The following is a 72,089-nucleotide window of genomic DNA, read 5'->3' on the forward strand; positions in this document are numbered from 1 at the left end:
GCTTGAGCAATCTTGATTGAGTTTTGCAGAGATGTGAAGAAACTAATCTCGTCTTGAATTGGGAAAAGTGCCACTTTATGGTTAATGAAGGTATTGTCTTGGGGCACAAAGTTTCTGAAAGAGGTATTGAAGTTGATAAAGCCAAGGTTGATGCTATTGAAAAGATGCCATGTCCCAAGGACATCAAAGGTATAAGAAGTTTCCTTGGTCACGCCGGATTTTATAGGAAGTTCATTAAGGACTTCTCAAAAATTTCTCGGCCTCTGACTAATTTATTGCAAAAAGATATACCATTTGTCTTTGATGATGATTGTGTAGAAGCATTTGAAATACTTAAGAAAGTATTAGTCTCTGCACCTGTTGTTCAGCCACCTGATTGGAACCTACCCTTTGAAATAATGGGTGATGCTAGTGATTATGCTGTAGGTGCAGTTCTAGGGCAAAGAGTTGATAAGAAATTAAATGTGATTCATTATGCTATTAAGACTCTAGACAATGCTCAAAGAAATTATGCTACTACTGAAAAAGAGCTTTTAGCAGTTGTATTTGCTTGTGATAAGTTCAGATCTTATATTGTTGATTCTAAAGTAACTATTCAAACAGATCATGCTGCTATTAAATATCTTATGGAAAAGAAAGATGCTAAACCTAGACTTATTAGATGGGTTCTCTTGCTACAAGAATATGATTTGCATATTATTGATAGAAAGGGAACTGAGAACCCCGTTGCAAACAACCTGTCTAGGTTAGAAAATATTCTTGATGATCCACTACCTATTAATGATAACTTTCCTGATGAACAATTAAATGTTATAAGTACTTCTCATAGTACTCCATGGTATGATGATTATGCTAATTATATTGTTGCTAAGTTTATACCACCTAGCTTCACATACCAACAAAAGAAAAAGTTCTTTTATGATTTGAGACATTACTTTTGGGATGACCCACATCTTTATAAAGAAGGAGTAGATGGTGTTATTAGACGTTGTGTACCTGAGCATGAACAGGAACAGATCCTACGCAAGTGTCATTCCGAGTCTTATAGAGGACACCACGCTGGAGATAGAACTGCACATAAGGTATTGCAATCTGGTTTTTATTGGCCTACTCTCTTCAAGGATGCCCGTAAGTTTGTCTTGTGATGAATGTCAAAGAATTGGTAATATTAGCAAACATCAAGAAATGCCTATGAATTATTCTCTTGTTATTGAACCGTTTGATGTTTGGGGCTTTGATTATATGGGACCTTTTCCTGCCTCTAATGGATACACACATATTCTAGTTGTTGTTGATTATGTTACTAAGTGGGTAGAAGTTATTCCAACTAGTAGTGCTGATCGTAACACTTCTATTAAAATGCTTAAGGAAGTTATTTTCCCGAGGTTTGGAGTCCCTAGATATTTAATGACTGATGGTGGTTCACACTTTATTCATGGTGCCTTCCGTAAAATGCTTGCTAAATATGATGTTAATCATAGAATTGCATCTCCTTATCACCCACAGTCTAGTGGTCAAATAGAGTTGAGCAATAGAGAGCTCAAATTAATTTTGCAAAAGACTGTTAATAGGTCTAGAAAGAATTGGTCCAAGAAACTTGATCATGCATTATGGGCTTATAGAACTGCATACAAAAATCCTATGGGTATGTCTCCGTATAAAATGGTTTATGAAAAGCATGTCACTTACCTCTCGAACTAGAACATAAGGCATATTGGTCTATTAAAGATCTTAACTATGATTTTAAACTTGCCGGTGAGAAAAGGTTAGTTGATATTAGCTCACTTGATGAATGGAGAACCCAAGCATATGAAAATGCCAAGTTGTTTAAAGAAAAAGTTAAAAGATGGCATGACAAAAGGATACAAAAGTGTGAGTTTAATGTAGGTGATTATGTATTGCTATACAACTCTCGTTTAAGATTTTTTGCAGGAAAACTTCTCTCTAAATGGGAAGGCCCCTATGTTATCGAAGAGGTCTATCGTTCCGGTGCCATAAAAATCAACAACTTCGAAGGCACAAATCCGAAGGTGGTAAACGGTCAAAGAATTAAACATTATATCTCAGGTAATCCCATAAATGTTGAAACTAATATTATTGAAACCGTAACACCGGAGGAATACATAAGGGACACTTTCCAGAGCGTTTCAGACCCCAAAAAGGAATAGGTATGTGGTACGGTAAGTAAACCGACTCCAAAACAATTTTTAAGGCAATATTTCTCCGTTTTGGAATATTTAGAAAAATAGAAAAATAAGTAGCAGTCCGGGAAGGACACGAGGGCCCCACGAGGGTGGTGGGCGCGCCCTACCCCCCTGGGTGTGCCCCCTACCTCGTGAGAACCTCGTGTGCCTTCCGGACTCCGTTTTCTTGCACGTTACGTATTTTGGTCGGTAAAAATTCATTATATAATCTTCCGAGGGTTTTGACTTCCGTATCATGCAAAAATCTCTTGTCTTTGTTTCGAGCTGTTTTTCTGACAGATCTAGATTATCATGACGTCCCCAAGTGCTTCCAAGGACAAGTTCTTCGAGAAGGTCATCAACCCTTACCTCGCGGAGGTGCTGCGACACCCTCAAACCATTGAGATGCATGATGGGTTGTTGCACATCCGCGATGTTGAGGGACTAAAGGGAACCGGAAGCGTGGAGACGAGGCTCGAAGCAATGGAGCAACAAATTTTCAAGTGCAGGGGGATGGTGGAGTGTGGAATCAACGCTAGCCACACGATGCTCGCGGAGTTCACTAACAACTACAAGCCGGATGCCAAGAACACCGAGGAGGCCATCTTCAAGCTATATGAGAAGATCGAGCACCTCCAAGCCCAAATCTATGACCTACAAAACCAAAACTGTGAGTATGAATATAGATTCAAAAGAATGAGTTTGGCTGCAGATTCAAGGATTTCGGAGACTCGATCATCCTTCTATGATGGTGAATCTATGCCTTGGAAGATGGATGACAAGCCCGCATCATCAACAACACCTCCACCTTCTTCACCAACCAAGGAGATATAATCACATGGGTATGGGCACTCCCCTTGGCAACTGCCAAGCTTGGGGGAGGTGCCCCGGTATCGCATCACAATCACAACTCCTATCTTTACCGTTTTTCTTAGTTTGATCCTATTAGTAGTATCTTGATATAGTAGAATAAAGATTATGGCATGATCTAGTTTTGAGTTTTGCTTTATGATCTCTCTATGTAATCGAGTCCGTGAGTTATATATAATAAAGATTAGTGTTGAGTCAAGGGCTTGATTATTTTGCCATGATCTTGGGTGAATAAAAGAAAGAGAAAAAGAATAAAAAGAAACAAAAGTTCATATTGATCTTATTGAGAGTAATGACTTCACATAGAAAGAGTATGATGATTAAAAGTTGTTGGGAGTTGGCAGACATAGCTTTGGTCATTGCTGCAATTAATAGGAAGTAATAAGGAAAGAGAGGTTTTTACATATAGATATATTATCATTGACATCTTCTATGATTGGCAGCACTCATTAAAATATGGCATACTAAAGAGTTGATGTTGGACAAGGAAGACAACGTAATGAGTTATGTCTTTCTTATATCCGAGATAAAGTATGTTGTCATGGATCCTCTAACTTGTTGAGCTTGCCTTTCCCCCTCATGCTAGCCAAATTCTCAGCACCAAGTAGAAATACTACTTGTGCTTCCAAATATCCTTAAACCAGTTTTGCCATGAGAGTCCACCATATCTACCTATGGATTGAGTAAGATCCTTCAAGTAAGTTGTCATCGGTGCAAAGCAATAAAAATTGCTCTAAATATGTATGATTGATTGGTGTGGACGAAATAAGCTTTATACGATCTTGTGATGTGGAAGTAATAAAAGGGACGGACTGCATAATAAAGGTTCATATCACAAGGGGCAACATAAAGTGACGTTCTTTCGCATTGAAATTTTATATATCCAACCATAAAAGCGCATGGCAACCTCTGCTTCCCTCTGCGAAGGGCCTATCCTTTATTATTATCTTCTACCTTATGCAAGAGTCATGATGATCTTCACCTTTCCTTTTTCATTTTATCCTTTGGCAAGCTCAGCTTGTTGGAAAGAACATGATATATATATATATATCTAATTGGATGTAGGGGAGCATGAACCATTATTGTTGACATTACCCTTGAGGTAAAAGGTTGTGGGGCAAAACTATAAGCCCCTATCTTTCTCTGTGTCCGATTAAAACTCTGTAACCACAAGTATCGCGTGAGTGTTAGCAATTATGGAGGACTAAATGATAGTTGAGTATGTGGACTTGCTTTTTAGCTCTGACATAGACTCTTTCCGATGTTAAGATAAATTGCAATTGCTTCAATGACTGAGATTATAGTTTGTCGGAGCCCAATAAGGTTTACGATTTATACTCTTGCATTGTGAATAGATCATCACTTGAACTTAAGTAATCATATGACAAAATCTATATATGTTGCTGTTATGAGAATAATCATGATGCCTTCATGTCCATATTTTATTTTTATCGACACCTCTACCTCTAAACATGAGGACATATTTATCGTATCGGCTTTTCGCTACAGGATAAGCGAGGTCTAAGCTTGGAGGAGTTGATACGTCCATTTTGCATCATGATTTTATATCGATATTTATCGCATTATGGACTGTTATTTCACTTTATGTCACAATACTTATGGCTATTCTCTCTTATTTTACAAGGTTTACATAAGGAGGGAGAATGCCGGCAGCTGGAATTCTGGTCTGGAAAAGGAGCAAATATTAGAGACCTATTCTACGCAACTCCAAAAGTCCTGAAACTCCACGGAACGTCTTAAAAGAAATAAAGAAAAATCCACGCCAAAGATGAAGGCCAGGGGGCCCACACCCTGCTCACGAGGGTGGGGGGGCGCCCCCCCCTAGGGCGCGCCCCTACCTCGTGGGCCCCCTGGTGGCTCTCCGACGCCCATCTTCTCCTATATGAGGTCTTTCGATGAGAAAAAAATAAGGAGGAACTTTTCAGGATGAGACTCCGCCGCCACAAGGCGGAACCTTGGCGGATCCAATCTAGAGCTCCGGCAGAGCTGTTCTGCCGGGGAAGCTTCCCTCCGGGAGGGGGAAATCATCACCATCGTCATCACCAACGCTCCTCTCATCGGGAGAGGGCAATCTCGATCAACATCTTCACCAGCACCATCTCATCTCCAAACCCTAGTTCATCTCTTGTATCCAATTCTTGTCTCAAAGTCCAGGATTGGTGCTAGTAGGTTGCTAGTAGTGTTGATTACCCCTTGTAGTTGATGCTAGTTGGTTTAATTGGTGGAAGATCATATGTTCAGATCCTATATGCATATTATTACCCCTCTAATTATGAACATGAATATGCTTTGTGAGTAATTACGTTCGTTCCTGAGGACAAGGGAGAAGTCTTGCTATGAGTAGTCATGTGAATTTGGTATTCGTTTGATATTTTGATAAGATGTATGTTGTCTAGCCTCTAGTGGTGTTATGTGAACGTCGACTACATAACACTTCACCATTATTTGGGCCTAGAGGAAGGAATTGGGAAGTAATAAGTAGATGATGGGTTACTAGAGTGACAGAAGCTTAAACCCTAGTTTATGCGTTGCTTCGTAAGGGGCTGATTTGGATCCATATGTTTCATGCTATGGTTAGGTTTACCTTAATACTTTTGTTGTAGTTGTGGATGCTTGCAATAGAGGTTAATCATAAGTGGGATGCTTGTTCAAGTAAGAACAGCACCCAAGCAATAGTCCACCCACATATCAAATTATCAAAGTATCGAACGCGAATCATATGAACGTGATGAAAACTAGCTTGACGATATTCCCATGTGTCCTCGGGAGCGCTTTTCCTATTATAAGAGTTTGTTCCGGCTTGTCCTTTGCTACAAAAGGATTGGGCCACCTTGCTGCACTTTTTTTACTTTTGTTACTTGTTGCTCGTTACAATTTATCCCATCACAAAACTACCCGTTACCACTTATTTCAGTACTTGCATTGAATACCTTGCTGAAAACCGCTTATCATTTCCTTCTACTCCTCGTTGGGTTCGACACTCTTACTTATCGAAAGGACTACGATAGATCCCCTATACTTGTCGGTCATCAGGCCACCGGGGCCCTGAGCCTCGGGAGGCCCTGGGGGTCCCGGTGGAGGACCGTCTCCATATCCAGTAGGACTGTGTGGTGCCTGGCCTCCTGACCCGCCATGACACTCCGCAGGTTGCGTTGGAAGGCAGCGGCCATGCTCGGCAGGCCGAACGGCATGCGAACGTAGCTGTGAGGTGGACCTTCGCAGCGCCCGACACGCGAAGGCCAGAATTGCTCCTAAGATGCGGCTTGGTTGAGCCCTGGTATGTCGATGCAGACACGCAGCTCACCACCCTCATCTGGGTGGGGAGCAGCACCAGGTAGGCGGCGGTCGCCGCATATTGCTCTTGCTTCCTGAAGCTCCTGAGATACCTTGGTGATGAACTCCTGAGCACTGGGCGATCCTTGCCCAGTGTCCTCATGAAGGAGACGTGCCGTGAAACACGCCTCCAAGTGGTTCCCGAGCGCCTCCCTCGTGAAGTTGGCGAGGTCTGAGGCCCTCCAGAAGAGAGCCCCCAAGCCCTGCCCGAGGAGGGCGTCAGGCCCACCTTCCTATGCGATAGAGGGAGGCGCCCCAGGTGCGGGCGCTGATCCTGACGAGGTGCCACTTGCGGTGCTTCCCTCCTGAGGTCCAGCATAGAGTTGCTGCTTCTGCTTCTTGGGGATGACCTCCGGGGGGTACCGAGCTGCATTGTGGCCGGGGTCTTTGATTGACGCTGCTTCGAAGGCGCGCTCGAGGGAGCACATCGCATCTCTTTCTTTGCAGGGGACTGTGATGATCCCGCCACTTCCTGGCATCTTGAGGACGTTGTAGTTGTGGTGCGTCACGGCCATGAACTTGGCCAGGGCCAAATACCCGAGGATGGCATTGTATGGCAGAGGATGTGGGCGACGCCGAAGTTGATGAGCTCGGTGTGGTAGTTGTTGCGCTGTCCGAAGGTGACTGGGAGGCGGACCTGACCGATCGGCATGGTGGAGCCGTCGGTCACAACTGAGAAAGGCTTGGTGGGCTGAAGCTAATCATACGGCACTTGGAGGCTATCGAACGTCTCGACGGACGGGATGTTGAGCCCTGCGCCGCCGTTGATGAGGGTCTTGGTGACTTGCATTTGCTGATGACGGGTGAACAAAGCATCGGGAGGACGCCGGCGGTAGTCACGCACTTGAGCTAGTCTGCTGAGCTGAATGTGATGGCGCACTGGGACCACCTGAGCAGGCGCATGTCCTCGAGCTTGGGGAGGACTGTGTTCACCTCACGAGCAAACTATTTAAAGATACGCTGTGAGGCTGGGGCTTGAGCTCCGCCCAAGATGCAGGTGATGGCACGCGGCTCCTGGAAGCCCCCAGCCCCCTCGCCTTGGTGGTGGTCGTCATTCCTTCTTGGTGGTGGCGGCAGTGGAGGAAGACCAGCATTGCCCTAAGGACGATCCTCACAAGGCTCATCCCTCCAGGCGCCCTCGCGGGGCTGATCCTGCCAGTTGTCCTCACGAGGCCGGTCGCGCCACTCCTAGCGCGAGCCACTGTCATCCCAGCGTCCGCCACCACGTCCTCCTCCTCGGCCGTAGCCCTGGTCGTTGCGCTCGGGGCGCCGACCGAAGCATCCTTCTCGAATGGATCTGAGCTCTTGACAGTCGCTGGTGTTGTGGCTATGCATGTTATGGAAGGCGCAGAAATGTAGGTTGCTCTTGTGACTCGGGCTGGTCCCTGCCGCGCTTTATGTCCAGCTCCGCCGCAAGCATGGTTGCTCCCTTGCGCTTCGCGTCTTTGGCCTTGGCTTTCTTCTCCTCTGGGTCCGCAGCCGGGAGCTCGAGGAGAGAGAGGCGCCCCTCCTCAGCTCTTGCGCACTTGGTTGCCAGGTTCAATAGCTCCTCGTGGATGGCGAGCTCCTCCTTCATCTTGACGTCGCGGACGCCATCAGAGAACGCAGAGATGATGGCCTCGTCCGTCACCTTGGGGATCTTGAGGTAAACGTTGTTGAAGCACTGGATGTACTTCTGGAGGGTCTCTCCTGGTTGTTGCTTGACGTGTCGCAGGTCACCCACAGCCGGTGGGCGGTCGCGAGTGCCCTGGAAGTTGGCAACGAAATGGTCGCGCATCTCGTCCCAGGAAGAGATCGAGCCTGGAGGCAGATTCAGGAGCCAGGAGCGGGCACCATCCTTGAGAGCCATGGGAAACCAGTTCACCATGACTTTCTCATCACCGTTGGCTGCCTTAATGCTCAGCTCGTAGAGCTGCAGGAACTCCATGGGGTCGAGGGTGCCGTCGTAGCGAGGAGGCAGATCCGGCTTGAACTTGCCCGGCCAAGCGACGCTACGTAGCTCAGGGGTGAAGGCGTGATAGCCTTCCGTGGTCACTGGGACTCTACGCTGGTGGAGAACTTGTCCTTGATGGGGTCCGCGCACCATCGCCGCAGGCGGCACACGGTTTTTCCGTGGTGGCGCAGGGAGCGCGGCGGCGTTTTCTCGCGCCAAGGGACTTCTTGGCAGCTTCTTTGTTCTTGCGCGGGCGCCGGACGCGGCAGATCGCACCGTGGGGCCGGCGCTTGGGCGCCGAGACTCTGTCTTGGGGCAGAGGTGGTGGAGGTGCTTCGTGGGCCACGCCACCCGCGGCTGGCGGAGGGCCAGGTGGCGAGAGGGACGGCGCAGGGGAGCCGCCTGAGGCACTAACAAGCTCAGCGATGCGGTCGAGCCAGTCCTCGTAGAGATCGTCGATTGGGCAATAGCGCAGGAGCTCGCGTGCCATGCATAGAGCGGCCTGCGCGTCCACGGGAGCACGACGAGCGTGGGACGACGAACCGGCCGGGGTCAGCGATGGAGTGGCGGTGCGGTCATCCCGTCGCACCGAGGGGTGCAGCGAGGATGCTTGCTGCTCGTTCCCCGCCGAGCTGGTGGTGGCTTTGGTGGCAGGCGACGGAGAATGATGAGGCGGCCCGCTGACGGGAGCCGTCTGAGCAACACGTGTGGCGAGGGCAGTCTGGCACTCAGTGCGAGCGTGGTGAGCGTCCGACATGGAGACCATGGAGCAATGAGATGCGGAGTGACGAAAGGGAAGCTTCGGCGCACCCCTACCAGGCGCGCCAAATGTTGGATCACGGGTTCCGGCAAAAACCCTCAAGGTTCAAACACTGGGGTGCGCGTGAAGATCTCCCCCCTACCGATCCACGTCCTAACTTAGCTAAGATCTTATGGACTAACTCGACAAACTCGCAACACAAAGGACACAAGATTTATACTGGTTCGGGCCACCGTTGTGGTGTAATACCATACTCCAGTGTGGTGTGGTGGATTGCCTCTTGGGCTGAGGATGATTAGTACATGGGGAAGAACAACCTATTGAGGAGAGGTGTTCTTGTGCTTGGTGGATGTGATTGTGGGGATGAACTAGTTCTAGTCTAAGATGAGGTCGCCCCCTAGCTACGGTGGTGGCTAGTCCTATTTATAGCGGCCTTGGTCCTCTTCCCAAATATTGAGCAGGAAGGGATCCCACAACGGCCAATTTGAAGGGGGCATCTAGTACAAGCTATCCTGACAAACGCAGTCTTCGCCAGCCAAAGGTTCTGGTGGTGGGGGCCGTCTTGGGCTCCACGGTGACCTCCGTCTTGCCGTCCTTCTGGTCTTGATCTAGTTGCACTGATATGGAAATCTTTGCTTGACGCCTCGGTACTCCACGCATGCGCCTGCTTCCTTAGCACCAAAGAGGAAACAAGGACACTATGCGTGCTGGCGCCCGCCTAGCCTTGGTCGTCATGGCTCACGTCACTGGAACCTCGCGAGGTTTGCCTTGCCTTGAACTCTCCGCCCCTCGCGAGCCAGCCTGGTGAGGCCGCTCCTGAGGAGGTCTTGTGTCGTCCGCCTCGCGAGGCTTGGCCCCTCGCGAGGGTCTTGAGTCTTTGCTGGTGAAGATGGGTCATACGGGCCCACTCGTAGAGTCACACCGTGGGCCATAGGCAGGCAAGTCTGGGGACCCCCGTTCCCAGAACGCCAACAAGTACCCCCATTGATACCTTTCTTCGATTGCTCATTGTTACTATGAGACTTGTGCAATAGATTTTTGTACTCATGATTTCCTTTGTGCGCCGACCATGATTGAAAACAATAAGAGCGCTAGCTTTCGGCTTCACCCAGTCTGAGGTCCGAGCTTGGATGACCCGATCGTGACAATCGCAGAGGTGCTCCCTTTACTCCCTACCCGAACAATCAGGAACGTAGGGGTAAACACAGGAGCAAGGCAACCCAGCTTGCGGAACACTTAAGTCAACATGGTGCATAATGTGGCGTAATACACAAACAAGGAACAAAGCCATACAAGCATAATCATATGCAAGAGGAAAGGCTTCATAAAGGAAGCCCCCAAGTAAACGGGGTATTTGAATTTGTGTGTCACAAACAAAGTTTTGACAAGGAAGTTTTTCACAAACAACTTTTTGCCAAAAAGGTATAATGCTTGGTCGAACCGAACAAAATTGAAAACTAAAAGTTTTTGAGCATGAAAGCGACTTAGCTGGTTAATGTGCTCGGTATTGATGACGCGGTCCGAGCTTATGGCAGAATGAGCTCCCAGCCCCCAAGCCGGTCCCGAGGTGGCAGAGCAAAGAGCTCGACGCTCCGAAGTGGCGACATAGCACGGCCTATGCAGGCCGACAGTGTGACGCCGAAGTGCCAGGCGTGGGTTAATGAATTGATGACGAAGCCCCCGATCCAGCCGAGGTGACATGGTATGTCGATACGCCGAGGTGACAGCGCTACCCAATCCGGATCATTTTACCTATCCACAGAAGATAGTGCAAGCCGGAGAGAATAGTAATAATAATATATTTTTTTAAAGGATGCATGATTAATAATTTATGCAAAGTGAGTAATAAAAGAAATATGGCATGTGTGCCGAACACTCAATGAGGTAGAGCTCCCTCAGCGATGCCGAAGTCCCGAGGCAACCGAATATGTCGATATGGCAATTCGACCAACTAGGTGATTACGCGAGCCAATTTAGGCCGATTGGGATGACGACGTTGGCTTGCCGAAGTGACCGCGTGACGCATTCGAAGTCGATTACCTACACATGTAAAATAGTGTAGTCCAACAATAATAATATAAATATATAAAAATCCTCGCGTAATTAATTTACGCAAAATAATTTATTTAAAGATATGTGGCCTGGCGCCGAAATCAATGTCGATGCAGGGCGTCGGCGTGATGTGGTAAAGGCGTGGCAAAGCCGAACCACCACGCGACCGTTGTTAATGTGGCCACCATTTGATGTACCTATGTATAGATGATGGAACAAACCAGAGTAATAATTCCTTAGGAAAAATAAACCCAAACAAGCAAAAATTAGTAGGATTGATAGCACATGGTTTATTTGTTGTAGCAATCCGAAGAAAGGTGACTCCCAAAATTGGGACTCGATCCGCACACCCATTGTCTGATGGGCGATAAAGCGACGGCATGGCGATGCTGGCAAAGGTTGGCTCGTCGAGGCAAAGCCCTTGGTCCAGCTAACGTGACGAAGTTGGTCGACTGGTGACGCCGAAGTCACCGGAGTATGTCGTTGAAGAAATAGCAAAGTCCCCGATCTAGCCGAGGTGTCAAAGCCTCCATGTCAGCCGATGAGTTGAAGCAGGTCGGCTGGTGAGGCCGAAGTCACCGGAGTAGGTTTGATGAAGATATGGTGAAGCCCCCGGTCTAGCCGAGGTGACGGAGCGGGTAGGTAAGGAGACGTTGGAGCTGCCATGTCAGCTGAGGTGTTGAAGCAGTTCGGCGTGATGGACATCGGCTTGAAGAAGTAACAGTGCAGCCATGCCGACGCGGGTTGTAATTTGTGACGCGGTGAATGCCGGCTTGATGAAGTGACCATGCGGTGGTGTGCCCGCTCCGTGTGATCCGTGGGGCGGCGAGGTTGCTGATGATCTATCCTTCACGATGTCGAACTCTTGTTCGGCTTGCCGAGATGATGATCCGAAGAAGTTGAGCTCGGCTCAACAAAGCGACGACGTGTCTAGAGCAGGTCGGCAACCATGGAGCAACTTTGTCGGGCTGGTTTGACACCTGCGCGATGGTGAAGATCATATTAGAAAAGACTTTAAAATTAGTGGGATATGTTTGGGGACAAAACACAATAGCCCATACAAAACTTCCTTCAAAAAGGATGTCTGAAATCCCGTTCATAAAAAAGATGAACTCGGGTCGGATTCGTATTCACGCAGAAAACATATCCGAAAAGTGATGCACTAATCGGAAGGTTCCTGGAGCTTGAACGATCGGATCGAGCTGAAATTTTGAGAGGTGGTAGATATGGAAATTCCGCAAAGATGAACGGTTGGATCTTCCAAATAACCTCCGAGCTGGGCTCTGGAGACCACGCCCTAAACTTGTCCTGATTCCCATCTAGACTCGACACGGCTCTGGTATATCGGAGATCGGCGGAGATTACTCCATCGGAACGCGATGAAATTTTGCAGGGTTATTGTAGACTCAATTCCGCACAATTACACCGAAGGAATCGTCAAAGCAATTCTCGAGGAGGTGGTGGCAGTGGATACAAGTTTGCTGTCCGGAAGAACGGCACGGTCGCCCAAGGGCAATGTTGACGTTGAGCCCCCGAGCTTCAAGGATGATTCCTCCATGATCATGACAGAGATCGGAGTTGATGTTTGATGAAGGCCTCGTCCGAACATGACGATCGGAGGCAGGGCATAGTCCTCGGTCAAGCTAAGGTAACCATTCGAGCCGGCGACGAGGATGCCGACGTCACAGTTGATCTGCAGGCGAGCCATTGATCCTTTGTCGATCTCACAGCGGAACTCTCAATGAAAGCACCATTGTCGGTGTCAAAACTGGCAGATCTCGGGGTAGGGGGTCCCGAGCTGTGGATTCTCGGATCATGGTAACAGGAATGAAGGAAACGATGTTTTACCCAGGTTCGGGCCCTCTTGATGGAGGTAAAACCCTACGTCCTGCTCTTGTTTATATTGATGGAGTATCAAGTACAGAGTTGATCTACCTCGAGATTATATGTTGTGGTCTAAACCTGAGGATATGATGAATAATGTCATAATGATCTATCGACTAGCCTAGCCTTGGTTTATATAATGTACCAGAGTCCTAGGATAACAAGAGTCCTGGTCGAATATGTCGGTGGAGAGGAGTCCTTGTCTTGATCATCAAGTCTTGTGGAATCCTCCTTGTGTATACATCAGCTGTCCGAACTAGCCCGTGAGTAAACGGCCATGGGGGTCCTTGGACCAATCCAACTAATTGGGAGAAGACGTGGTGAGTGCCCCCTAGTCCAGGACACCGTCAGTTGCGGCGGTGGAAAAGTTGTTTCGTGGCTCCCCTGGATGTTTTTGGGGTATAAGAGTATATATAGGCGAAAGAATTAGGTCAGGGGAGCTAAGAGGGGCCCACAAGGTCGGGGGGAACCCTCCACCCTTGTGGCCGCCTCGAGGCTCCTCTGACTTGTACTCCAAGTCTCCTGGGTTTCTTCTGGTCCAAGAAAAAACATGGCAAAAGTTTTATTCCGTTTGGACTCCATTTGATATTATTTTTTTGCGGAACTCTAAAACAAGGAAAAAACATAAACTGACACTGGGCTCTAGGTTAATAGGTTAGTCCCAAAAATAATATAAAATAGCATATTAATGCATATAAAACATCCAAAACAGGTAATATAATAGCATGGAACAATCAAAAATTATAGATACATTGAGACGTATCACCGGTCCTTGTTGAAGGTTAAAACAGCAAACTTGATAAAATCACCGTTGTGGTTTTGATGCGTAGGTAAGAACGGTTCTTGCTAGAAGCCCGTAGCAGCAACGTAAAACTTGCAACAACAAAGTAGGGGACGTCTAACTTGTTTTTGCAGGGCATGTTGTGATGTGATATGGTCAAGACATGATGTGATATATGTTATTGTACGAGATGATGATGTTTTGTAAAAGTTATTGGCAACTGGCAGGAGCCTTATGGTTGTCGCTTTATTGTATGAAATGCAAACGCCATGTAATTGCTTTACTTTATCACTATGCGTTAGAGATAGTTTTATAAGCAACAGTTGGCGAGACGACCATGATGCTACGATGGAGATCAAGGTGTCAAGCCGGTAACGATGGAGATCATGATGGTGCTTTGGAGATGGAGATCAAAGGCACAAGATGATGATGGCCATATCTTGTCGCATATGCAACATTATGAACGTTTGACAAGCTCGGTATGATGACTACTTCATAGTTTAGTGCATCATGCTTTATGGCTTAGAACCGGGACTTCAAAAACGTTATGAATGCCACAAAGCATATAAGATGTTCCAAGAGTTGAAATTGGTATTTCAGACGCATGCCCGTGTTAAGAGGTATGAGACCTCTGACAAGTACTTTGCCTACGAGATGGACGAGAATAGCTCAGCTAGTGAGCATGTGCTCAGAATGTATGGGTACTGCAATCGCTTGAATTAAGTGGGAGTTAATCTTCCAGATAAGATAGTGATTGATAGAATTCTCTAGTCACTATCACCAAGCTACTAGAACTTCGTGATGAACCATAATGTGCAAGGGATGACGAAAACAATTCCCGAGCTCTTCACGATGCTGAAATCAACGAAGGTAGAAATCAAGAAAAAGCATCAAGTGTTGATGGTTGACAAGACCACTAGTTTCAAGAAAAAGGGCAAAGCAAAAGAAAGGGAACTTCAAGAAGAATGACAAGCAAGTTGTCACTCCTGTGACGAAGCCCAAAGCTAGACCTAAGCCTGAAAATGAGTGCTTCTACTACAAAGGGAATGGTCGCTGGAAGAAGAACTACCCCAAATACTTGGCAAATAAGAAGGATGGCAAAGTGAACAAAGGTATATTTGATATACATGTTATTGATGTGTACATTACTAGTGTTCATAGTGACCCCAAGGTATTTGATACCAGTTAAATTGCTAAGATTAGTAACTCAAAACAGGAGTTGCAAAATGAACAAAGACTAGTTAAGGGCAAGGTGACGATGTGTGCTGGAAGTGATTACAAGGTTGATAAGATCACCATCACACACTCCCTCTACCTTCGGGATTAGTGTTGGACCTAAATAAATGTTATTTGGTGTTTGCGTTGAGCATGAATATGATTGGATCATTTTTATTGCGATACGGTTATTTATTTAAGTTAGAGAATAATTGTTGTTCTGGTTGATTGAATCTCGGTCGTAGTGATACACATATTCATAATATTGATGCCAAAAGATGCAAAGTTGATAATGATAGTGCAACATATTTGTGGCACTGCCGTTTAGGTCATATTGGTGTAAAGCGCATGAAGAAACTCCATGCAGATGGGCTTTTGGAATCACTTGATTATGAATCATTTGATAATTGCGAACCATGCCTCATGGGCAAGATGACTAAACCTCTGTTCCCCAGAACAATGGAGCGAGCCAATGACTTATTTGAAGATAATACATACTGCTACCTCTTGAGCATGTGTTGCTTTTCCCTTGAAGGGGAAAGGGTGATGCAGCAAAGTAGCGTAAGTATTTCCCTCAGTTTTGAGAACCAAGGTATCAATCCAGTAGGAGACAACATACAAGTCACCTAGTACCTGCACAAGCAATCAAGAACCTTACAACCAACGCGATAAAGGGGTTGTCAATCCCTTCACGGTCACTCGCAAAAGTGAGATCTAATAGAGATAGTAAAGTAAATATTTTTGGTATTTTTGTTGTATAGATTGGAAAGTAAAGATTGCAAAATAGTAAATGAGATGCGATGTAAATAAAAGAGATGTAATATAATAGGAAAGAGACCCCGGGGGCCATAGGTTTCACTAGTGGCTTCTCTAAAGATAGCATGTATTACCGTGGGTGAACAAATTACTGCCGAGCAATTGATAAAAAAGCGCATAGTTATGAATATATCTAAGGCAATGATCATGAATATAGGCATCACGTCCGTGTCAAGTAGACCGAAACGATTCTGCATCTACTACTATTACTCCACACATCGACCACTATCCGGCATGCATCTAGAGTATTAAGTTCATAAGAACGGAGTAACGCATTAAGCAAGATGACATGATCTAGAGGGATAAACTCAAGCAATATGATATAAACCCCATCTTTTTATCCTCGATGGCAACAATACAATACGTGCCTTGCTGCCCCTACTATCACTGGGAAAGGACACCGCAAGATTGAATCCAAAGCTAAGCACTTCTCCCATTTCAAGAAAGATCAATCTAGTAGGCCAAACTAAACCGATAATTCGAAGAGACTTGCAAAGATATCAAATCATGCATATAAGAATTCAGAGAGGAACCAAATAATATTCATAGATAATCTTGTTCATAAATCCACAATTCATCACATCTCGGCAAACACACCACAAAAGAGTATTACATCGAATAGATCTCCAAGAACATCGAGGAGAACTTTGTATTGAGAATCAAAGAGAGAGAAGAAGCCATCTAGCTTATAACTATGGACCCGAAGGTCTATGGTAAACTACTCACGCTTCATCGGAGAGGCAATGGTGTTGATGTAGAAGCCCTCCATGATCGATTCCCCCTCCTGCAGATCGCCGGAAAAGGCCCCAAGACGAGATCTGATTCAACACAAGGGGAGCCAAAGAATATTCTCAAGTATTAGCAGCTGAGTTGTCAATTCAACCACACCTGGAAAACTTAATATCTGCAGCAAAGTTTTTAGTAGCAAAGTAATATGATAGTAGCGGTAACGGTAGAAAAAGTAATAGTTTTGGTTTTGTAGTGATTGTAACAGTAACAACGGAAAAGTAAATAAGCAGAGATCAATATGTGAAAAGCTCGTAGGCAATGGATCAGTGATGGATAATTATGTCGGATGTGATTCCTCATGCAACAGTTATAACATAGGGTGACACAGAACTAGCTCATGTTCATCAATGTAATGTAGGCATGTATTCCGAATATAGTCATACATGCTTATGGAAAAGAACTTGCATGACATCTTTTGTCCTACCCTCCTGTGGCAGCGGGGTCCTATTGGAAACTAAGGGATATTAAGGCCTCCTTTTAATAGAGTACCGGACCAAAGCATTAACACTTGGTGAATACATGAACTCCTCAAACTACGGTCATCACCGGTAAGTATCCCGATTATTGTCACTTTGGGATTAACGGATCATAACACATAATGGGTGACTATAGAATTGCAAGATAGGATCAAGAACTCACATATATTCATGAAAACATAATAGGTTCGGATCTGAACTCATGGCACTCGGGTCCTAGTGACAAGCATTAAGCATAGCAAAGTCATAGCAACATCAATCTCAAAACATAATGGACACTAGGGATCAAACCTAACAAAACTAACTCGATTACATGATAAATCTCATCCAAACCATCACCATCCAGCAAGCCTACGATGGAATTACTCACGCACGGCGGTGAGCATCATGAAATTGGTGATGGGGGAAGGTTGATGATGACGATGGCGACGGATTCCCCTCTCCGGAGCCCCGAATGGACTCCAGATCAGCCCTCCCGAGAGAGATTAGGGCTTGGCGACGGCTTCGTATCATAAAACGCGATGGATCCTTCTCTCTGATTTTTTTTCTCCCCGAACGTGAATATATAGAGTTGGAGTTGAGGTCGGTGGAGCATCAGGGGGGCCGTGAGGCAGGGGGCTTGCCAAGGGGGTAGGCGCGCCCCCACCCTCATGGGCAGGGTATGGGCCCCTTCGTCTTGATTCTTTCACCAATATTTTTTATATATTCCAAAAATAATCTCCGTTGATTTTCAGGTCATTCCGAGAACTTTTATTTCTGCACAAAAATAACACCATGGCAATTCTGCTGAAAACAGCGTCAGTCCGGGTTAGTTCCATTCAAATCATGCAAGTTAGAATCTAAAATAGGGGCAAACGTGTTTTTGAAAAGTAGATACGATGGATACATATCAACTCCCCCAAGATTAAACCTTTGCTTGTCCTCAAGCAATCCAGTTGACAAACTGAAAGTGATAAAGAAAAACTTTTACAAACTTTGTTTGCTCTTGTTGTCATAAATATGTAAAGCCAGCATTCAAGTTTTCAGCAAAGATTATGAACTAACCATATTCACAATAACATTTAGGTCTCATGTTTACTCATATCAATGGCATAATCAACTAGCAAGCAATAATAATAAATCTTGGATGACAACACTTTCTCAAAACAATCATAATATGATATAACAAGATAGTATCTCGTTAGCCCTTTCTGAGACCGCAAAACATAAATGCAGAGCACCCCTGAAGATCAAGGGCTGAGTGGAAATTGTAATTCATGGTAAAAGAGATCCAGTCACAGTCATACTCAATGTAAACTAATAGTGATGCATGCAAATGACAGCGGTGCTCTCCAACTGGTTCTTTTTAATAAGAGGATGATGACTCAGCATAAAAGTAAATAGATAGGCCCTTCGCAGAGGGAAGCAGGGATTTGTAGAGGTGCCAAAGCTCGATTTTGAAATGGATATGGATAATATTTTGAGCGGTATACTTTCATTGTCAACATAACAACCGAGAGATCTCGATATCTTCCATGCTACACACATTATAGGCGGTTCCCAAGCAGAATGGTAAAGTTTATACTCCCCCACCACCAACAAGCATCAATCCATGGCTTGCCTGAAACAACGGGTGCCTCCAACTAACAACAATCCTGGGGGAGTTTTTTTTTGCAATTGTTTTGATTTGATTTGAGCATGGGACTGGGCATCCCGGTGACCAGCCATTTTCTCGTGAGTGAGGAGCAGAGTCCACTCCTCTTGAGAATAACCCGCCTAGCATGGAAGATACAAATAGCCCTAGTTGATACATGAGCTATTCGAGCATACAAAACAGAATTTCATTTAAAGCTTTAGAGTTTGGCACATACAAATTTACTTGGAACGGCAGGTAGATACCGCATATAGGAAGGTATGGTGGACTCATATGGAATAACTTTTGGGTTTTATGGAAGTGGATGCACAAGCAGTATTCCCGCTTAGTACAAGTGAAGGACAGAAAGAGACTGGGAAGCGACCAGCTAGATAGCGACAACAGTCATGAACACGCATTAAAATTAATCAACACTGAATGCAAGCATGAGTACGATATAATTCACCATGAACATAAATATCGTGGAGGCTATGTTGATTTTGTTTCAACTACATGTGTGAACATGTGCCAAGTCAAGCCACTCAAATCATTCAAAGGAGGATGCCACCCTATCATACCACATCACAACCATTTTAACAGCATGTTGGCACGCAAGGTAAACCATTATAAACTCCTAGCTACTTAAGCATGGCATGAGAAACTATAATCTCTAATTGTAATTGCAAATAGGTTTCATTTATAATAGGTTGAATCAGGAACGATGAACAAATCATATTTACAAAAACAAGAGAGGTCGAGTTCATACCAGCTTTTCTCATCTCAATCAGTTCATCATATATCGTCATTATTGCCTTTCACTTGCACGACCAAACGGTGTGGATAATAATAATAGTGCATGTGCATTGGACTAAGCTGGAATCTACAAGCATTCAATTCAAGGGAGAAGACAAGGTAATATGGGCTCTTTGTTAGATCAAAAATAATGCATATGACAACCACTCAACATTTTCATCATAGTTGTCGATGTCAAAACCGGGTCCCGAACTGTGCGTCTAGGCCGGATGGTAACAGGAGGCAAGGGACACGAAGTTTTATCCAGGTTCGGGCCCTCTTGATGGAGGTAAAACCCTACGTCCTGCTTGATTAATATTGATGATATGGTAGTACAAGAGTAGATCTACCACGAGATCGGAGAGGCTAAACCCTAGAAGCTAGCCTATGGTATGATTGTTGTTCTATATGTTGTCCTACGGACTAAAACCCTCCGGTTTATATAGACACCGGAGAGGGTTAGGGTTACATAAAGTCAGTTACAATGGTAGGAGATCTACATATCCATATCGCCAAGCTTGCCTTCCACGCCAAGGAAAGTCCCTTCCGGACACGGGACGAAGTCTTTAATCTTGTATCTTCATAGTCCAGGAGTCCGGCTGAAGGTATGGTCCGGCCATCCGGACACCCCCTAATCTAGGACTCCCTCAATGGTCTTCTCCTATCGACCCCCAAAGAAAAGAAAATAAAAGAAAAGAAACAAAACTATTTACACGGGAAAGCTCCCAACAAGCTAAAGAAGAACGAGAAATATTTTGGGGTTTTCTTTTTAATTACTACTACTACTACAGGCATGGAAAGTAAACTAGCTAAAGCCTACAACTAATTTTTTTGTTTTGCTTAAGGTTTTTTTTTCAAACACACAAGAAGAAAGCTTAAAAAGAAAATAAACTAACATGGATGATACAATGAAAAAGTATGAGCACCGACAACTGACATGAGTGTGTGAACATGAATGTAATGTCGGTGAGGAATATTGTCAGTGTCAAAACCGGCGGATCTCGGGTAGGGGGTCCCGAACTGTGCGTCTAGGCCGGATGGTAACAGGAGGCAAGGGACACGAAGTTTTACCTAGGTTCAGGCCCTCTTGATGGAGGTAAAACCCTACGTCCTGCTTGATTAATATTGATGATATTGGTAGTACAAGAGTAGATCTACCACGAGATCGGAGAGGCTAAACCCTAGAAGCTACCCTATGGTATGATTGTTGTTCTATATGTTGCCCTACGGACTAAAACCCTCCAGTTTATATAGACACCAGAGAGGGTTAGGGTTACACAAAGTCGATTACAATGGTAGGAGATCTATATATCCGTATCGCCAAGCTTGCCTTCCACGCCAAGGAAAGTCCCTTCCGGACATGGGATGAAGTCTTCAATCTTGTATCTTCATAGTCCAGGAGTCCGGCTGAAGGTATAGTCCGGCCATCCAGACACCCCCTAATCCAGGACTCCCTCAGTAGCCCCTGAACCAGGCTTCAATGATGATGAGTCTGGCGCGCAGATTGTCTTTGGCATTGCAAGGCGGGTTCCTCCTCCAAGTACTTCATACAAGAATTTGAACACAAAGATAGTGTCCGGCTCTGCAAAATAAGTTTCCACATATTGCCATAGAGAGAATAATATTTACACAAATCTAATCTGCTGACGTATTCCATAGTGTGACATCACACCACGGCCAAGCCTTTATTCGAATCGTTTTATTGTCCCACCTCAGCGTGTCATGCGAAGCGGTTTCCTTGGCACATCTCGTCGAAGCAGAGATCGTGTCCCCTTATTCTAGGATTCTCATCAATACGGGCGTGGGTAACCCAACCGTGCCATTGATTACGGCGCTTGGACATAAGCGAGTTTTACCAGGCTGGTGGGGACACGTAGTTGCGTCCACCCATATAAGGGGATAAGGATCCACCTTTTCACATACGCCTTCTTCCTCCTTTACCTATCCATTTTTACGCACTCGAGCTCCAGCTCCCAAGTCCGCACTCCCCACCTCAACCTTTTCCATCCATGTCCGGAGCGGGAGGCAAGTGGATGGTCTCCTCCGTAACAGAGGGACACATCAAAAAACTGAGGAAGGCCGGATACTTGTCTAACGACATCGCGTACCGGCTTCCTGAAGAGGGGCAGCTCCTCCCCACCCCAAGGCCCCATGAGAGGGTAGTGTTCCTTCCCCACTTCCTCCGCGGACTGGGCTTTCCTATCCACCCATTCGTCCGGGGACTCATGTTCTACTACGGCCTGGATTTCCATGATCTGGCCCCGAACTTCATCCTCAACATCTCGGCGTTTATCGTCGTGTGCGAGGCTTTCCTCCGCATCCGCCCCCATTTCGGCCTATGGCTCAAGACTTTCAATGTCAAGCCGAAGGTGGTGTGCGGCAACCAGGCGGAGTGTGGAGGTGCCATGGTGGGCAAGATGCCCAACGTATTCTGGCTCGAGGGCTCCTTTGTGGAGACCCTGAAGGGGTGGCAATCGTGGTGGTTTTACATCACCGAGCCGCGCGACCCTGAGTGGGTCGCAGCCCCCGAGTTCCGGTCCGGACCCCCAACGCGGCTCACGTCCTGGAAAGAGATGGGCCTGTCATGGGGCAGCAAAGAAGAGGGGACTGGACTGCAAACATGCATCCAAACCCTGGTGAACAAGCAGCTCAAGCTTGTCAACGTAGTCCAGGTTACACTCATCTGCCAGATCCTCCCGTGTCAACAACGGGCCTTCAATCTGTGGGAGTTCAACCCGGCGCAGTACCGAACTCTGAGTAGGATCTTCGACACGACGTATGAAGATGCCTGGAAGGTGCTTTTCAAGGGCGCCGAGGCTCCCGCATCCGCTACCGAGGATCGCGGATTCAGCGCGCAGCGTCACGCTAGCGTGGTAAGTTGTTTGTACCTTTTACAGGGTATTAGTTTTTCATAGTTTAACTCTATGCGGGATCTAAGCTCCCTTACCTTTCACAGGATTGACAGGCGAAGTCCGGACAGATCGACTGTCCGGCTCCTTTGCCCAAAGACCCAGCCGATGCCCGCTTGGAGAAGCTGCTGGTTCCGGCACCCTATGTGGTGCCGGAGAAGAAGGCCACAAAGAAGGCCATGGGGACTCGAAAAAGTGCCCGGCGCCAGGAGGTGTCGGGTTCATCATCCAACGGCTCCAAGGCGCATTCCTCCTGTGAAGACGAGGAGGAGGAAGAAGAGACCTCTCCCCCTCCAGCGGGAGGAGAGAAGAAAAGGAAGGCCGCCCTCACTGGGGAGGCCGAAGGGTCCAAGAAGGGGAAAACCCTTCCTCCGGACTACTCCACCGACGCCGACGACGGCGGAGAGGAGTGGCCGCTCAGGGCCAAGCCCCTGGCGAAATCGTAAGTATCCGGATACCAGAGTAATTCATAGTATTCCTTTATTGCACAGCTTTCCCTTATGTCGAATATGATTATGCAGCCCACCCAAAGACCAGCTCGACACGTCGTCAAGCGGTTCACTGGACTCGTCGGATGTGAATTCGCTTCCGACGGCTACCTCCCCCCGCCCTACGGACGACGCAAAAGTGTTGTCCCAACAGGTTCCAAGCCAGGAGGAGGTGGTCCTGGAGGCGCCGCAAGGCGACCTCCCAGACTCCAGGAGTAAAGGGGATAAAACCCCCAGGGCTCCAAGTCCGGCTCTAGGTCGGACACCGCTCCGAAACCTTCAAAGGTTCCAGAGTCCGGCGGGCGACCTCCTTCCAAGAGGAGCAAGCCCACCGTGCCGGTGACCCCCGTCCAACCGGAGGCGCCGGACAATCTGTTGGAGGTGCTAAAAGGCGCCTCCATCGACGAGGAGCACCGCACCATTATGAGTGCGGTGGTCCAGAAGGTTCAGTCCGCCAAGAGTGGACTGACTGAAGCTTGTGCTAGCCTTTTAACAGGCTTTGAGGTAAAGAATGGGTAAATAATATTACCGTATAGACAGTAGCCCCTGATGCTCTGTTTGGCTCTAGGCCGGACACCGCTCCGGAACCTTCAAAGGTTCCAGAGTCCGGCGGGGGACCTCCTTCCAAGAGGAGCAAGTCCATCGTGCCGGCGGCCCCCGTCCAACCGGAGGCGCCGGACAATATGTCGGAGGCGCTCCAAGGCGCCTCCATCGACGAGGAGCACCGCACTATTATGAGTGTGGTGGTCCAGAAGGTTCAGTCCGCCAAGAGCGGACTGACTGAAGCTTGTACTAGCCTTTTGACAGGCTTTGAGGTAAGTAAAGAATGTGTAAATAATAGTACCCATAGACAGTAGCCCCTGATGCTCTGTTTGGCGTTCGGGAAGAAAATCCGGATAGAGGATCAAATAGAATTCGCAGGAGTCTAACAAAAATGAGTCAATATGCATATGCAGGCTTCCCTGCTTGCGTCCGCCGCACTGACTGCGGAAGTGGACACGCTAAAGCAGAACCTCGAGCGGTCCGAGCAAGAGCTCAGGCGTGCCAAGAAGCAGCTCGAGGACAATGAAAGTAAGAAATAACTTGTTTTTAAATATATATAAAAAGGTGCAATTGCAAAGAATGACAGGATTATCGTGGCTATTTTAGGGGCCACGTCTGAAGTGGCGACCCTTAAGCAGGCGCTGGTCGAGGCCGAGAAGAGGGTTGCCTCGGAGCGCACCGAGTGGGAGAAGTATGAGGCCGAGGTTGGCAAGGTGCGGCAAGAGCTCCAGGCTCTCATGGAAAACATGAGAGTTTGGAGCTTGACTCGAAGACGCGAGCGTCCGAGCTCACGGTGGCTATTGAAAATGCCAAGTCTGCCAAGGCCAAATCCCAGAAGACCCTCCAGGAGTTGGATGAGGTGAAGAACATAGCGGCGGGTAAGGCATTCTTTATGCAAAGCAAACACATAAACGTGAGTTACTTGTTACTTACCCGAATCCGGAGCTCTCCAGGAGCGTTCACAGATCTTCCCCGGAGTGTGTCCGATGCCCCCGCATTCTATCGAGCCGAGGAAGGCAGCTCGACGGAGAAGGTGTTCTGGTCTCAGTATGCTGAGGCCGGACACCCCGTGCCCCTGAGCGACCAGCTGAAGCAACTGGTCGAGCTCCACAAGGCGGCCGAACAGGCCATGAAGGGCCTCATTGTTTTGCTGTGGCCTGGAGGGGCTCTGCCTGGGAGCTATTTTGGGTTGGTGCGGCGGTTGGTGGAGGCCTGTCCAAGGCTAGAAGTCATCAAGCGCTCCGTCTGCATTGAAGGTGCCCATAGGGCCCTTGCCCGTGCTAAGGAGCACTGGGGCAAGCTGGATGCTGAGAAGCTGGTGAAGGACGGGCCCCCGCCGGGGAAAGAGCATCGCAAGCCCGAGAATTACTATAAGGATGTTCTGAAGGGTGCTTGCCTTGTGGCGGATGATTGTTCTAGGGATGTAATTTTTGAATGAAACTTGCTCGTTTGTCCTGTGCGCTGAAAACTTGTTTATATGCGCTAAGCAATGCTGTTGGAATTTAAAATATTACCTTCTGTGCGGCTGTTTATCAATTCTGAGAGATGGCGAGTCGTCGGCTTCTGCCCCCATGCCGCTAGTGCTGGGGTGTTTGGGGATAAAGCTGAGCGCTCTTTTTTCCATGTTTGGGTCCTTCGAGGGAGGCGCTCAGCCCAACGAACAAGGCAATCGGACTATAATGCGTGAACACTCTCACTTAGCCATAGAATTCTATAATTTTAAATTTCGGTGAAGCCCTGGTATTCGGAAGACCGAGTTCGGGGCGCTATCCATGCCTTGGCCGGACAGAGCCGGCTCCTCGCCCTAAGCGGCATAAGTCTTTAGGGACTCGAAAAAACCTCTCGAACAGTGACCAGCTCTCGCTTCATCATGACAGTCAGTTTTAGCTTTCTCCACTGAGGTGCTCGACCCAGCTCAACTGGGGCACAATCGCAATGGTTCTCCTAGTGCTACCTTAGCCGATCTAGCGGAACGTAAGGCACCAAAACATAGGAGCCGGGCAAACCCAACTATTGACCCAAGACATGATTCGGAGCCGATGCATATAATGCTATAAGTTCGGGGTGCCGCACTTGTTAAAGTGTTTGGACTTCTTACACCATATTGAGGGGTACTAAAGCCCTTGGCGTATTTTGGCCGTACCAACTTGTACGGGTGCAACATGTCGTTAAGGAATGTATATAAAGAAAAAAGGTAATGCAAAAATAGACGAAAGCTATGCATTGTTTATTAAAAAGGGATGCGATCAAAGCAGAACGATACAAATAATGCGATAAGTGGAAGGTTGGACTAGTTAACATGTCTGTTCCAGGGGCAAGCTGCGGAATAGTATGCGGAATAGGTATACTGCTCGTGATAGAGACCACCTGGGGGTTCCGTACTGCGGCGTGGCTTGTCTACTTCCCTGGTTCTTGCATCGTTTGTGCGGCAATTGAACTGCCGAACAGGCCTTCCAAGGATGGAGTCCTAAAAGTAAGAGAAAATTAAAAAAAATCGGCAGCCCCTGGTACGGTTTAAGCCGTATTTTTGGGCGTGCCGTGATGGTGCCCCTCCCCCTGTACCCATGGTATATCTAGAGCGTAGTTATGTACGCAAAGTACTGGCGTCGCCTTTTTGCGAGGGTTGGGGTTGGGGCCGCATTGCTACGCCTGCTCGGATCGTGCTAGGCGGTCTTGTTGTAGGTTACTCCGGGCGCGCTTGACGGTGTTCGGTCGTTTAGTGGCCGGACTGGAGAACTGCCTGGAGAGGCTGCTTTGTACTTCCGCTGCAAGGGCCGCCGTGTGCTCCTCCGTTCGGAGGGAGCGTTCGGTGTTTCCATTGACCGTAATTACTCGTCGAGGGCCTGGCATCTTGAGCTTAAGGTATGCGTAGTGCGGTACTGCATTGAACTTAGCGAATGCGGTTCGCCCGAGCAGTGCATGATAACCACTGCGAAACGGGACTATGTCAAAGATTAACTCCTCGCTTCGGAAATTATCCGGAGATCCGAAGACCACTTCAAGTGTGACTGAGTCTGTACAGTTGGCCTCTACACCTGGTATTACGCCTTTAAAGGTCGTTTTGGTGGGCTTAATCCTCGAGGGATCTATGCCCATTTTCCGCACTTTATCCTGGTAAAGCAGGTTCAGGCTGTTGCCGCCGTCCATAAGGACTCTAGTGAGATGAAATCCGTCAATAATTGGGTCTAGGACCAATGCGGCGAATCCGCCATGACGGATGCTAGTGGGATGGTCCCTACGATCAAAGGTGATCGGGCAGGAGGACCATGGGTTGAACTTTGGGGCGACTGGCTCTACCGCGTATACGTCCCTTAACGCGCGCTTCCGCTCCCTTTTGGGGACGTGGGTTGCGTATATCATGTTCACCGTCCGCACTTGTGGGGGAAAACCCTTCTGTCCACTGTTGTTCGGTGGCCGGGGCTCCTTGTCGTCATTGCTATGCAGCCCCTTGTCTTCATTTTCGGCGTTTAACTTGCCTGCCTGCTTGAACACACAACAATCCCTGTTGGTGTGATTGGCCGGCTTTTCGGGCGTGCCATGTATCTGGCACAAGCGGTCGAGTATTCGGTCCAAACTAGACGGGCCCCTAGGATTCCTTTTGAATGGCTTTTTCCGCTGACCGGATTTAGAGCCTCTGAATCCAGCATTAACTGACGTATCCTCGGCATTGTCGCCATTAATGCGGCGCTTCTGCTTGTTGCGACGTGACCTGCCACTACTGTCCCTGGTGTCCGAATTACCAGGGTTCTTGGTCATATTGTTGCTACGAGCAAGCCAGCTGTCTTCTCCCACACAAAAGCGGGTCATGAGTATCGTGAGTGCTGCCATAGATTTCAGCTTTTCCCGTCCAAGGTGCCGGGCCAGCCACTCGTCACGGATATTGTGCTTGAAGGCTGCTAGGGCCTCAGCGTCCGGACAGTCGACTATTTGATTTTTCTTTGTTAGGAACCGTTTCCAGAATTGCCTGGCCGATTCCTCTGGCTGCTGAATTACGTGACTTAGGTCATCGTCGTCTGGGGGTCGCACATAAGTGCCTTGGAAATTGTCGAGGAATGCGGCTTCCAGGTCCTCCCAACAACTGATTGATCCTGTTGGCAAGCAGTTAAGCCAATGTCGAGCTGGTCCTTTAAGCTTGAGTGGGAGGTATTTAATGGCGTGGAAATCATCGTCGCGGGCCATGTGGATATGATGGAGATAATCCTCGATCCATACCGCAGGATCTGTTGTGCCATCATATGATTGGATGTTTAGGGGTTTAAAACCCTCGGGGATTTGATGATCCATTATTTCGTCTGTAAAGCATAGTGGGTGTGCGGTGCCTCTGTACTGGGCGATATCATGACGTAGCTCCAATGAGCTGTGTTCGGCCCTGCCGAATTTGTGGCCCGTGTGACGGTTACCGTATCGAGCCGTGGGGCGCCCACGTGATCCGTAGATCGAGCGTGTTTGCCTTGCCTTGTCCTCCAACATGTCTCGTAAGTCCAGCGCATGTTCCCGTGCCTTGGTACGGGGTGCGGCTTGAGTGGAGGGCCGGGAGGCCTCTCTGTCACGGCCACGAGGTGGCCGGTCGGCCGCATCAAGTGCTTCCTCCTCTAATCGGGGTAGTAACTTGCGCTTTGGGTAGCTCTTGGAGGGGCGTTCGAGTTTATGCTCTTCGGCCGCAAGGACTTCAGTCCATCTGTCGACCAGCAAATCTTGATCAGCTCTAAGCTGTTGCTGTTTTTTCTTGAGGCTTCTTGCCGTGGCCATAAGCCTGCGTTGAAAACGCTCTTGCTCGACGGGATCCTCTGGCACGATGAATTCGTCGTCGTCGAGGCTTGCCTCGTCTTCTTAGGGAGGCATATAATTATCATCCTCGACCTCTCTGTCTGCCGCTCTCTCATGAGGGCTGGTTTCTCCATCCTCCTGTGCTAAGTCTTGCTGGGGGGGGGGGGTTCTTCGGCACTTTCCGGAGTATTATTATCTCCCGTGCTGGAATCGCCATATTTGTTTTGGCGGGATTTTGAGCGCCGTCGCTGACGCTGGCGCTTAGGCTGTTTCTTGGAGGGGTCATCCTCCGCTGTTCCATCGCCATCTCCCTCTTTTGGGGTGTCCACCATGTATATGTCATATGACAAGGTGGCTTTCCAGGGCCTAGTAGGCGCTGGTTCTTCATCATCTCCTTCATCGGCATCCATACCGTCGATGTCTTCGGAGTCGAAGTCGAGCATGTCGGTTAAGTCGTCGACAGTGGCTACAAAGTGGGTGGTGGGTGGGCTTTGAATTTCTTCATTGTCCGTACCCCAATCTTGCTGACCGTAGTCCGGCCGGGGCTCTCCTGATAAAGAGAGAGACTTCAGTGACTTCAGGATATCGCCGAAAGGCGAGTGCTGAAAGATGTCGGCGGTAGTGAACTCCATAATCGGCGCCCAATCGGATTCGATTGGCAGGGGCGTGGAGGGTTCGGAGTCCAGAGAGGAGTCCGGCTCCTTGGAGTCATGAGTCTCGCAGAGTACGGGGCTGGTGTTCGGCTCAATCACCGTTGGGGTCGCAGCCCCCGGGGTGGCGTCCAACCGCCCATCCTCGATCGGCGCAGTTGGCTCCGAATTAAGGGTCGGAGCCGATGCGGGTGCGGCATCCAGGGCACTATTCGGCGTCAGAGCTAGATCATGCTCGTTGTGACAGTGCGGTGCACTCGGCAGTGGCTCGAATCCGTCGAAGATCAAGTCCCCGCGGATGTCCGCCGTGTAGTTTAAACTTCCAAATCTGACCTGACGGCCAGGGGCGTCGCTTTCGATCTGCTCCAGACGGCCAAGCGAATTGGCCCGCAGTGCGAAGCCGCCGAAGACGAAGATCTGTCCGGGGAGGAAGGTCTCACCCTGGACTGCATCGCTATCGATGATCGTAGGAGCCATCGAGCCTGACGGCGGCGATACAGAGGAACTCTCAATGAAAGCACCAATGTCGGTGTCAAACCGGCGGATCTCGGGTAGGGGGTCCCGAACTGTGCGTCTAGGCCGGATGGTAACAGGAGGCAAGGGACACGAAGTTTTACCCAGGTTCAGGCCCTCTTGATGGAGGTAAAACCCTACGTCCTGCTTGATTAATATTGATGATATGGGTAGTACAAGAGTAGATCTACCACGAGATCGGAGAGGCTAAACCCTAGAAGCTAGCCTATGGTATGATTGTTGTTGTGTATGTCGTCCTAAGGACTAAAACCCTCCGGTTTATATAGACACCGGAGAGGGTTAGGGTTACACAAAGTCGGTTGCAATGGTAGGAGATCTACATATCCGTATCGCCAAGCTTGCCTTCCACGCCAAGGAACACGAAGTTTTACCCATGTTCGGGCCCTCTCGATGGAGGTAAAACCCTATGTCCTGCTTGATTAATATTGATGATATGGGTAGTACAAGAGTAGATCTACCACGAGATCGAGGAGGCTAAACCCTAGAAGCTAGCCTATGGTATGATTGTTGATGTGTACGTTGTCCTACGGACTAAAACCCTCCGGTTTATATAGACACCGGATAGGGTTAGGGTTACATGGAGTCGGTTACAATGGTAGGAGATCTACATATCCGTATCGCCAAGCTTGCCTTCCACGCCAAGGAAAGTCCCTCCCAGACACGGGACGAAGTCTTCAATCTTGTATCTTCATAGTCCAGGAGTCCAGCTGAAGGTATAGTCCGGCTATCCGAACACCCCCTAATCCAAGACTCCCTCAGTCCCCCTTGACGTTCAAACGACCTTCATACCTTAGCTCCGCTAGGGAGGGCGCGCGACGACCAGGTCCGAGGGACCTAGTAGGGTGGCGTACGCTTGGGCGTGATTCGAGTGCAGCCCCCGTGCCCAGCCCCCTCGCGCGGCTCTCTCGAGGGGAGGCATTGCGTTTAGGGTAGACACTGAGCCCGGAGGCTCCTTGAGGTTGATATAGCCATGAGGCCGCCCTCAGTTGTTTATCACCAGGACGGACCATGGCACTTCCGCACTTGCACGGGCATAGCCGCTCCTCGGCAGTGTCGACTTCCAGCGCGGAGCATGGTGCTTCCACTGGTACGTGGGAGGGGACTCCCTACTGCGGAGAGCCCCTGCGGCGTGTACATCCCCGCCCTGACACGTGGCTTGCACAGCAGGGCTAGACGAGGTGTGTCTGGGCACTCGTGAGCCAGTGCGGGACTCACGAGGCCCTACCTCAAGGCGGGTTGTGCCTGGTCTTGATTCTTGTTCGCTGTCTTGGTCCTGTGAGGTGGTTAGACAACCTGCGCCGAACGAATCTCCTGAGGTTATCGCGTGAGAAGGCCAAGCACCAACGGCCCCAGGAGGTGACGTGAATGGGGCCGGCCCTCCAGACAGAGCTCGGCCGTTGGATTTATCGACACTACAGGGACGGGCCCGAGCACAGACGCTGTGCCTAACCCTCTCACGTGAAGGGTCCTGAAGAAAGACGACCGGCGTGCGGCTCCCGCGAGGGGCGACAATTAAGCAGGTGATAGTCATAGATAGATTAAGCATAAAAGGAAACCTAGCTCAGGTAAATGCATAAACAATATGCGCCATTGGGTCCGGCCCGAGTGGCTTGGAGATGATGCAGCCCGAGGGGCGCCCCCAGCAAGGTGAGCTAAACACATAATCAAGGAAAGGTACATGCCACAGGGACGAACCCACGCGGCCTGGGAATAATGCAGCCCCATGGACACTACCAGCTAAATTAACTTGGAAAATGTCACCTGGTTCCGTTGATGAAGGGGTGTTGAGGTACCTGAAGGTACGCGGCGAAGGGATTGCCCCTCACGGGCCATGATACGTCCATTTTGCATCATGATTTTATATCGATATTTATCGCATTATGGACTGTTATTTCACTTTATGTCACAATACTTATGGCTATTCTCTCTTATTTTACAAGGTTTACATAAGGAGGGAGAATGCCGGCAGCTGGAATTCTGGTCTGGAAAAGGAGCAAATATTAGGGACCTATTCTGTGCAACTCCAAAAGTCCGGAAACTCAACAGAACGTCTTAAAAGAAATAAAGAAAAATCCACGCCAAAGATGAAGGCCATGGGGCCCACACCCTGCTCACGAGGGTGGGGGGCGCACCCCCCTAGGGCGCGCCCCCTACCTCGTGGGCCCCCTGGTGGCTCTCCGACGCCCATCTTCTCCTATATGAGGTCTTTCGATGAGAAAAAAATAAGGAGGAACTTTTTGGGACGAGACTCCGCCGCGACGAGGTGGAACCTTGGCGGATCCAATCTAGAGCTCCGGCAGAGCTGTTCTGCCGGGGAAACTTCCCTCCGGGAGGGGCAAATCATCATCATCGTCATCACCAACTCTCCTCTCATCGGGAGAGGGCAATCTCCATCAACATCTTCACCAGCACCATCTCATATCCAAACCCTAGTTCATCTCTTGTATCCAATTCTTGTCTCAAAGTTCGGGATTGGTGCTAGCAGGTTGCTAGTAGTGTTGATTACTCCTTGTAGTTGATGCTAGTTGGTTTAATTGGTGAAAGATCATATGTTCAGATCCTATATGCATATTACTACCCCTCTGATTATGAACATGAATATGCTTTGTGAGTAATTACGTTCGTTCCTGAGGACAAGGGAGAAGTCTTGCTATGAGTAGTCATGTGAATTTGGTATTCGTTTGATATTTTGATAAGATGTATGTTGTCTAGCCTCTGGTGGTGTTATGTGAACGTCGACTACATAACACTTCACCATTATTTGTGCCTAGAGGAAGGAATTGGGAAGTACTAAGTAGATGATGGGTTGCTAGAGTGACAGAAGCTTAAACCCTAGTTTATGCATTGCTTCGTAAGGGGCTGATTTGGATCCATATGTTTCATGCTATGGTTAGGTTTACCTTAATACTTTTGTTGTAGTTGTGGATGCTTGCAATAGAGGTTAATCATAAGTGGGTTTCTTGTTCAAGTAAGAATAGCACCCAAGCACCGGTCCACCCACATATCAAATTATCAAAGTATCAAACGCGAATCATATGAACGTGATGAAAACTAGCTTGACGATATTCCCATGTGTCCTCGGGAGCGCTTTTCCTACTATAAGAGTTTGTTCCGGCTTGTCCTTTGTTACAAAAGGATTGGGCCACCTTGCTGCACTTTATTTACTTTTGTTACTTGCTTCTCATTACAATTTATCCCATCACAAAACTATCCATTACCACTTATTTCAGTACTTGCAGAGAATACATTGCTGAAAACCGCTTATCATTTCCTTGTGCTCCTCGTTGGGTTTGACACTCTTACTTATCGAAAGGACTACGATAGATTCCCTATACTTGTGGGTCATCAAGACTCTTTTCTGGCGCCGTTGTCGGGAAGTGTAGCGCCTTTGGTAGGTGGAATTTGGTAAGGAAAAATTTATATAGTGTGCTGAAATTTACTGTCACTTGTTACTATGGAAATTAATTCTCTAAGGGGCTTGTTCGGGGTATATTCACCCCGACCAGTAGAGCAAAGAGTTGCTCCTCAACCTACTGAACCTATTGAAAATTAAATTCCTTATGAGTATCCTTCGGGTATGATAGAAAAACTGCTAGCTAATCCTTTTACAGGAGATGGAACAAAGCATCCTGATGAGCACCTAATATATGTAGATGAAGTTTGTGGATTATTTAAGCTTGCAGGTATACCCGATGATGTTGCTAAGAAGAAGGTCTTCCCTTTATCTTTGAAGGGAGACGCATTGATATGGTATAGGCTATGTGATGATGTGTGATCATGGGACTATAAAAGATTGAAGCTGGAATTTCATCAAAAGTATTACCCTATGCATCTTGTTCATCGTGATCGCAATTATATATATAATTTCTGGCCACGCGAAGGAGAAAGCATCGCTCAAGCTTTGGGGAGGCTTAAATCAATGTAATATTCATGCCCCAATCATGAGCTCTCAAGAGAAATAATTATGCAAAGTTTTTATGCTCGGCTTCCTGAAAACAATCGCACCATGCTCGATACTTCTTGTGCTGGCTCTTTTATGATGAAGACTATTGAATTCAGATGGAATTTATTGCATAGAATTAAACACAACTCTGAAGATTGGGACCTCGACGAAGGTAAGGAGTCAGGTATGACACCTAAGTTTGATTGTGTTAAATCTTTTATGGACACCGATATTTTTCGTAAGTTTAGCACTAAATATGGACTTGACTCTGAGATAGTAGCTTCTTTCTGTGAATCTTTTGCTACTTATGTTGATCTCCCTCAGGAGAAGTGGTTTAAATATCATCCTCCCATAGAAGTAAAAGTAGCTGCACCTATTAAAGTTGAAGAAAAGACTGTCACTTATAATGATCCTATTGTTCCTACTTCTTATATTGAGAAACCACATTTCCCTGTTAGAATAAAGGATCATGCTAAAGCTTCAACTGTTGTTCGTAAAAGCAATATTAGAACTTATACACCTCCTGAGCAAGTTAAAGTAGAACCTAATATTGCTATTGTTAAAGATCTCTTGTCTGATAATATTGATGGGCATGTTATTCAGTTCGAAGGTGAAACTGCTAGAATTGCTAACCTTGTGCTAAAGATAAGCATAGACCTGTGGTAGGCATGCCTGTTATTTCTGTTAAAATAGGAGATCATTGTTATCATGGCTTATGTGATATGGGTGCTAGTGCTAGTGTTATACCTCATGACTTATACAAAGAAATTAAGAATGAAATTGCACCTGTTGAGTTAGAAGATATTGATGTCACAATTGAACTTGCCAATAGAGATACTATTTCACCAATTGGAATTGTTAGAGATGTTGAAGTCTTGTGTGGGAAAACTAAATATCCTGCTGATTTTCTTGTTCTTACTTCTCCGCAAGATAGCTTTTGTCCCATTATATTTGGTAGACCCTTCTTAAATACTGTCAATGCTACCATAGACTACACTAAGAATGTTGTTACTGTTGTCTTGGATGATATGGTTCATGAGTTTAATTTCTCTAAATTTAGTAAACAACATCGTGAGGAAGAATTACCTATTAAGGATGAAATTATTGGTCTTGCTTCTATTGCCGTACCTCCTAGTGATCCTTTAGAACACTATTTGCTAGACCATGAAATTGATATGTTCATGAATGAAAGAAGGCAAATAGATGAAGTATTCTTTAAACAGGAACCTATTCTGCATCACAACTTGCCTGTTGAAATCTTAGGGGATCCTCCTCCACCTAAGGGTGATCCCGTGTTTGAGCTTAAACCTTTGCCTGATAATCTTAAATATGCTTATCTTGATGAAAAGAACATATATCCTGTTATTATTAGTGCTAACCTTTCAGAGCACAAAGAAGAAAGATTATTGAAAATTCTGAAGAAGCATCGTGCTGCTATTGGATATACTCTTGATGATCTTAAGGGCATTAGTCCCACTCTATGTCAACATAAAATAAATTTGGAAGCAGATGCCAAACCAGTTCGTGATCCTCAACGCCATCTGAATCCTAAAATGAAAGAAGTGGTAAGAAAAGAAATACTAAAGCTTCTGGAGGCAGGTATAATTTATCCCGTTGCTGATAGTGAGTGGGTAAGTCCTGTCCATTGTGTCCCTAAGAAGGGAGGTATTATTGTTGTTCCTAATGATAAAGATGAATTGATTCCACAAAGAAATATCACAGGTTATAGGATGGTAATTGATTTCCGCAAATTAAATAAAGCTACTAAGAAAGATCATTACCCCTTACCCTTTATTGATCAAATGCTAGAAAGATTATGCAAACATACACACTATTGCTTTCTAGATGGTTATTCTGGTTTCTCTCAAATACCTGTGTCGGCTAGAGATCAATCAAAGACTACTTTTACATGCCCTTTTGGTACTTTTGCTTATAGACGTATGCCTTTTGGTTTATGTAATGCACCTGCTACCTTTCAAAGATGCATGATGGCTATATTCTCTGACTTTTGTGAAAATATTTGTGAGGTTTTCATGGACGACTTTTCCGTCTATGGTTCCTCTTTTGATGATTGCTTCAGCAATCTTGATTGAGTTTTGCAGAGATGTGAAGAAACTAATCTCGTCTTGAATTGGGAAAAGTGCCACTTTATGGTTAATGAAGGTATTGTCTTGGGGCACAAAGTTTCTGCAAGAGGTATTGAAGTTGATAAAGCCAAGGTTGATGCTATTGAAAAGATGCCATGTCCCAAGGACATCAAAGGTATAAGAAGTTTCCTTGGTCACGCCGGATTTTATAGGAGGTTCATTAAGGACTTCTCAAAAATTTCTCGGCCTCTGACTAATTTATTGCAAAAAGATATACCATTTGTCTTTGATGATGATTGTGTAGAAGCATTTGAAATACTTAAGAAAGTATTAGTCTCTGCACCTGTTGTTCAGCCACCTGATTGGAACCTACCCTTTGAAATAATGGGTGATGCTAGTGATTATGCTGTAGGTGCAGTTCTAGGGCAAAGAGTTGATAAGAAATTAAATGTGATTCATTATGCTATTAAGACTCTAGACAATGCTCAAAGAAATTATGCTACTACTGAAAAAGAGCTTTTAGCAGTTGTATTTGCTTGTGATAAGTTCAGATCTTATATTGTTGATTCTAAAGTAACTATTCAAACAGATCATGCTGCTATTAAATATCTTATGAAAAAGAAAGATGCTAAACCTAGACTTATTAGATGGGTTCTCTTGCTACAAGAATCTGATTTGCATATTATTGATAGAAAGGGAGCTGAGAACCCTGTTGCAAACAACCTGTCTAGGTTAGAAAATATTCTTGATGATCCACTACCTATTAATGATAACTTTCCTGATGAACAATTAAATGTTATAAGTACTTCTCGTAGTACTCCATGGTATGATGATTATGCTAATTATATTGTTGCTAAGTTTATACCACCTAGCTTCACATACCAACAAAAGAAAAAGTTCTTTTATGATTTGAGACATTACTTTTGGGATGACCCACATCTTTATAAAGAAGGAGTAGATGGTGTTATTAGACGTTGTGTACCTGAGCATGAACAGGAATAGATCCTATGCAAGTGTCATTCCGAGTCTTATAGAGGACACCACGTTGGAGATAGAACTGCACATAAGGTATTGCAATCTGGTTTTTATTGGCCTACTCTCTTCAAGGATGCCCATAAGTTTGTCTTGTGATGAATGTCAAAGAATTGGTAATATTAGCAAACGTCAAGAAATGCCTATGAATTATTCTCTTGTTATTGAACCGTTTGATGTTTGGGGCTTTGATTATATGGGACCTTTTCCTGCCTCTAATGGATACACACATATTCTAGTTGTTGTTGATTATGTTACTAAGTGGGTAGAAGTTATTCCAACTAGTAGTGCTGATCGTAACACTTCTATTAAAATGCTTAAGGAAGTTATTTTCCCGAGGTTTGGAGTCCCTAGATATTTAATGACTGATGGTGGTTCACACTTTATTCATGGTGCCTTCCGTAAAATGCTTGCTAAATATGATGTTAATCATAGAATTGCATCTCCTTATCACCCACAGTCTAGTGGTCAAGTAGAGTTGAGCAATAGAGAGCTCAAATTAATTTTGCAAAAGACTGTTAATAGGTCTAGAAAGAATTGGTCCAAGAAACTTGATCATGCATTATGGGCTTATAGAACTGCATACAAAAATCCTATGGGTATGTCTCCGTATAAAATGGTTTATGAAAAGCATGTCACTTACCTCTCGAACTAGAACATAAGGCATATTGGTCTATTAAAGATCTTAACTATGATTTTAAACTTGCCGGTGAGAAAAGGTTAGTTGATATTAGCTCACTTGATGAATGGAGAACCCAAGCATATGAAAATGCCAAGTTGTTTAAAGAAAAAGTTAAAAGATGGCATGACAAAAGGATACAAAAGTGTGAGTTTAATGTAGGTGATTATGTATTGCTATACAACTCTCGTTTAAGATTTTTTGCAGGAAAACTTCTCTCTAAATGGGAAGGCCCCTATGTTATCGAAGAGGTCTATCATTCCGGTGCCATAAAAATCAACAACTTCGAAGGCACAAATCCGAAGGTGGTAAACGGTCAAAGAATTAAACATTATATCTCAGGTAATCCCATAAATGTTGAAACTAATATTATTGAAACCGTAACACCGGAGGAATACATAAGGGACACTTTCCGGAGCGTTTCAGACCCCAAAAAAGGAATAGGTATGTGGTACGGTAAGTAAACCGACTCCAAAACAATTTTTAAGGAAATATTTCTCCGTTTTGGAATATTTAGAAAAATAGAAAAATAAGTAGCAGTCCGGGAAGGACACGAGGGCCCCACGAGGGTGGTGGGCGCGCCCTACCCCCTGGGTGCGCCCCCTACCTCGTGAGCACCTCGTGTGCCTTCCGGACTCCGTTTTCTTGCACGTTACGTATTTTGGTCGGTAAAAATTCATTATATAATGTTCCGGGGGTTTTGACTTCCGTATCACGCAAAAATCTCTTGTCTTTGTTTCGAGCTGTTTTTCTGACAGATCTAGATTATCATGACGTCCCCAAGTGCTTCCAAGGACAAGTTCTTCGAGAAGGTCATCAACCCTTACCTCGCGGAGGTGCTGCGACACCCTCAAACCATTGAGATGCGTGATGGGTTGTTGCACATCCGCGATGTTGAGGGACTAAAGGGAACCGGAAGCGTGGAGACGAGGATCGAAGCAATGGAGCAACAAATTTTCAAGTGCAGGGGGATGGTGGAGTGTGGAATCAACGCTAGCCACACGATGCTCGCGGAGTTCACTAACAACTACAAGCCGGATGCCAAGAACACCGAGGAGGCCATCTTCAAGCTATATGAGAAGATCGAGCACCTCCAAGCCCAAATCTATGACCTACAAAACCAAAACTGTGAGTATGAATATAGATTCAAAAGAATGAGTTTGGCTGCAGATTCAAGGATTTCGGAGACTCGATCATCCTTCTATGATGGTGAATCTATGCCTTGGAAGATGGATGACAAGCCCGCATCATCAACAACACCTCCACCTTCTTCACCAACCAAGGAGATATAATCACATGGGTATGGGCACTCCCCTTGGCAACTGCCAAGCTTGGGGCAGGTGTCCCGGTATCGTATCACAATCACAACTCCTATCTTTACCGTTTTTCTTAGTTTGATCCTATTAGTAGTATCTTGATATAGTAGAATAAAGTTTATGGCATGATCTAGTTTTGAGTTTTGCTTTATGATCTCTCTATGTAATCGAGTCCGTGAGTTATATATAATAAAGATTAGTGTTGAGTCAAGGGCTTGATTATTTTGCCATGATCTTGGGTGAATAAAAGAAAGAGAAAAAGAATAAAAAGAAACAAAAAGTTCATATTGATCTTATTGAGAGTAATGACTTCACATAGAAAGAGTATGATGATTAAAAGTTGTTGGGAGTTGGCAGACATAGCTTTGGTCATTGTTGCAATTAATAGGAAGTAATAAGGAAAGAGAGGTTTTCACATATAGATATATTATCATTGACATCTTCTATGATTGGGAGCACTCATTAAAATATGACATACTAAAGAGTTGATGTTGGACAAGGAAGACAACATAATGAGTTATGTCTTTCTTATATCCGAGATAAAGTATGTTGTCATGGATCCTCTAACTTGTTGAGCTTGCTTCCAAATATCTACCTATGGATTGAGTAAGATCCTTCAAGTAAGTTGTCATCGGTGCAAAGCAATAAAAATTGCTCTAAATATGTATGATTGATTGGTGTGGAAGAAATAAGCTTTATACGATCTTGTGATGTGGAAGTAATAAAAGGGACGGACTGCATAATAAAGGTTCATATCACAAGGGGCAACATAAAGTGATGTTCTTTCGCATTGAAATTTTATGTATTCAACCATAAAAGTGCATGGCAACCTCTACTTCCCTCTGCGAAGGGACTATCCTTTATTATTATCTTCTACCTTATGCAAGAGTCATGATGATCTTCACCTTTCCTTTTTCATTTTATCCTTTGGCAAGCTCAGCTTGTTGGAAAGAACATGATATATATATATATATCTAATTGGATGTAGGGGAGCATGAACCATTATTGTTGACATTACCCTTGAGGTAAAAGGTTGTGGGGCAAAACTATAAGCCCCTATCTTTCTCTGTGTTCGATTAAAACTCTGTAACCACAAGTATCGCGTGAGTGTTAGCAATTATGGAGGACTAAATGATAGTTGAGTATGTGGACTTGCTTTTTAGCTCTGACATAGACTCTTTCCGATGTTAAGATAAATTGCAATTGCTTCAATGACTGAGATTATAGTTTGTCGGAGCCCAATAAGGTTTACGATTTATACTCTTGCATTGTGAATAGATCATCACTTGAACTTAAGTAATCATATGACAAAATCTATATATGTTGCTGTTATGAGAATAATCATGATGCCTTCATGTCCGTATTTTATTTTTATCGACGCCTCTACCTCTAAACATGAGGACATATTTATCGTTATCGGCTTTTCGCTTGAGGATAAGCAAGGTCTAAGCTTGGAGGAGTTGATACGTCCATTTTGCATCATGATTTTATATTGATATCTATCGCATTATGGACTGTTATTTCACTTTATGTCACAATACTTATGGCTATTCTCTCTTATTTTACAAGGTTTACATAAGGAGGGAGAATGCCGGCAGCTAGAATTCTGGTCTGGAAAAGGAGCAAATATTAGAGACCTATTCTACGCAACTCCAAAAGTCCTGAAACTCCACGGAACGTCTTAAAAGAAATAAAGAAAAATCCACGCCAAAGATGAAGGCCAGGGGGCCCACACCCTGCTCACGAGGGTGGGGGGGCGCCCCCCCTAGGGCGCGCCCCTACCTCGTGGGCCCCCTGGTGGCTCTCCGACGCCCATTTTCTCCTATATGAGGACTTTCGATGAGAAAAAAATAAGGAGGAACTTTTCAGGATGAGACTCCGCCGCCACAAGGCGGAACCTTGGCGGATCCAATCTAGAGCTCCGGCAGAGCTGTTCTGCCGGGGAAGCTTCCCTCCGGGAGGGGGAAATCATCACCATCGTCATCACCAACGCTCCTCTCATCGGGAGAGGGCAATCTCCATCAACATCTTCACCAGCACCATCTCATCTCCAAACCCTAGTTCATCTCTTGTATCCAATTCTTGTCTCAAAGTCCAGGATTGGTGCTAGTAGGTTGCTAGTAGTGTTGATTACTCCTTGTAGTTGATGCTAGTTGGTTTAATTGGTGGAAGATCATATGTTCAGATCCTATATGCATATTATTACCCCTCTAATTATGAACATGAATATGCTTTGTGAGTAATTACGTTCGTTCCTGAGGATAAGGGAGAAGTCTTGCTATGAGTAGTCATGTGAATTTGGTATTCGCTTGATATTTTGATAAGATGTATGTTGTCTAGCCTCTAGTGGTGTTATGTGAACGTCGACTACATAACACTTCACCATTATTTGGGCCTAGAGGAAGGAATTGGGAAGTAATAAGTAGATGATGGGTTACTAGAGTGACAGAAGCTTAAACCCTAGTTTATGCGTTGCTTCGTAAGGGCCTGATTTGGATCCATATGTTTCTTGCTATGGTTAGGTTTACCTTAATACTTTTGTTGTAGTTGTGGATGCTTGCAATAGAGGTTAATCATAAGTGGGATGCTTGTTCAAGTAAGAACAGCACCCAAGCACCGGTCCACCCACATATCAAATTATCAAAGTATCGAACGCGAATCATATGAACGTGATGAAAACTAGCTTGACGATATTCCCATGTGTCCTCGGGAGCGCTTTTCCTATTATAAGAGTTTGTTCCGGCTTGTCCTTTGCTACAAAAGGATTGGGCCACCTTGCTGCACTTTATTTACTTTTGTTACTTGTTGCTCATTACAATTTATCCCATCACAAAACTATCCATTACCACTTATTTCAGTAATTGCAGAGAATACCTTGCTGAAAACCGCTTATCATTTCCTTCTGCTCCTCGTTGGGTTCGACACTCTTACTTATCGAAAGGACTACGATAGATCCCCTATACTTGTGCGTCATCAGGCCACCGGGGCCCTGAGCCTCGGGAGGCTCTGGGGGTCCCGGTGGTTCCTTGAGGACCGTCTCCATATCCAGTAGGACTGCGTGGTGCCTGGCCTCCTGACCCGCCATGACACTCCGCAGGTTGCGTTGGAAGGCAGCGGCCATGCTCGGCAGGCCGAACGGCATGCGAACGTAGCTGTGAGGTGGACCTTCAGAGCGCCCGACACGCGAAGGCCAGAATTGCTCCTGAGATGCGGCTCGGTTGAGCCCTGGTATGTCGATGCAGACGCGCAGCTCACCACCCTCATCTGGGTGGGGAGCAGCACCAGGTAGGCGGCGGTCGCCGCGTATTGCTCTTGCTTCCTGAAGCTCCTGAGATACCTTGGTGATGAACTCCTGAGCACTGGGCGATCCTTGCCCAGTGTCCTCATGAAGGAGACGTGCCGTGAAACACGCCTCCAAGTGGTTCCCGAGCGCCTCCCTCGTGAAGTTGGCGAGGTCTGAGGCCCTCCAGAAGAGAGCCCCCAAGCCCTGCCCGAGGAGGGCGTCAGGCCCACCTTCCTATGCGATAGAGGGAGGCGCCCCAGGTGCGGGCGCTGATCCTGACGAGGTGCCACTTGAGGTGCTTCCCTCCTGAGGTCCAGCATAGAGTTGCTGCTTCTGCTTCTTGGGGATGACCTCCGGGGGGTACCGAGCTGCATTGTGGCCGGGGTCTTTGATTGACGCTGCTTCGAAGGCGCGCTCGAGGGAGCACATCGCATCTCTTTCTTTGCAGGGGACTGTGATGATCCCGCCACTTCCTGGCATCTTGAGGACGTTGTAGTTGTGGTGCGTCACGGCCATGAACTTGGCCAGGGCCAAATACCCGAGGATGGCATTGTATGGCAGAGGATGTGGGCGACGCGGAAGTTGATGAGCTCGGTGTGGTAGTTGTTGCGCTGTCCGAAGGTGACTGGGAGGCGGACCTGACCGATCGGCATGGTGGAGCCGTCGGTCACAACTGAGAAAGGCTTGGTGGGCTGAAGCTGATCATACGGCACTTGGAGGCTGTCGAACGTCTCGACGGACAGGACGTTGAGCCCTGCGCCGCCGTTGATGAGGGTCTTGGCGACTTGCATGTTGCTGATGACGGGTGAACAAAGCATCGGGAGGACGTCGGCGGTAGTCATGCACTTGAGCTAGTCTGCTGAGCTGAATGTGATGGCGCACTGGGACCACCTGAGCAGGCGCATGTCCTCGAGCTTGGGGAGGACTGTGTTCACCTCACGAGCAAACTATTTAAAGATACGCTGTGAGGCTGGGGCTTGAGCTCCGCCCAAGATGCAGGTGATGGCACGCGGCTCCTGGAAGCCCCCAGCCCCCTCGTCTTGGTGGTGGTCGTCATTCCTTCTTGGTGGTGGCGGCAGTGGAGGAAGACCAGCATTGCCCTAAGGATGATCCTCACAAGGCTCATCCCTCCAGGCGCCCTCGCGGGGCTGATCCTGCCAGTTGTCCTCACGAGGCCGTTCGCGCAACTCCTGGCGCGAGCCACTGTCATCCCAGCGTCCGCCACCACGTCCTCCTCCTCGGCCGTAGCCCTGGTCGTTGCGCTCGGGGTGCCGACCGAAGCATCCTTCTCGAATGGATCTGAGCTCTTGACAGTCGCTGGTGTTGTGGCCATGCATGTTATGGAAGGCGCAGAAATGTCGGCTGCTCTTGTGACTCGGGCTGGTCCCTGTCGCGCTTTGTGTCCAGCTCCGCCGCAAGCATGGTTGCTCCCTTGCGCTTCGCGTCTTTGGCCTTGGCTTTCTTCTCCTCTGGGTCCGCAGCCGGGAGCTCGAGGAGAGAGAGGCGCCCCTCCTCAGCTCTTGCGCACCTGGTTGCCAGGTTCAATAGCTCCTCGTGGATGGCGAGCTCCTCCTTCATCTTGACGTCGCGGACGCCATCGGAGAACGCAGAGATGATGGCCTCGTCCGTCACCTTGGGGATCTTGAGGTGAACGTTGTTGAAGCACTGGATGTACTTCTGGAGGGTCTCTCCTGGTTGTTGCTTGACGTGTCGTAGGTCACCCACAGCCGGTGGGCGGTCGCGAGTGCCCTGGAAGTTGGCAACGAAACCGTCGCGCATCTCGTCCCAGGAAGAGATCGAGCCTGGAGGCAGATTCAGGAGCCAGGAGCGAGCACCATCCTTGAGAGCCATGGGAAACCAGTTCGCCATGACTTTCTCATCACCGCTGGCTGCCTCAATGCTCAGCTCGTAGAGCTGCAGGAACTCCGTGGGGTCGAGGGTGCCGTCGTAGCGAGGAGGCAGATCCGGCTTGAACTTGCCCGGCCAAGCGACGCTACGTAGCTCAGGGGTGAAGGCGTGACAGCCTTCCGTGGTCACCGGGACTCTACGCTGATGGAGAACTTGTCCTTGATGGGGTCCGCGCACCACCGCCGCAGGCGGCACACGGTTTTGCCGTGGTGGCGCAGGGAGCGCGGGGGCGTTTTCTCGTGCCAAGGGACTTCTTGGCAGCTTCTTTCTTCTTGCACGGGCGCCGGACGCGGCAGATCGCACCGTGGGGCCGCGCGCCTGGGCGCCCAGACTCCGTCTTGGGGCAGAGGTGGTGGAGGTGCTTCGTGGGCCACGCCACCCGCGGCTGGCGGAGGGTGAGGTGGCGAGAGGGACAGCGCAGGGGAGCCGCCTGAGGCACTAACAAGCTTAGCGATGCGGTCGAGCCAGTCCTCGTAGAGATCGTCGATTGGGCGATAGCGCAGGAGCTCGCGCGCCATGCACAGAGCGGCCTGCGCATCCACGGGAGCGCGACGAGCGTGGGACGATGAACCGGCCGGGGTCAGTGATGGAGTTGCGGTGCGGTCGTCCCGTCGCACCGAGGGGTGCAGCGAGGATGCTTGCTGCTCATTCCCCGCCGAGCCGGTGGTGGCTTTGGTGGCAGGCGACGGAGAATGCTGAGGCGGCCCGCTGACGAGAGCCGTCTGAGCAACGCGTGTGGCGAGGGCAGTCTGGCGCTCAGTGCGAGCGTGGTGAGCGTCCGACATGGAGACCCTGGAGCAATGAGATGCGGAGTGACGGAAGGGAAGCTTCGGCGCACCCCTACCAGGCGCGCCAAATGTTGGATCACGGGTTCCGGCAAAAACCCTCAAGGTTCAAACACTGGGGTGCGTGTGAAGATCTCCCCCCTACCGATCCACGTCCTAACTTAGCTAAGATCTTATGGACTAACTCGACAAACTCGCAACACAAAGGACACAAGATTTATACTGGTTCGGGCCACCGTTGTGGTGTAATACCCTACTCCAGTGTGGTGTGGTGGATTGCCTCTTGGGCTGAGGATGATTAGTACATGGGGAAGAACAACCTCTTGAGGAGAGGTGTTCTTGTGCTTGGTGGATGTGATTGTGGGGATGAACTAGTTCTAGTCTAAGATGAGGTCGCCCCCTAGCTACGGTGGTGGCTAGTCCTATTTATAGCGGCCTTGGTGCTCTTCCCAAATATTGAGCAGGAAGGGATCCCACAACGGCCAATTTGAAGGGGGCATCTAGTACAAGCTATCCTGACAAACGCAGTCTTCGCCAGCCAAAGGTTCTGGTGGTGGGGGCCGTCTTGGGCTCCACGGTGACCTCCGTCTTGCCGTCCTTCTGGTCTTGATCTTGTTGCACTGATATGGAAATCTTTGCTTGACGCCTCGGTACTCCACGCATGCGCCTGCTTCCTTAGCACCAAAGAGGAAACAAGGACACTATGCGTGCTGGCGCCTGCCTAGCCTTGGTCGTCATGGCTCACGTCACTGGAACCTCGCGAGGTTTGCCTTGCCTTGAACTCTCCGCCCCTCGTGAGCCAGCCTGGTGAGGCCGCTCCTGAGGAGGTCTTGTGTCGTCCGCCTCGCGAGGTTTGGCCCCTCGCGAGGGTCTTGAGTCTTTGCTGGTGAAGATGGGTCATACGGGCCTCCTCGCAGAGTCACGCCGTGGGCCATAGGCAGGCAAGTCTGGGGACCCCCGTTCCCAGAACGCCAACAAGTACCCCCATTGATACCTTTCTTCGATTGCTCATTGTTACTATGAGACTTGTGCAATAGATTTTTGTACTCATGATTTCCGTTGTGCGCCGACCATGATTGAAAACAATAAGAGCGCTAGCTTTCGGCTTCACCCAGTCTGAGGTCCGAGCTTGGATGACCCGATCGTGACAATCGCAGAGGTGCTCCCTTTACTCCCTACCCGAACAATTGGGAACGTAGGGGTAAACACAGGAGCAAGGCAACCCAGCTTGCGGAACAATTAAGTCAACATGGTGCATATTGTGGCGTAATACACAAACAAGGAACGAAGCCATACAAGTATAATCATATGCAAGAGGAAAGGCTTCATAAAGGAAGCCCCCAAGTAAATGGGGTATTTGAATTTGTGTGTCACAAACAAAGTTTTGACAAGGAAGTTTTTCACAAACAACTTTTTGCCAAAAAGGTATAACGCTTGGTCGAACCGAACAAAATTGAAAACTAAAAGTTTTTGACCATGAAAGCGACTTAGCTGGTTAATGTGCTCGGTATTGATGACGCGGTCCGAGCTTATGGCAGAATGAGCTCCCAGCCCCCAAGCCGGTCTCGAGGTGGCAGAGCAAAGAGCTCGACGCTCTGAAGTGGCGACATAGCACGGCCTATGCAGGCCGACAGTGTGACGCCGAAGTGCCAAGCGTGGGTAATGAAGTGATGACGAAGCCCCCGATCCAGCCAAGGTGACATGGTATGTCGATACGCCGAGGTGACAGCGCTACCCAATCCGGATCATTTTACCTATCCACAGAAGATAGTGCAAGCCGGAGATAATAGTAATAATATATTTTTTTAAAAGGATGCATGATTAATAATTTATGCAAAGTGAGTAATAAAAGAAATATGGCATGTGTGTCGAACACTCAATGAGGTAGAGCTCCCTCAGCGATGTTGAAGTCCCGAGGCAACCGAATATGTCGATATGGCAATTCGACTAACTAGGTGATTACGCGAGCCGATTTAGGCCGATTGGGATGACGACGTTGGCTTGCCGAAGTGACCGCGTGACGCATTCGAAGTCGATTACCTACACATGTAAAATAGTGTAGTCCAACAATAATAATATAAATATATAAAAATCCTCGCGTAATTAATTTACGCAAAATAATTTATTTAAAGATATGTGGCCTGGCGCCGAAATCAATGTCGATGCAGGGCATCGGCGTGATGCGGTAAAGGCGTGGCAAAGCCGAACCACCACGCGACCGTTGTTAATGTGGCCACCATTTGATGTACCTATGTATAGATGATGGAACAAACCAGAGTAATAATTCCTTAGGAAAAATAAACCCAAACAAGCAAAAAATTAGTAGGATTGATAGCACATGGTTTATTTGTTGTAGCAATCCGAAGAAAGGTGACTCCCAAAATTGGGACTCGATCCGCACACCCATTGTCTGATGGGCGATAAAGCGACGGCATGGCGATGCTGGCAAAGGTTGGCTCGTCGAGGCAAAGCCCTTGGTCCAGCTAACGTGACGAAGTTGGTCGGCTGGTGACGCCGGAAGTCACCGGAGTATGTCGATGAAGAAATAGCAAAGTCCCCGATCTAGCCGAGGTGTCAAAGCCTCCATGTCAGCCGATGAGTTGAAGCAGGTCGGCTGGTGAGGCCGAAGTCACCGGAGTAGGTTTGATGAAGATATGGTGAAGCCCCCGGTCTAGCCGAGGTGACGGAGCGGGTAGGTAAGGAGATGTTGGAGCTGCCATGTCAGCTGAGGTGTTGAAGCAGTTCGGCGTGATGGACATCGGCTTGAAGAAGTAACAGTGCAGCCATGCCGACGCGGGTTGTAATTTGTGACGCGGTGAATGCCGGCTTGATGAAGTGACCATGCGGCGGTGTGCCCGCTCCGTGTGATCCGTGGGGCGGCGAGGTTGCTGATGATTTATCCTTCATGATGTCGAACTCTTGTTCGGCTTGCCGAGATGATGATCCGAAGAAGTTGAGCTCGGCTCAACAAAGCGACGACGTGTCTAGAGCAGGTCGGCAACCGTGGAGCAACGTTGTCGGGCTGGTTTGACACCTGCACGATGGTGAAGATCATATTAGAAAAGACTTTAAAATTAGAGGGATATGTTTGGGGACAAAACACAATAGCCCATACAAAACTTCCTTCAAAAAGGATGTCTGAAATCCCGTTCATAAAAAAGATGAACTCGGGTCGGATTCGTATTCACGCAGAAAACATATCCGAAAAGTGATGCACTAATTGGAAGGTTCCTGGAGCTTGAACGATCGGATCGAGCTGAAATTTTGAGAGGTGGTAGATATGGAAATTCCGCAAAGATGAACGGTTGGATCTTCCAAATAACCTCCGAGCTGGGCTCTGGAGACCACGCCCTAAACATGTCCTGATTCCCATCTAGACTCGACACGGCTCTGGTATATCAGAGATCGGCGGAGATTACTCCATCGGAACGCGATGAAATTTTGCTGGGTTGTTGTAGACTCAATTCCGCACAATTACACCGAAGGAATCGTCAAAGCAATTCTCGAGGAGGTGGTGGCAGTGGATACAAGTTTGCTGTCCGGAAGAACAGCACGGTCGCCCAAGGGCAATGTTGACGTTGAGCCCCCGAGCTTCAAGGATGATTCCTCCATGATCATGACAGAGATCGGAGTTGATGTTTGATGAAGGCCTCGTCCGAACATGACGATCGGAGGCAGGGCATAGTCCTCGGTCAAGCTAAGGTAACCATTCGAGCCGGCGACGAGGATGCCGACGTCACAGTTGATCTGCAGGCGAGCCATTGATCCTTTGTCGATCTCACAGCAGAACCAATTGGGAGAAGACGTGGTGAGTGCCCCCTAGTCCAGGACACCGTCAGTTGCGGCGGTGGAAAAGTTGTTTCGTGGCTCCCCTGGATGTTTTTGGGGTATAAGAGTATATATAGGCGAAAGAATTAGGTCAGGGGAGCTAAGAGGGGCCCACAAGGTCGGGGGTCACCCTCCACCCTTGTGGCCGCCTCGAGGCTCCTCTGACTTGTACTCCAAGTCTCCTGGGTTTCTTCTGGTCCAAGAAAAAACATGGCAAAAGTTTTATTCCGTTTGGACTCCATTTGATATTATTTTTTTGCGGAACTCTAAAACAAGGAAAAAACATAAACTGACACTGGGCTCTAGGTTAATAGGTTAGTCCCAAAAATAATATAAAATAGCATATTAATGCATATAAAACATCCAAAACAGGTAATATAATAGCATGGAACAATCAAAAATTATAGATACATTGAGACGTATCACCGGTCCTTGTTGAAGGTTAAAACAGCAAACTTGATAAAATCACCGTTGTGGTTTTGATGCGTAGGTAAGAACGGTTCTTGCTAGAAGCCCGTAGCAGCAACGTAAAACTTGCAACAACAAAGTAGGGGACGTCTAACTTGTTTTTGCAGGGCATGTTGTGATGTGATATGGTCAAGACATGATGTGATATACGTTATTGTACGAGATGATGATGTTTTGTAAAAGTTATTGGCAACTGGCAGGAGCCTTATGGTTGTCGCTTTATTGTATGAAATGCAAACGCCATGTAATTGCTTTACTTTATCACTATGCGTTAGAGATAGTTTTATAAGCAACAGTTGGCGAGACGACCATGATGCTACGATGGAGATCAAGGTGTCAAGCCGGTAACGATGGAGATCATGATGGTGCTTTGGAGATGGAGATCAAAGGCACAAGATGATGATGGCCATATCTTGTCGCATATTTTGATTGCATGTGATGTTTATCTTTTATGCATCTTATTTTGCTTAGTACGGCGGTAGCATTATAAGATGATCCCTTACTAAAATTTCAAGGCATAAGTGTTCTCCCTGAGTATGCATAGTTGCCACAGTTTGCCATGTTGAGACACCACGTGATGATCGGGTGTGATAAGCTCTACATTCACATACAACAGGTGTAAGACAGTTTTGCACATGCGGTATACTCGGGTTAAACTTGACGAGCCTAGCACGTACAGACATGGTCTCGGAACACTGGAGACCGAAAGGTCGAACATGAATCATATAGTAGATATGATCAAGATAGAGATGTTCACCATTGAAAACTACTCCATCTCACGTGATGATCGGACATGGTTTAGTTGATATGGATCAGGCGATCATTTAGATGACTTGAGGGATGTCTATCTAAGTGGGAGTTCTTAAGTAATATGATTAATTGAACTTAATTTATCATGAACTTAGTCCTGATAGTATTTGCATGTCTATGTTGTAGATCAATAGCTCGCATTGTAGCTCCCCTATGTTTTTTGATATGTTCCTAGAGAAAAGTTAGTTCAAATTTGATAGTAGCAATGATGCGGACTGGGTCCGTGATCTGATATTATCCTCATTGTTGCACGGAAGAATTATATCCTTGATGCACCGCTAGGTGACAGGCCTATTGCAGAAGCAGATGCAACATTATGAACGTTTGACAAGCTCGGTATGATGACTACTTCATAGTTTAGTGCATCATGCTTTATGGCTTAGAACCGGGACTTCAAAAACGTTATGAATGCCACAAAGCATATAAGATGTTCCAAGAGTTGAAATTGGTATTTCAGACGCATGCCCGTGTTAAGAGGTATGAGACCTCTGACAAGTACTTTTCCTACGAGATGGACGAGAATAGCTCAGCTAGTGAGCATGTGCTCAGAATGTATGGGTACTACAATCGCTTGAATTAAGTGGGAGTTAATCTTCCAGATAAGATAGTGATTGACAGAATTCTCTAGTCACTATCACCAAGCTACTAGAACTTCGTGATGAACCATAATGTGCAAGGGATGACGAAAACGATTCAAGAGCTCTTCACGATGCTGAAATCAACGAAGGTAGAAATCAAGAAAAAGCATCAAGTGTTGATGGTTGACAAGACCACTAGTTTCAAGAAAAAGGGCAAAGCAAAAGAAAGGGAACTTCAAGAAGAATGACAAGCAAGTTGTCACTCCTGTGACGAAGCCCAAAGCTAGACCTAAGCCTGAAAATGAGTGCTTCTACTACAAAGGGAATGGTCGCTGGAAGAACTACCCCAAATACTTGGCAAATAAGAAGGATGGCAAAGTGAACAAAGGTATATTTGATATACATGTTATTGATGTGTACATTACTAGTGTTCATAGTAACCCCAAGGTATTTGATACCAGTTAAATTGCTAAGATTAGTAACTCAAAACAGGAGTTGCAAAATGAACAAAGACTAGTTAAGGGCAAGGTGACGATGTGTGTTGGAAGTGATTACAAGGTTGATAAGATCACCATCACACACTCCCTCTACCTTCGGGATTAGTGTTGGACCTAAATAAATGTTATTTGGTGTTTGCGTTGAGCATGAATATGATTGGATCATTTTTATTGCGATACGGTTATTTATTTAAGTTAGAGAATAACTGTTGTTCTGGTTGATTGAATCTCGGTCGTAGTGATACACATATTCATAATATTGATGCCAAAAGATGAAAAGTTGATAATGATAGTGCAACATATTTGTGCCACTGCCGTTTAGGTCATATTGGTGTAAAGCGCATGAAGAAACTCCATGCAGATGGGATTTTGGAATCACTTGATTATGAATCATTTGATAATTGCGAACCATGCCTCATGGGCAAGATGACTAAACCTCTGTTCCCCAGAACAATGGAGCGAGCCAATGACTTATTTGAAGATAATACATACTGCTACCTCTTGAGCATGTGTTGCTTTTCCCTTGAAGGGGAAAGGGTGATGCAGCAAAGTAGCGTAAGTATTTCCCTCAGTTTTGAGAACCAAGGTATCAATCCAGTAGGAGACAACATACAAGTCACCTAGTACCTGCACAAGCAATCAAGAACCTTACAACCAACGCGATAAAGGGGTTGTCAATCCCTTCACGGTCACTCGCAAAAGTGAGATCTAATAGAGATAGTAAAGTAAATATTTTTGGTATTTTTGTTGTATAGATTGGAAAGTAAAGATTGCAAAATAGTAAATGAGATGCGATGTAAATAAAAGAGATGTAATATAATAGGAAAGAGACCCCGGGGGCCATAGGTTTCACTAGTGGCTTCTCTAAATATAGCATGTATTACCGTGGGTGAACAAATTACTGCCGAGCAATTGATAAAAAAGCACATAGTTATGAATATATCTAAGGCAATGATCATGAATATAGGCATCACGTCTGTGTCAAGTAGACCGAAACGATTCTGCATCTACTACTATTACTCCACACATCGACCACTATCCAGCATGCATCTAGAGTATTAAGTTCATAAGAACGGAGTAACGCATTAAGCAAGATGACATGATCTAGAGGGATAAACTCAAGCAATATGATATAAACCCCATCTTTTTATCCTCGATGGCAACAATACAATACGTGCCTTGCTGCCCCTACTATCACTGGGAAAGGACACTGCAAGATTGAACCCAAAGCTAAGCACTTCTCCCATTGCAAGAAAGATCAATCTAGTAGGCCAAACTAAACCGATAATTCGAAGAGACTTGCAAAGATATCAAATCATGCATATAAGAATTCAGAGAAGAACCAAATAATATTCATAGATAATCTTGTTCATAAATCCACAATTCATCATATCTCGGCAAACACACCGCAAAAGAGTATTACATCGAATAGATCTCCAAGAACATCGAGGAGAACTTTGTATTGAGAATCAAAGAGAGAGAAGAAGCCATCTAGCTTATAACTATGGACCCGAAGGTCTATGGTAAACTACTCACGCTTCATCGGAGAGGCAAAGGTGTTGATGTAGAAGCCCTCCATGATCGATTCCCCCTCCTGCAGATCGCCGAAAAAGGCCCCAAGACGAGATCTGATTCAACACAAGGGGAGCCAAAGAATATTCTCAAGTATTAGCAGCTGAGTTGTCAATTCAACCACACCTGGAAAACTTAATATCTGCAGCAAAGTTTTTAGTAGCAAAGTAATATGATAGTAGCGGTAACGGTAGAAAAAGTAATAGTTTTGGTTTTGTAGTGATTGTAACAGTAACAACAGAAAAGTAAATAAGCAGAGATCAATATGTGAAAAGCTTGTAGGCAATGGATCATTGATGGATAATTATGTCGGATGTGATTCCTCATGCAACAGTTATAACATAGGGTGACACAGAACTAGCTCTTGTTCATCAATGTAATGTAGGCATGTATTCCGAATATAGTCATACATGCTTATGGAAAAGAACTTGCATGACATCTTTTGTCCTACCCTCCTGTGGCAGCGGGGTCCTATTGGAAACTAAGGGATATTAAGGCCTCCTTTTAATAGAGTACCGGACCAAAGCATTAACACTTGGTGAATACATGAACTCCTCAAACTACGGTCATCACCGGTAAGTATCCCGATTATTGTCACTTTGGGATTAACGGATCATAACACATAATGGGTGACTATAGAATTGCAAGATAGGATCAAGAACTCACATATATTCATGAAAACATTATAGGTTCAGATCTGAAATCATGGCACTCGGGTCCTAGTGACAAGCATTAAGCATAGCAAAGTCATAGCAACATCAATCTCAGAACATAATGGATACTAGGGATCAAACCTAACAAAACTAACTCGATTACATGATAAATCTCATCCAAACCATCACCATCCAGCAAGCCTACGATGGAATTACTCACGCACGGCGGTGAGCATCATGAAATTGGTGATGGGGGAAGGTTGATGATGATGATGGCGACGGATTCCCCTCTCTGGAGCCCCGAACGGACTCCAGATCAGCCCTCCCGAGAGATATTAGGGCTTGGCGACGGCTTCGTATCATAAAACGCGATAGATCCTTCTCTCTGATTTTTTTTCTCCCCGAACGTGAATATATAGAGTTGGAGTTGAGGTCGGTGGAGCATTAGGGGGGCCGTGAGGCAGGGGGCTCGCCAAGGGGGGTAGGCGCGCCCCCACCCTCATGGGCAGGGTGTGGGCCCCTTCGTATTGATTCTTTCACCAGTATTTTTTATATATTCCAAAAATATTCTCCATTGATTTTTAGGTCATTCCGAGAACTTTTATTTCTGCACAAAAATAACACCATGGCAATTCTGCTGAAAACAGCGTCAGTCCGGGTTAGTTCCATTCAAATCATGCAAGTTAGAATCTAAAATAGGGGCAAAAGTGTTTTTGAAAAGTAGATACGATGGATACATATCAACTCCCGCAAGATTAAACCTTTCCTTGTCCTCAAGCAATCCAGTTGACAAACTGAAAGTGATAAAGAAAAACTTTTACAAACTTTGTTTGCTCTTGTTGTCGTAAATATGTAAAGCCAGCATTCAAGTTTTCAACAAAGATTATGAACTAACCATATTCACAATAACATTTAGGTCTCATGTTTACTCATATCAATGGCATAATCAACTAGCGAGCAATAATAATAAATCTTGGATGACAACACTTTCTCAAAACAATCATAATATGATATAACAAGATAGTATCTCGTTAGCCCTTTCTGAGACGCAAAACATAAATGTAGAGCACCCCTGAAGATCAAGGGCTGAGTGGAAATTGTAATTCATGGTAAAAGAGATCCAGTCATAGTCATACTCAATGTAAACTAATAGTGATGCATGCAAATGACAGCAGTGCTCTCCAACTGGTTCTTTTTAATAAGAGGATGATGACTCAACAAAAAAGTAAATAGATAGGCCCTTCGCAGAGGGTAGCAGGGATTTGTAGAGGTGCCAAAGCTCGATTTTGAAATGGATATGGATAATATTTTGAGCGGTATACTTTCATTGTCAACATAACAACCGAGAGATCTCGATATCTTCCATGCTACACACATTATAGGCGGTTCCCAAGCAGAATGGTAAAGTTTATACTCCCCCACCACCAACAAGCATCAATCCATGGCTTGCCTGAAACAATGGGTGCCTCCAACTAACAACAATCCTGGGGGAGTTTTGTTTGCAATTGTTTTGATTTGATTTGAGCATGGGACTGGGCATCCCGGTGACCAGCCATTTTCTCGTGAGTGAGGAGCAGAGTCCACTCCTCTTGAGAATAACCCGCCTAGCATGGAAGATACAGATAGCCCTAGTTGATACATGAGCTATTCGAGCATACAAAACAGAATTTCATTTGAAGCTTTAGAGTTTGGCACATACAAATTTACTTGGAACGGCAGGTAGATACCGCATATAGGAAGGTATGGTGGACTCATATGGAATAACTTTTGGGTTTTATGGAAGTGGATGCACAAGCAGTATTCCCGCTTAGTACAAGTGAAGGATAGAAAGAGACTGGGAAGCGACCAGCTAGATAGCGACAACAGTCATGAACACGCATTAAAATTAATCAACACTAAATGCAAGCATGAGTACGATATAATTCACCATGAACATAAATATCATGGAGGCTATGTTGATTTTGTTTCAACTACATGTGTGAACATGTGCCAAGTCAAGCCACTCAAATCATTCAAAGGAGGATGCCACCCTATCATACCACATCACAACCATTTTAATAGCATGTTGGCACACAAGGTAAACCCTTATAAACTCCTAGCTACTTAAGCATGGCATGAGCAACTATAATCTCTAATTGTAATTGCAAATAGGTTTCATTTATAATAGGTTGAATCAGGAACGATGAACAAATCATATTTACAAAAACAAGAGAGGTCGAGTTCATACCAGCTTTTCTCATCTCAATCAGTTCATCATATATCGTCATTATTGCCTTTCACTTGCACGACCAAACGGTGTGGATAATAATAATAGTGCATGTGCATTGGACTAAGCTGGAATCTGCAAGCATTCAATTCAAGGGAGAAGACAAGGTAATATGGGCTCTTTGTTAGATAAAAAATAATGCATATGAGAACCACTCAACATTTTCATCATGGTTGTCGATGTCAAAACCAGGTCCCGAACTGTGCGTCTAGGCCGGATGGTAATAGGAGGCAAGGGACACAAAGTTTTATCCAGGTTCGGGCCCTCTTGATGGAGGTAAAACCTTACGTCCTGCTTGATTAATATTGATGATATGGTAGTACAAGAGTAGATCTACCACGAGATTGGAGAGGCTAAACCCTAGAAGCTAGCCTATGGTATGATTGTTGTTCTATATGTTGTCCTACGGACTAAAACCCTCCGGTTTATATAGACACCGGAGAGGGTTAGGGTTACATAAAGTCGGTTACAATGGTAGGAGATCTACATATCCGTATCGCCAAGCTTGCCTTCCACGCCAAGGAAAGTCCCTTCCGGACACGGGACGAAGTCTTCAATCTTGTATCTTCATAGTCCAGGAGTCCGGCTGAAGGTATGGTCCGGCCATCCGGACACCCCCTAATCTAGGACTCCCTCAATGGTCTTCTCCTATCGACCCCCAAAGAAAAGAAAAGAAAAGAAAAGAAAAGAAACTATTTACACGGGAAAGCTCCCAACAAGCTAAAGAAGAATGAGAAATATTTTGGGGTTTTCTTTTTAATTACTACTACTACAGGCATGGAAAGTAAACTAGCTAAAGCCTACAACTAATTTTTTTGTTTTGCTTAAGGTTTTTTTTCAAACACACAAGAATAAAGCTTAAAAAGAAAATAAACTAACATGGATGATACAATGAAAAAGTATGAGCACCGACAACTGACATGAGTGTGTGAACATGAATGTAATGTCGGTGAGGAATATTGTCAGTGTCAAAACCGGCGGATCTCGGGTAGGGGGTCCCGAACTGTGCGTCTAGGCCGGATGGTAATAGGAGGCAAGGGACACGAAGTTTTACCTAGGTTCGGGCCCTCTTGATGGAGGTAAAACCCTACGTCCTGCTTGATTAATATTGATGATATGGGTAGTACAAGAGTAGATCTACCACGAGATCGGAGAGGCTAAACCCTAGAAGCTAGCCTATGGTATGATTGTTGTTCTATATGTTGCCCTACGGACTAAAACCCTCCGGTTTATATAGACACCAGAGAGGGTTAGGGTTACACAAAGTCGATTACAATGGTAGGAGATCTATATATCCGTATCGCCAAGCTTGCCTTCCACGCCAAGGAAAGTCCCTTCCGAACACGGGACGAAGTCTTCAATCTTGTATCTTCATAGTCCAGGAGTCCGGCTGAAGGTATAGTCCGGCCATCCAGACACCCCCTAATCCAGGACTCCCTCAGTAGCCCCTGAACCAGGCTTCAATGACGATGAGTCTGGCGCGCAGATTGTCTTCGGCATTGCAAGGCGGGTTCCTCCTCCAAGTACTTCATAGAAGATTTTGAACACAAAGATAGTGTCCGGCTCTGCAAAATAAGTTTCCACATATTGCCATACAGAGAATAATATTTACACAAATCTAATCTGCTGACGTATTCCATAGTGTGACATCACACCACGGCCAAGCCTTTATTCGAATCGTTTTATTGTCCCACCTCAGCGTGTCATGCGAAGCGGTTTCCTTGGCACATCTCGTCGAAGCAGAGATCGTGTCCCCTTATTCTAGGATTCTCATCAATACGGGCGTGGGTAACCCAACCGTGCCATTGATTACGGCGCTTGGACATAAGCGAGTTTTACCAGGCTGGTGGGGACACGTAGTTGCGTCCACCCATATAAGGGGATAAGGATCCACCTTTTCACATACGCCTTCTTCCTCCTTTACCTATCCATTTTTGCGCACTCGAGCTCCAGCGCCCAAGTCCGCACTCCCCACCTCAACCTTTTCCAGCCATGTCCGGAGTGGGAGGCAAGTGGATGGTCTCCTCCGTAACAGAGGGACACATCAAAAAACTGAGGAAGGCCGGATACTTGTCTAACGACATCGCATACCGGCTTCCTGAAGAGGGGCAGCTCCTCCCCACCCCAAGGCCCCATGAGAGGGTAGTGTTCCTTCCCCACTTCCTCCGCGGACTGGGCTTTCCTATCCACCCATTCGTCCGGGGACTCATGTTCTACTACGGCCTGGATTTCCATGATCTGGCCCCGAACTTCATCCTCAACATCTCGGCGTTTATCGTCGTGTGCGAGGCTTTCCTCCGCATCCGCCCCCATTTCGGCCTATGGCTCAAGACTTTCAATGTCAAGCCGAAGGTGGTGTGCGGCAACCAGGCGGAGTGTGGAGGTGCCATGGTGGGCAAGATGCCCAACGTATTCTGGCTCGAGGGCTCCTTTGTGGAGACCCTGAAGGGGTGGCAATCGTGGTGGTTTTACATCACCGAGCCGCGCGACCCTGAGTGGGTCGCAGCCCCCGAGTTCCGGTCCGGACCCCCAACGCGGCTCACGTCCTGGAAAGAGATGGGCCTGTCATGGGGCAGCAAAGAAGAGGGGACTGGACTGCAAACATGCATCCAAACCCTGGTGAACAAGCAGCTCAAGCTTGTCAACGTAGTCCAGGTTACACTCATCTGCCAGATCCTCCCGTGTCAACAACGGGCCTTCAATCTGTGGGAGTTCAACCCGGCGCAGTACCGAACTCTGAGTAGGATCTTCGACACGACGTACAAAGATGCCTGGAAGGTGCTTTTCAAGGGCGCCGAGGCTCCCGCATCCGCTACCGAGGATCGCGGATTCAGCGCGCAGCGTCACGCTAGCGCGGTAAGTTGTTTGTACCTTTTACAGGGTATTAGTTTTTCATAGTTTAACTCTATGCGGGATCTAAGCTCCCTTACCTTTCACAGGATTGACAGGCGAAGTCCGGACAGATCAACTGTCCGGCTCCTTTGCCCGAAGACCCAGCCGATGCCCGCTTGGAGAAGCTGCTGGTTCCGGCACCCTATGTGGTGCCGGAGAAGAAGGCCACGAAGAAGGCCACGGGGACTCGAAAAAGTGCCCGGCGCCAGGAGGTGTCGGGTTCATCATCCGACGGCTCCAAGGCGCATTCCTCCTGTGAAGACGAGGAGGAGGAAGAAGAGACCTCTCCCCCTCCAGCGGGAGGAGAGAAGAAAAGGAAGGCCGCCCTCACTGGGGAGGCCGAAGGGTCCAAGAAGGGGAAAACCCTTCCTCCGGACTACTCCACCGACGCCGACGACGGCGGAGAGGAGTGGCCGCTCAGGGCCAAGCCCCTGGTGAAATCGTAAGTATCCGGATACCAGAGTAATTCATAGTATTCCTTTATTGCACAGCTTTCCCTTATGTCGAATATGATTATGCAGCCCACCCAAAGACCAGCTCGACACGTCGTCAAGCGGTTCACTGGACTCGTCGGATGTGAATTCGCTTCCGACGGCTACCTCCCCCCGCCCTACGGACGACGCAAAAGTGTTGTCCCAACAGGTTCCAAGCCAGGAGGAGGTGGTCCTGGAGGCGCCGCAAGGCGACCTCCCAGACTCCAGGAGTAAAGGGGATAAAACCCCCCAGGGCTCCAAGTCCGGCTCTAGGTCGGACACCGCTCCGGAACCTTCAAAGGTTCCAGAGTCCGGCGGGCGACCTCCTTCCAAGAGGAGCAAGCCCACCGTGCCGGTGACCCCCGTCCAACCGGAGGCGCCGGACAATTTGTTGGAGGTGCTAAAAGGCGCCTCCATCGACGAGGAGCACCGCACCATTATGAGTGCGGTGGTCCAGAAGGTTCAGTCCGCCAAGAGTGGACTGACTGAAGCTTGTGCTAGCCTTTTAACAGGCTTTGAGGTAAAGAATGGGTAAATAATATTACAGTATAGACAGTAGCCCCTGATGCTCTGTTTGGCGTTCGGGAAGAAAAGCCAAATAGAGGATCAAATAAAATCCGCAGGAGTCTAACAAAAAGGAGTCAATATGCGTATGCAGGCTTCTCTGCTGGCGTCCGCCGCACTGACTGCGGAAGTGGACACGCTAAAGCAGAACCTCGAGCAGTCCGAGCAAGAGCTCGGGCGTGCCAAGAAGCAGCTCGAGGACAAGGAAGGTAAGAAATACCTTGTTTAAATATATATAAAAGGTGCAATTGCAAAAAATGACAGGATTATCGTGGCTATTGTAGGGGCCACGTCTGAGGTGGCGACCCTTAAGCAAGCGCTGCTCGAGGCCGAGAAGAGGGCGGCCACGGAGCGCACCGAGCGGGAGAAGTATGAGGCCCAGGTTGGCAAGGTGCGGCAAGAGCTCTAGGCTCTCATGAAAAAACATGAGAGTTTGGAGCTTGACTCAAAGAGGCGAGCGTCCGAGCTCGTGGTGGCTATTAAAAATGCCAAGTCTGCCAAGGCCGAATCCCAGAAGACCCTCCAGGAGTTGGATGCGGTGAAAAAGATAGCGGCTGGTAAGGCATTCTTTATGCAAAGCAAACACATAAACGTGAGTTACTAGTTACTTACCCGAATCGGGAGCTCTCCAGGAGCGTTCACAGATCTTCCCCGTAGCGTGTCCGATGCCACCGCAGTCTATCGAGCCAAGGAGGGCAGCTCGACAGAGAAGGTGTTCTGGTCTCAATATGCTGAGGCCGGACACCCTGTGCCCCTAAGCGACCAGCTGAAGCAACTGGTCGAGCTCCACAAGGCGGCCGAACAGGCCATGAAGGGCCTCATAGTTTGGCTGTGGCCTGGAGAGGCTCTGCCTGGGAGCTATTTCGGGCTGGTGTGGCGCCTGGTGGGGGCCTGTCCTAGGCTCGAAGTCATCAAGCGCTCCATCTGCATTGAAGGTGCCCGTAGGGCCCTTGCCCGTGCTAAGGTGCACTGGGGCAAGCTGGATGCTGAGAAGCTTGTGAAGGACGGGCCACCGCCGGGGAAAGAGCATCGCAAGCCCGAGAATTATTATAAGGATGTTCTGAAGGGTGCCTGCCTTATGGCGGATGAATGTTCCAGGGATGTAATTTTTGAGTAAAACTCGCTCGTTTTGTCCTGTGCGCTGAAAACTTGTTCATATGCGCTAAGCAATGCTGTTGGAATTTAAAATATTATCTTCTATGCGGCTGTTTATCAATTCTGAGAGATGGCGAGTCGTCGGCTTCTGCCCCCGTGCCGCTAGTGCTGGGGTGTTCGGGGATAAACCTGAGCGCTCTTTTTCCCATGTTTGGGTCCTTCGAGGGAGGCGCTCAGCACAACGAACAAGGCAAACGGACTATAATGCGTGAACACTCTCACTTAGCCATAGAATTCTATAATTTTAAAGTGTACGGGTGCAACATGTCGTTAAGGAACATATATTTGTAAAAAAAAGAGTAATGCAAAAATAGACAAAAGCTATGCATTGTTTATTAAAAAGGGCTGCGATCAAAGCAGAACGATACAAATAATGCGATAAGCAAAAGGTTGGACTATTTAACATGTCTGTTCCAGGGGCAGGCTGTGGAATGGTATGCGAAACAGGTATACTGCTCGTGATAGAGACCACCTGGGAGTTTCGTAATGCGGCATGGCTTGTCTGCTTCCCTGGTTCTTGCATCGTTTGTGCGGCAATTGAACTGCCGAACAGGCCTTCCGAAGACTGGAGTCCTGAAAGTAAGAGAAAATTAAAAAATCGGCAGCCCTGGTGCGGTTTAAGCCGTGTTTCGGGCGTGCCGTGATGGTGCCCCTCCCCCTGTACCCATGGTATTTTTAGAGCATAGTTATGTACGCGAAGCACTGGCGTCGCATTTTTTGTGAGGGCTGGGGTTGGGGCCGCATTGCTACGCCTGCTCGGAACGTGCCAGGCGGTCTTGTTGTAGGTTACTCCGGGCGTGCTTGACGGTGTCCGGACGTTTAATGGCCGGACTAGAGAACTGCCTGGAGAGGCTACTTTGTACTTCCGCTGCAAGGGCCACCGTGTGCTCCTCCGTTCGGAGGGAGTGTTCGGTGTTTCCATTGACCGTAATTACTCGTCGAGGGCTTGGCATCTTGAGCTTAAGGTATGCGTAGTGCGGTACCGCATTGAACTTGGCGAATGCGGTTCGCCCGAGCAATGCGTGATAGCCACTGTGGAATGGGACTATGTCGAAGATTAACTCCTCGCTTCGGAAATTATCCGGAGATCCGAAGACCACTTCAAGTGTGACTGAGCCTGTACAGTTGGCCTCTACACCTGGTATTACGCCTTTAAAGGTCGTTTTGGTGGGCTTAATCCTCAAGGGATCTATGCCCATTTTCCGCACTGTATCCTGGTAAAGCAGGTTCAGGCTGCTGCCGCCGTCCATAAGGACTCTAGTGAGGTGAAATCCGTCAATAATTGGGTCTAGAACCAATGCGGCGAATCCTCCATGACGGGTGCTAGTGGGATGGTCCCTTCGATCAAAGGTGATCGGGTAGGAGGACCATGGGTTGAACTTTGGGGCAACTGGCTCTACTGCATATACGTCCCTTAATGCGCGCTTCTGCTCCCTCTTGGGGATGCGGGTTGCGTATATCATGTTCACCATCCGCACTTGTGGGGGAAAACCCTTCTGTCCACTGTTGTTCGGCGGCCGGGGCTCTTCATCGTCATCGCTATGCAGCCCCTTGTCGGTATTTTCGGCATTTAACTTGCCTGCCTGCTTGAACACCCAACAATCCCTGTTGGTGTGATTAGCCGGCTTTTTGGGGGTGCCATGTATCTGGCACAAGCGGTCGAGTATTCGGTCCAAACTGGACGGGCCCCTAGGATTTCTTTTGAATGGCTTTTTCCGCTGACCGGATTTATAGCCTCTAAATCCGGCATTAACTGCTGTATCCTCAGCATTGTCGCCGTTAATGCGGCGCTTCTGCTTGTTGTGACGCGACCTGCCACTACTGTCCCTGGTATCCGAATTACCAGGGTTCTTGGTCATATTGTTGCTACGAGAAAGGCAGCTGTCTTCTCCCGCGCAAAAGCGGGTCATGAGTGTCGTGGGTGCTGCCATAGATTTCGGCTTTTCCTGTCCAAGGTGCGGGGCAAGCCACTCGTCACGGATATTGTGCTTGAAGGCTGCTAGGGCCTCTGCGTCCGGACAGTCGACTATTTGATTTTTCTTTGTTAGGAACCGTGTCCAGAATTGCCTGGCCGATTCCTCTGACTGCTGAATTACGTGGCTTAGGTCATCAGCGTCTGGTGGTCGCACATAAGTGCCCTGGAAATTGTTGAGGAATGCGGCTTCCAGGTCCTCCCAACAACTGATTGATCCTGCTGGCAAGCTGTTAAGCCAATGCCGAGCTGGTCCTTTAAGATTGAGTTGGAGGTATTTGATGGCATGGAGATCATCGCCGCGGGCCATATGGATATGAAGGAGATAATCCTCGATCCATACCGCAGGATCTGTTGTGCCATCATATGATTCGATGTTTACGGGTTTGAAACCCTCGGGGATTGGATGATCCATTACTTCGTTTGTGAAGCATAGTGGGTGTGCGGCGCCTCTGTACTGGGCTATATCACGGCGTAGCTCCAATGAGCTTTGTCTACTGTGTTCGGCCCTACCGGATTTGTGTCCGGCGTGACGGTTACCGTCTTGAGTCGTGGGGCGCCCACGCGATCCGTAGATCGATCTTGTTTGCCTTGCCTTGTCCTCCAACATATCTCGTAGGTCAGGCGCATTTTCCCGTGCCTTGGTACGGGGTGCGTCTTGAGTGGAGGGCCGAGAGGCCTCTCTATCGCAGCCACGAGGTGGCCGGTCGGCCATATCAAGTGCTGGTGATGTAGGTTTAAGTGCTTCCTCCTCTAATCGGGGTAGCAACCTGCGCTTTGGGTAGCTCTTGGAGGGGCGTTCGAGTTTATGCTCTTCGGCCGCAAGGACTTCAGTCCATCTGTCGACTAGCAAATCTTGATCAGCTCTAAGTTGTTGCTGTTTTTCCTTGAGGCTTCTTGCCGTGGCCATAAGCCTGCGTTGAAAAGGCTCTTGCTCGACGGGATCTTCTGGCACGACGAATTCATCGTCGTCGAGGCTTGCCTCGTCTTCGGAGGGAGGCATATAGTTATCGTCCTCGACCTCTCTGTCTGCCGCTCTCTCATGAGGGCTGGCTTCTCCATCCTCCTCTGCTGAATCTTGCTGGAGGGGGTTTTCTTCGGCACTCTCCGGAGTATTATTATCTCCCATGCTGGAATCACCGTATTTGCTTTGGCGGGATTTTGAGCGGCGCCGCTGACGCCGGCGCTTAGGCTGTTTCTTGGAGAGGTCATCCTCCGTTGTTCCATCGCCATCTCCTTCTTTTGGGGTGTCCACCGTGTATATGTCGTACGACGAGGTGGATTTCCAGGGGCCAATAGGTGCTGGTTCTTCATCGTCTCCTGCATCAGTGTCCATACCGTCGATGTCTTCAGAGTCGAAGTCGAGCATGTCGGTTAAATCGTCGACAGTGGCTACAAAGTGGGTGGTGGGTGGGCTTTGAATTTCTTCGTTGTCCATATCCCAACCTTGCTGACCGTAGTCCGGCCAGGGCTCTCCTAATAAAGAGAGAGACTTTAGTGTCTTCAGAATATCGCCGAAAGGCCAGTGCTGAAACATGTCCGCGGCAGTAAACTCCATGATCGGCGCCCAATTGGATTCGATCGACAGGGGCGCGGAGGGTTCGGAGTTCGGAGAGGAGTCCGGCTCCTTGGAGTCACGAGTCTCGCGGAGTGCGGGGCTGGTGTTCGGCTCGATCGCCGTTGGGATCGCAGCCCCCGAGGCGGCGTCCAACCACCCATCCTCGATCGGCGCAGTTGGCTCCGAATTAAGGGTCGAAGCCGATGCTGGTGCGGCCTCCAGGGCACTGTTCGGCGGCAGAGCTAGATCATGCTTGTCGTGACAGTGCGGCGCGCTCGGCAGTGGCTCTAATCCGTCGAAGATCAAGTCCCCGCGGATGTCAGCCATGTAGTTTAAACTTCCAAATCTGACCTGACGGCCAGGGGCATAGCTTTCGATCTGCTCCAGATGGCCAAGTGAATTGGCCCGCAGTGTGAAGCCGCCAAAGACGAAGATCAGTCCGGGGAGGAAGGTCTCACCCTGGACTGCATCGCTATTGATGATCGTAGGAGCCATCAAGCCTGACGGCGACGACACAGAGGAACTCTCAATGAAAGCACCAATGTTGGTGTCAAAATCGGCGGATCTCGGGTAGGGGGTCCCGGACTGTGCGTCTAGGCCGGATGGTAACAGGAGGCAAGGGACATGAAGTTTTACCTAGGTTCGGGCCCTCTTGATGGAGGTAAAACCCTACGTCCTGCTTGATTAATATTGATGATATGGGTAGTACAAGAGTAGATCTACCACAAGATCGGAGAGGCTAAACCCTAGAAGCTAGCCTATGGTATGATTGTTGTTCTATATGTTGTCCTACGGACTAAAACCCTCCGGTTTATATAGACACCGGAGAGGGTTAGGGTTACACAAAGTCGGTTACAATGGTAGGAGATCTATATATCCGTATCGCCAAGCTTGCCTTCCACGCCAAGGAAAGTCCGTTCCGGACACGGGACGAAGTCTTCAATCTTGTATCTTTATAGTCCAGGAGTCCGGCTGAAGGTATAGTCCGGCCATCCGGACACCCCCTAATCCAGGACTCCCTCAAATACGTACTCCCCCAAGCTTAGGCTTTTGGCCTAAGTTGGTCTATGGCCACGGATCAAAGCTTCCCTCACTGGTGTACTGAGGAGGGTCCTCGGGGTGCCACTAGTTGGCGATCTCCTCCGGATCCCACTGATAAATAGACTGACGGCGAGGATCAAGTGGTGGCTCCGGCTCAGGCTCTGGATCTGATGCCAGGCTCTGGTAGGCATGAATGGCCTCCGACAGAACAAGGTACATGCCTGAAAATATGTTGAACAAAGAAGGAGCAGGCAAGGTAATAGTCTCAAAGGAATTTTTATCAAATATCAGTCTATAGTTGAGCATCTTCTTCTTATTCTTAACAAAAATCATGTGCTACCATACTCTTATAGTCTAGAAAAATAGGAGGCAGCAACTTTTCCTCTTTCTCATAGTGCCTAATAGGTATGTTAAAGTGTGCAGCAAGGCGCGAGGCGAGGATGCCTCCTAAGACGGGACCCTTTGTACGGTTCAGATTTAACCACTTAGCAACAATAGCGCCTAAACTAAAAGTGGTGTCACGAAAGAAAGCATGGCGCAAAATAACAATATCAGGGGCACTAAGATTTCCACAGTTCCCGCGATCAATTACGCATCTACTGGCAAATATTGCAAAGTAACATAGAACAGGAAAATGTATGCTAGTAATTCTTGCATCGGAAACCTTCCTCGTTTCCCCTACAACAATCATATCAATGAATCCTTCCACATCATTACGATGTGGTTCCTCTATGCTACTCTCAAAGGGTATCCTACATACCCAGCAAAAATCATAAAGTGACATCTCCTGATGCTCATCATAAATAAAATTCCACCGAAGGTGGCGATCTCCTAGCATGGAAATGAAAATTTTGCACAAAAATTTTGGTGAGTAGGAGATACTGTTCACGCTGGTCATGGAGGACGTCAATGATGCATGCATTCTCAGCCAAATAATAAAAATCTTCATAAATCTCGGCTTCTCTCAAGAACTCATCACAAGGCCATTCACACGGCCGAACCTCCGCAATGCGAGGGAGATTATATTTGGGATTCTTATTTTCTTCACCTTGCTTATCCTTCGAGCTTTGGCTCGAAGAGCCCCTCAAAAAGCTCTTCATCTTATTCTGAAAATTTCTGAAATTTTTAGTAAGTCAAAAATAAAAGTGAACCAAACTCAACAAGATTGATAGCAACTACTCCTACAGGTGCCTAGAGGCCATATCATGCATTAAAACTACTTTTGACCACATAAATTTGACATGCAAGCTCAAGAAGAGGGTCACCTCAGCAGCAAAAATTTGCAATAAATAAAGCACTAGAACAAAAACTAATTGTACAATTGGAGGAGTCACATACCAAAGAACAATCCCCCAAAGCAGTTTTGTGAATGGAGCTTTGAGCAAGGAGATCGAAAATGGCAGCAAGATGAGCTAGAACTCGGGTTTGAGCTGGTGGACGATTTTTTCTAGAGGAAGACGGAGTGTGTGGGTGCAAGAATAAGTGGAGGGGACCCTCGTGGGTCCACGAGGTAGGGGGCGCGTCCAGGGGGTAGGGCACGCCCTCCACCCTCGTGGGCACATGGTGGGTCCCCCTGGTGTGTTCTCAGTGCCAATAATTCTTAAATATTCTGGAAAAAATCATATTTCATTTTCAGGGCATTTGGAGAACTTTTATTTTTGGGGTATTTTTTATTGCAAGGATACATCAGAAAACAGACATAAAATACTATTTTTGCTTTATTTAAACTAAATAACAGAAAGTAAAAGGAGGGTACAAAGAGTTGTGCTTTCTAACTTCATCCATCTCATGCTCATCAAAAGGAATCCACTAGCAAGGTTGATCAAGTCTTGTTAACAAACTCTTTTCGAATAACATGAAACCGGAGAATTTTTGAATAAAACTAGGTTACCTCAATGGGGATATGTACGTCCCGAACAATAAGAATATCATATTTCTTCTTGACAGTAGGAAGAGGAAATTCAAAACCTCCAATTGTAATTGTTGGAATTTTTCCAATAGAATTGATACTGTGGACTTGAGGTCGTTTCCTTGGAAAGTTTACCGTATGCTCATTACCATTAACATGAAAAGTGACATTGCCTTTGTTGCAGTCAATAATAGCCCCTGCGGTATTCAAAAAGGGTCTTTCAAAAATAATGGACATACTAACGTCCTCGGAATATTAAGAATAACAAAGTCCGTTAAAATAGTAATGTTTGCAACCACAACAGGCACATCCTCATAAATACCGACAGGTATAGCATTTGATTTATCAGCCAGTTGCAAAGATATTTCAGTAGGTGTCAACTTATTCAAATCAAGTCTACGATATAAAGAGAGAGGCATAACACTAACACCGGCTCCAATATCACATAAAGAAGTTTTAACATAGTTTCTTTTAATGGAGCACGGTATAGTTGGTACTCCAGGATCTCCTAGCTTCTTTGGTATTCCACCTTTAAAAGTATAATTAGCAAGCAAGGTGGAAATTTCAGCTTCCGGTACCTTTCTTTTATTAGTAACAATATCTTTCATATACTTAGCATAAGGATTCATTTTAAGCATATCAGTCAAATGCATACGCAAAAAAATAGGTCTAATCATTTCAGCAAAGCGCTCAAAATCCCTATCATCCTTTTTCTTGGATGGTTTAGGAGGAAAAGGCATGGGTTTCTTAACCCATGGTTCTCTTTCTTTACCATGCTTCCTAGCAATGAAGTCTCTCTTATCATAACGTTGATTCTTTGATTGTGGGTTATCAAGATCAACAGCAGGTACAATCTCTACATCATTGTCATTGCTAGGTTGAGCATCAACATGAACATCATCATTAAAATTATCACTACGTTCATGTTCATTACCAGATTGTATTTTAGCATCGGAAATAGAAATATCATTGGGATTCTCAGGTGTGTCAACAACAGGTTCACTAGAATCATGCAAAGTTCTATCATTTTTCTTTTTCTTCTTCTAAGAAGAACTAGGTGCATCAACATTAGTTCTCTGAGAACCTTGCTCAATTCTCTTAGGGTGGCCCTCAGGATACAACGGTTCCTGAGTCATTTTACCCCCTCTAGTCATAACTCTAACATCATTATCATTTTTCTTATTGTTTAATTCATTGAGCAAATCATTCTGATCCTTAAGTACTTGTTCTACTTGAGTGGTAACCATAGAAGCATGTTTACTAACAAGTTTAAGTTCACCTTTAACTCTAGACATATAATCACTCAAGTGTTCAAGCATATCAGCATTGCGTTTCAATTGTCTACCAACATAAGCATTGAAGTTTTCTTCTTTAACAATAAAATTATCAAACTCATCTAAGCATTGGCTAGCAGACTTATAACGAGGGATATCACCTTCATCAAATCTATAGAGAGAATTTACCTTTAGTACCTGTGCCGGGTTATCAAGACCATGTATTTCTTCAATAGGTGGTAAATTCTTAACATCTTTAGCTTTAATACCTTTTTCTTTCATAGATTTCTTTGCCTCTTGCATATCTTCAGGACTGAGAAATAGAATACCCCTTTTCTTCAGAGTTGGCTTAGGAGTTGCTTCAGGAAGTGTCCAATTATTTTCATTACTCAATATATTATTCAATAGAAATTCAGCTTAATCAGCAGTTCTTTCCCTGAAAACACAACCAGCACAACTATCCAGGTGGCCTCTGGAAGCATCGGTTAGTCCATTATAAAAGATATCAAGTATTTCATTTTTCTTGAGAGGAAGATCAGGCAAAGCATTAAGTAATTGGAGAAGCCTCCCCCAAGCTTGTGGGACTCTCTTCTTCAATTTGTACAAAGTTATATATTTCTCTTAAGGCAGCTTGTTTCTTATGAGCGGGGAGATATTTAGCAGAGAAGTAATAAATCATATCCCGGGGAATACGCACACAACCAGGATCAAGATAATTAAACCATGTTTTAGCATCACCCTTTAATGAGAATGGAAACAACTTAAGGATAAAGTAATAGCGAGTTTTCTCATCATTAGTGAATAGAGTGTCTATATCATTTAATTTAGTAAGATGTGCCACAACAGTTTCAGATTCATAGCCATAAAAAGGATCAGATTCAACCAAAGTAATTAACTCATGATCAATAGATAAATCATAATCCTTATCAGAAATACAGATAGGTGAAGTAGCAAAAGCAGGGTCATATTTCATTCTAGCATTCAAAGACTTTTCTTCAAGCTTAGCTAATAATTTCTTAAGATCATATCTATCATTGCAAGCTAAAAAGTCTGTAGCAATTTCTTCATCCATAACATAACCCTCAGGCACAATAGGCAATTCATATCTAGGGGGAGAATCTTCATCATCACTTTCATCAATATTATCAGTTTCAATAATTTCATTCTCTCTAACCCTAGCAAGTTGTTCATCAAGAAATTCACCTAGTAGCACAGTATTATCAAGCATAGAAGTAGTTTCATCATAAGTATCATGTAAAGCAGAAGTGGCATCATCAATAACATGCGATATATCAGAATGAATAGCAGGAGTAGGTTTCGCAAGTTTACTCAAAACAGAAGGTGAATCAAGTGCAGAGCTAGATGGCAATTCCTTACCTCCCCTCGTAGTTGAGGGAAAAATCTTGGTTCTTTTATATTTCAAGTTCTTCATAGCGATCAGCAGATATAAATCCCAAGTGACTCAAAGAATAAAGCTACGCGCCCCGACAACGGCGCCAGAAAATAGTCTTGATAACCCACAAGTATAGGGGATCGCAATAGTTTTCGAGGGTAGAGTATTCAACCCAAATTTATTGATTCAACACAAGGGGAGCCAAAGAATATTCTCAAGTATTAGCACCTGAGTTGTCAATTCAACCACACTTGGAAAACTTAACATCTGCAGCAAAGTTTTTAGTAGCAAAGTAATATGATAGTAGCGATAAAGGTAGCAAAAGTAATAGTTTTGGTTTTGTACTGATTGTAATAGTAACAATGGAAAAGTAAATAAGAAGATATCAATATGTGAAAAGCTCGTAGGCAATGGATCAATGATGGATAATTATGTCGGATGTGATTCCTCATGCAACAGTTATAACATAGGGTGACACAGAACTAGCTCGAGTTCATCAATGTAATGTAGGCATGTATTCCAAATATAGTCATACGTGCTTATGGAAAAGAACTTGCATGACATCTTTTGTCCTACCCTCCCGTGGGAGCGGGGTCCTATTGGAAACTAAGGGATATTAAGGCCTCCTTTTAATAGAGTACCGGACCAAAGCTAACTCGATTACATGATAAATCTCATCTAACCCATCACCGTCCATCAAGCCTACGATGGAATTACTCACGCACGGCGGTGAGCATCATGAAATTGGTGATGGAGGAAGGTTGATGATGACGATGGCGGCGGATTCCCCTCTCCGGGGCCCCAAATGGACTCCAGATCATCCCTCCCGAGAGAGATTAGGGCTTGGCGGCGGCTCCATATCGTAAAACGCGATGAATCCTTCTCTCTGGTTTTTTTCTCCCCGAACGTGAATATATAGAGTTGGAGTTGAGGTTGGTGGAGCATCAGGGGGCCCACGAGGCAGGGGGCGCACCCCCCACCCTCGTGGACAGGGTGTGGGCCCACTGGTCTTGATTCTTTTTCCAGTATCTTTTATATATTCCAAAAATATTCTCCGTTGATTTTCAGGTCATTCCGAGAACTTTTATTTCTGCACAAAAATAACACCATGGCAATTCTGCTGAAAACAGCGTCAGTCCGGGTTAGTTCCGTTCAAATCATGCAAGTTAGAGTCCAAAACAAGGGAAGAAGTGTTTGGAAAAGTAGATACGATGGAGACGTATCAGGATCTCACGGGTACAAAAGGTTGCGGCGGTGGAAAAGTGGTTGCATGGCTCTCTTTGATGTTTCTAGGGTATAAGAGTATATATAGGCGAAAGAAGTACGTCGGTGGAGCTACGAGGGGCCCATGAGGGTGGGGGCGCTCCTACCCCCCTGGGCGCGCCCTCCTACCTCGTGGCTTCCTCGTGGAGTTCCAGACTTCGACTCCAAGTCTTGTGGATTGCTTTCGGTCCAAGAAAGATCATCCCGGAGGTTTCATTCCGTTTGGACTCCGTTTGGTATTCCTTTTCTACAAAACTCTAAAATAGGCAAAAAAAACAGAAACTCGCACTGGGCCTCCGGTTAATAGGTTAGTCCCAAAAATAATATAAAAGAGCATGTTAAAGCCCATTAAACATCCAAAACAGATAATATAACAGCATGGAACAATCAAAAATTATAGATACATTGGAGACGTATCAAGCATCCCCAAGCTTAATTCCTGCTCATCCTCGAGTAGGTAAATGATAAAAACAGAATTTTTGATGTGGAATGCTATCTAACATAATTATCAATGTAATTTTCTTTATTGTGGCATGAATGTTCAGATCTGAAAGATTCAAGACAAAAGTTTAATATCGACATAAAAAGAATAATACTTCAAGCATACTAACAAAGCAATCATGTCTTCTTAAAATAACATGGCCAAAGAAAGCTATCCCTACAAAATCATATAGTCTGGCTATGCTCTATCTTCATCACACAGAAATATTTAATCATGCACAACCCCGATGAGAAGCCAAGCAATTGTTTCATACTTTTGATGTTGTCAAAAAAATTCAATCTTCACGCAATACAGGAGCGTGAGCCATGGATATAGAGGGGTGGTTCTGGAGAAGACAAAATGGAGAAGATAGTCTCACATCAACTAGGCTTATGAACAGGCTATGGAGATGCCCATCAATAGATATCAATGTGAGTGAGTAGGGATTGCCATGCAACGGATGCACTAGAGCTATAAGTGTATGAAATCTCAAAAAGAAACTAAGTGGGTGTGCATCCAACTCGCTTGCTCACGAAGACCTAGTGAAATTTGAGGAAGCCCATCATTGGAATATACAAGCCAATTTTTGTAATGAAAAATTCCCACTAGTATATGAAAGTGACAACATAAGAGACTCTCTATCATGAAGATCATGGTGCTACTTTGAAGCACAAGTGTGGAAAAGGATAGTAGCATTGTCCCTTCTCTCTTTTTCTGTCAGTTTTTGGGCTCTCTCTTTTTTTGGCCTCTTTTTTTATTTTTTTATCTTTTTCATCCAGAGTCTCATCCCGACTTGTGGGGGAACCATAGTCTCCATCATCCTTTCCTCACATGGACAATGCTCTAATAATGATGATCATTACACTTTTATTTACTTACAACTCAAGAATTACAACTTGATACTGTTGGGGAACGTAGTAATTTCAAAAAACATCCTACGCACACGCAAGATCCTGGTGATGCATAGCAACAAGAGGGGAGAGTGTTATCTACGTACCCTC

The sequence above is a fragment of the Triticum urartu genome, chromosome 3A (genome assembly GCF_056163025.1).
Source record: "Triticum urartu cultivar PI428250 chromosome 3A, HENAU_Tu73, whole genome shotgun sequence".
NCBI lineage: Eukaryota > Viridiplantae > Streptophyta > Magnoliopsida > Poales > Poaceae > Triticum > Triticum urartu.